Consider the following 62695-nt stretch of genomic DNA (forward strand, 5'->3'; position numbering starts at 1 on the left):
AGTGGTTTATAGAGAATGGGCACCACCACCTGTTCCCTGCTGCCTGTGCCTCATCCTTGTATGGGGTCTGAGCCTGCTCTCTCCTGCTGTGAAAGCAAAACCTCTGTTGCAACAGGTTTTAGCTTCTCCTTAGATCTTCTCATCCAGCCTTTGGGGCAGGCAGTAGAATGTGTCTTTCGAGGGTCACTTCAAAATTTGGAGCCTGGCTAACGCAGAACACCTAGGACCAGCTCTGAGGGAACATGTGGTTTCGTCATCAAGACGTGTCAGTTAATTGCAACCAAAGCCAAAGATTTTCCGTGTGTTTACCTTTGATGAGTTATGTTCAGCAAAAACCTGTAAGTGTAGCCAACATAGCTTAATTCACAATGACACCCAGGGAGCTGTGGAGAGGTGCCAGAGGTGTGATAGAGAGTATTTTAGTTTTATGTGGCTTCCTGAAGCTCCCCAGAGCACTCTGAAAAGAGTCCAGCCGTAATTATTTTTTTTTTATTTAAGGTAAAAAATATTCCCTTTCCAGCTGTGAAAGCAACTGCATAGGCCAGAACAGAAGATGTTTGCGGTGAAAAGACAGACAGGCTTAGCCAGACTATTTTGCTCTTTTTTTTTTTTTTTCCTCCCTGAATTCTCCAGGGAGGAGAGGAGCCAGCATCAGATGGCAGGAAAGAGACACAGGGCTTTTACTTAATTTCTTCCTCCTGACCCATGTCCTGGCAGAAGTAGGTACTTCTGTCACTTAGGCTGAGACCTAAGGTCCAAAAAAGATCGTTCCTAGTTGGTGTGGCTGGTACAGGGGCAGCAGCGAGTTCGTGGGTCACTGCTTCTGAAGCAGGCTTTTGCCTAGAAGCAATGACCCACACCCTACCTGCCTCAGAGCCCCTGACACCCCACGGCCCTCACACCCGTCTGCTCCCTCCTTGCCACCATGCAGTCACCTTGCAGGGGACATATATAATTCCCCAGCCCCTCCTTCCCCACCAGCAGCTGCCACTTTCGGAGCTGGGGGTACACAGGGTGACCACACAGGGTCTTACAGAGCTGGAGGAAGCCACCTCTACAGCTGCTTCGAGTGCTGCAGTACAGCCTCAAAAACAAGCTAGGAATAGCAAGCATTAACAGTGAAGTAGTTACACGGCTGTGTAAACTGTGTGGATTGCCACCTTGCCTGTGCAGGGCTGCATCTAAGTTTAAACCTCTGAAGCCCTGAAGCAGAGGTGGGACCTAGTTCCCCAGACAAGGGAACCATGACAGCCACCTCTCCTGACATGGACCTCTCCTGACATGCTCCCTGACCCTGAGTGCTTGATCCTGGGTGACTGGTGCTGCAGCACCCGCGCTTCCTCCCCTGGCTTCACCCTTCAGCGACATCTGTCAGCATGGGCATCACCTACATCCGAGGGTGGCCTGTAGCCCTGTACGTCTGCTAACACCAGACAGAAAAGCTGCTTTCAAAATGGCATCTGGCAACCCTTTCTCTTCCCCTCCGCCCCTGCCTCAGAAACAGAGAACACACCACAGGTGTTTTCCCTGTGTCATTTCAACATCTCTGAAGTGGCAGCCTCAGAGAGACATCTTTTCTGTGAAGAAACACCTCCTTTTCTGCTTGCTCCTTGACATTCCCATGGATGAACTAATAAGGTTCTGGCCTCTACTTTAATCAAGTAATACAGATATCATATACAGGCTGGTTGCCCTGGAGCTCACTATGAGGGATTTCTTCTCTGAAATAGAGACCTAAACCCAGCACTGACTTCACTAACGCTGTTTCTGTCTCAAGCCCCATGTTTGCTTGTGCACGTCTTTCTGGCCAGCCATGGTGCTGTCTGCTAAGCACCTCCTGGCCAGGACTTCATGTTTTCTCTGGTCAGTGGCTCTTTCTCTGTCTTGCTGTCACGACTCCTTGTGTCTTGCAGACTAAGTTTGTCTGAGAATCTCATGAAAGCCAAGACAGATCCCTGACAAAGTCATGTTGGTTGTGGGACTTCTTTGTAGCTGAGTGAGATGAGGCTGGAAGGAGAACTTTCTGTGTTTTCACTGACCTACTGGTAGGACTGTTCCCAGCTACAACCTTCCTACTGTAGAGGTCCCTGGGGAGCCCTTCCTGGAGGGAAGTCTTAAGCATCTCTATATGCACGGCAGCTGCTCTCCTCTAGGCAGTCAGAGTGTTCCTGAGCTGATTTTGTATCATGTCTGCATTCCACCCAACCTCTCTCCCCCCTTGCACGTACTGCTCCCTACACCTCCCTATTCCCAAAGGATGTCCTGCCGAACACCAGCCTGCTTTACCTCTCACACAGTTTGTTCTCAGCTCTGAGGGTGTTTGTCCTGTTGTACCCTAGGGTGTCCCAATCTAGGATGCACATGCACGTCCACTCTCAGCAGCAGATCACTGCCTGCTGTCCTGCAGCTGCTGGCAGTCCTGCCCATCAGCCCCTGGCACAGGCTGCTTCATCCTCTTCATCCAAATGGTTCTTTCCTCAGAAATAAACCCCCTGCTCCTGCTTCTGTCTGAGATCAAAATACCCAAGCATGTTCATTACTAAAAATAAGCCATGTTCACAAGAAAGGCATATGAAAGCTTTATGTTCTCAGTCTTGCTTCTTCCACAGTAAACTGTCTTGTACCATCAATCACATCCCTGCAGAGAGTACAAAACAATGCCCAGTGCTGTCTCTTGTATTTACTTTATGAAGATGTTAATGACTGTGGGACCAAAATGAAGTTGGTCTTCCCTGAGGAGATAATACCATTTTGTTCTGAGAGGCAGGGCATAACAGATGGGATGTATGTGCACTTGCTTTCTTGCGTGCGCTTCTCATTTCTTCTTTCCTGTTTTCTTAGAGAAGTGAAGTCACTCATACCAATTGATGGTTGTTGGCAAGAAAAACATTCTCTGTTTTGAGGGTTTCATAAGAGAAACTCCTTCTCTGTAGTTCACATCACAGTCTCTCGAGAAGTGGTGGCTTTTTTCCAGGTGATGCTTATACTTACTCTTAACAATAGCAATTTGTGATCAATAAATTAGAAGTCGAGTGATTCAGCATCATAAAAAGAGCTTGGAGCTCATTGGGATTCTTGTTTCATTTCCTTTGTTGGCTTATATAGTAGTTGGACAAACAATGTTTCCTGGTTCTGATTCCATATTAGATTCTATGGCTCTGTATTTTACAGCTACCATAAAAGCAGGTACAGCAGTGATGGGAGCCATATAAGTACCTAGACAGATGATAAAAATATTGTTGCTGAGCCCTTCAGGGTGTGCTTTGTGGGAGAAGACACTTAATCTAAAGAATAAGGGATTGTTAACTTTTACTGGATAGCATATGCAATACTAGAATTTATTAGTCTGTTGTTCAATACAGTAACTGATGTGCTGTTTACATTTTTTTTCTTTTTAAATCCATCAGATAAAAGGAGTTACCAAACTTCCCGCCTCAGTTTTCCTGTTTGCAATATGTGAATGCTGATGATATGAAGTGAAAGTGCAGTAAATTAAACACCAGTATACATATATAGCATACAGGTGGAAAGTGATGCACATCTGTCCTGGAAAAGATTTAGGTTTTCCCTGGATCAACAAAGGACTGATTTCTAGTTTGGCTACAGTAACATAACTGTGTACTTTGGGCACCACTTGCCACACTCCGCACTTGCTGCTGCATTTCGGGAGCATGCGGGAGAGCTGCTCAGGGTTATATGCACTGTGGCACTCTTCAAGCTAGCTCTAACAAACAGTTAAGAAAACACTGTTGTGTGAGCGTCCAGAGCTGTCCCCCACAAAATAACCTGCATAATGGGTTAACACAATCCCTTTTTGTGTTTGCACAGGCCCTCAAGCAGGCTAGACCTTGTGCAGTTGCTGCTGTTGGGGCCCCACTGCTGCATGTACAGTGCAATGATGAGGGGCAACAAACAAGAAAAGAAACATATAGGAAAGAAGGCAGCATTACCACTGAGATGATTCAGCAACACAGTCTCAGAAAGCTGTGCATTCATTACTTGCTGTAGTAATTAACAGAAAGAATTGCCAACCGTTTTCTTTTTTTTTTTTTTATGTATGTCATCCAACACGTTTTTGTATTTTTGCATTTACATTCAGTTTCTTTTTTAAAATGAGTATGAATTGACAGATTTAGCCCATAGCTGCTTTCAGTGTGCTGGGAGGGGAGACTGCCATTTCTTTACCTTTCTGCTGTTTGAGGGAAAAGCAGTTATTCTTTACACAGAATCTGCATCAGTGGCAGCTCTTAAAGACTTCCTCGCTTGGTGTCTGAATTTAGTTTTTAAAAATTTTGAAGTGCCAGCTTTTTCTGCATAAAAGCTGCTTATCCCTCAATTGCAAGAACTTCAAACAGTTTGCTGACAGCATCTGGACAGCCCCAACTGAAATAGCTTGAGACGGTTATAGCTTCACTTGGCAAGTGGGGGAGATTAAGAGCTAAATCCTACAGTGGTGAAGATCATTACACAGAAGTCCCTCTCTGTTGTTGATCTCTACACATCTTCAGGCATGATCACCACTTCCTACATTTCTCCACCTTTGAGTAAGTTTATATGGCCATGGCGCAAATCCATCTGCAGGAGTAGCCTGTCCCTCCGGGCTCCCTTTATGCTGGACCTGGATTCAGCCAGGAGGCAGCCTGTGCTCCACAGTGGTGCTTACACATGTCTGGTGGTTGTCTCATGCTGCTTCACGCTAGCTGGCAAAGCCAAAGCAGCTACCTCACCCATTTCAGTGCCTGACACTAATTCATCACTCCTCCATGTCTGCAGAGTAGTAGGGGAGCAGAGGGCATTCATGCTTTGTTAAATCTGCATGAAAAACACTGAGATGCATTTTCATTATTTTCATCTGGATACGTGCGGCATAGGGTGACAGCGTATCAGTTTTTCTGTTTATTTCCCCATCTCTGAATGAATACATGTTTTTTGCTCAGCAGCTGTAGGCTCATAACCTCAGGCTCACTGATACCAGTCTTTTCAGTTGACTTTTCCTTCCAACTTTCACTTACCTCTTGCGTACCCTGGGAATCTACCTTTAGCTTTCATGGTACTCAGAGACATAAAATTAAGATATACATCAACACCAGCCCCCTGTTTGCTCAGCTTTGAAAGGAGAAAGCCACTACAGGAATAGGGGCCCACAGCAGTTAGGAAGCCAGCCCCTGTGACCGCAGCACATACAAAATGCCTGGGTACCTTTGGGAATATGAACCCTGGTGTCTGTGTAAATGGTCTCCTTCAATACCAGTACCAGGGTCTGTGGCATCTCTGTCTGTCCATTTGGGCCCAGTTTCTACTGGAATAAGCAGAGGCTGCATAGGTCAGTGGATCTGGGCAAGGAATTTGTTACTGAGGGCTTTTGGAGGCAGCTTTTGGATGCCGAGCTCCACATACTAGAAGAGAACAAGGCCTGCGCTGGCGTAACACAATTTCAAGTGGCAGCTGCTGTGATTCTTCTGTGTCTCGCTGTCCTTCCAGCAGCTCAGCCCTGCATGCATACACAGGCAGTGGGTATCAAACAAGCACTGCAAGCTCATGGCAAACTGTCTCCTTTTAGCATAGTGCAAGCACTGTATGTCTAAGGAAATGGAAAATTCTTGCTAATAACAGGCTCAGCCTCAAAATACTGCTTGTATGGATCCCCATTTTAAGGAGGCATGTTTTCACCTGGCTCACAGAAGGTGGCTTTGCTGCTGCAGGCAAAATCAAGATAGGCAGCCTCACAAACCTCATGAAAAATTTACTTAGCAGGAAGGCCAAGGCTATTGCTGAACACAGAAAATATTTTTTTGAAAGGAGTAAAAACATATCTTGTGGGTTTTGTGCCAAAGCTGATAGGCTAGGCTGAGACTAGCTGATAGTCCCTGCCTGGCTCCAAGGCCCCCTGCTAAGCTCCAGCAGCCTTGCTGCAAGCTGTTTCTTTAAACCTGGAGGAAACGAGCACCTGCAGCCTTTTGGGGCTTATTTTGCAACAGCTGCTGTTTGCTGGGGCGCTCTCTCTCTTCCAGCTTCCAAGTACACATTCCCTTTTTCACCCCCCTGAGGTTACTTCGGACTCCTTTCTTCTTCCTTTTTTCATGCTTTCGGTGATTTAAAAGAATTCATCATGAGAAAAATGGGGTGGAGGAATCCAGCAGCTTTCTTCTCAGCACCCCTTTGTGTGGCAGTGTATTGGGAAACCTTTATGAAGCCCTTTAGCCCTGTCAGAAGGTAAAGATTTGTAAAGCACCAAGTCCCACCATGATCCTCTGCTTTATCTTCCTCAACCCTATGCATGCCACAGGGTCATTGATGCAAATGGAGGGCCACAAGGAAAACCTTTTTCCTTCTCTTCACCACCAGCCCCACATGCAGATATCCCTGGGCACAGCCATGCCAGTGCCGCCACTGGGGAAATCTCTGTGCTGGCAGAAGATGGTTCAGCAGTGGCTTTCCTTGCCAAGCTCCCAAGTGTGCCAGTTGCTGGTGGGAGCTTTTGATTTGCTTTTCCTCTCTTTCTGCCAACTCAACATATGAGATGGTAGTACTTTTTGCGATATTTTAGTAGTTAACAAACATTATGTGTATGCTGTGAGAAAAATTCTACAATGAAATGGGATAATATGTAATGTATGCCTGCCTTTATAGCACCTTTTAAATGATTTTTTCATTTTTTTAAGAAGCCTGTTGAACTGGAGCGTAATAAAGGAAGACGGGACAGGCTGAGAAGAAACAACTGAGAGGAAAATCTTTAAGTCTGTGGCTATCAGAGCAAAAGGCAAAAAGGTAGGATTGCATCTATTGTTCACCTACTCACGCTGGGTGTAAGGTAGCTGTTGGCCCAGCTTGTAGGACTGCCCATTGTACTATCATTAGACCCTCACCTTCTTAAGCTGGAAGGGGATATCAGAGAGCTCCAGAAGATCAGGGAGATGGGAGCCAGACTAAGGCAGACTTTACCAGGCTTGTACTCTAAATGTCTTGGCTCCAGGTGAGCGAGTGATGAGTTGTACAGCTCTGTATGTCAGATGGCCCTCACAACCCCTTTCCCCCACCCCAAAGTGTCACTGCCTCTGGGAGATCAGCCCAATTTCACCACCACCTCACATACAAAAACATGAAAAGGAGCAAACCCTGGGTTTATTTGCGGAAGCAGCTCCCTGCTTAGTGTTTAAAACTATGGTTTCATTTCCATAATATGTGGCAGCGTTGTAACCTTTAACAACCCCTGAATCAAAAGTTGTCAGCTTTTCCTCTTCTGCCATGAGCCTTGTGATTCTTGCCATGTGCTTTAGTTTTTTGTGGTTAGCCAAAGCTTGCTTGCAAATTTTTCCGGTTTAGAAATGTCCATCGTTTCCTGTGCTCTTTAACAACAGAGGAGTGTTAGCCAAGGCAGGCAGCCTTTCCATGCAGCTCCTCACCCATACGCACTGAGGGTGCTCTCAGTAAGCAAGGTCACTGCCTCTCCCTGTCTTGAAGCCGACTGCAGCAAGACTCTGCTTCATGCCTTTCTCCTGGTGGGAGTAGGGGCTTGGGAGGCTAGAGGGGAAAACTGGCTTGAAAATGTCAAAACACAAACCAAACCCCCAACAACTGAAAAGAACCCCACAATTTTTTCACCAGCTGTTGAAAAAAAGTCTTATATACTTATGTGGAATTTTTCCTATTATTGTTATTATTTCAGCTTGTAGTTGGCCATGGGAACATTTCCAAAGAAACCAGTACTCTGGGAAACCTTTTGTTTTCCAGAAAGGCTGTTATTCAAAAGCAATTAACATAAAAACATTTAAATTGTCTAACTTCAGAGACAGAAGAATGGAGGAAGGAAATGTGAGAGTGTGTGTGTGCACACAGGACATACAGCGGTCTGGGGTAATGTAAGAGGCAGAAGCAGGAGACCTGGGGGCTCAGGTCAGCATGGATGGGCGCAGTTGCTGGGGAGGGTTGAGATGGGGAGATCACACGTGTGCGATGCAGGAGCAGAGAGGACAGCTGGGGGCTGCTGTGACCTTGGAAAATACGACAAGCCAAGGAGAGGTGTGGGGCCTGGGGCAGTGGGAGCCCCAGGAATTAGGGTGGAGATGCCCAAGTGTCTCTCCATTCTTCAGGCCAGGTATGAAATTTGTGTTATGTGTTTTGGCAGCTCTGAGTGCCTGTTATGATGAGGTGCAGCTGGGGTTTCAAGACCAGGCTTGTGCTCTGGCAGCCCGGAGCAATGCTCCTGAATCATCTTGCTTCCTACTGTCAATGCTGGGTGAAGGCACCAGCAGCTACAGTGTTGGTGGTGTTATTTTATGTAGGTATGGTGTAAGTTTTCTCCACCATTTCTCCAGTGGGTTTTGAACCAGCTGGCTGCTTTCACTCTCACTTGAGAGTGCACAGAGTTGCTAGATATTAAACTCCTGTCTAGTTGTGTGGAAATGAAGGTTGACCAGAGGGAGTTTTCCTGTGCCCCGAGACAGATCTCTCTGCCTTTCTCAAAAGAGCACAATATTTTAAAGTCTGAACTGCACCATATGCAGCCCAATGTAAGGCGCTTTCTTTTGCAAGGAGCGTGCAACAGCTATGAATTTATAGATTATCTCTTTAGGCCTTTCAACATTTCTGTCCATCTGATTTCTGTCTCCCCTGATTTTCCCTCATCTCTCACCCTGCTCATGTCCACACATGTTGTGCTCAGCCAGCCAGAAATGAGGAAGAGAGCTCAGCCCTCCTCCAGGGGAACCTAGGGCACTTGGGAGGCAGCTAGAGGTAATGTTGCAGGCAGAAGACCCGTAGAAACGTGAAGTGGCAGTACATGCCGTGAAGGCCGTGATCACTGAGGACGGGAGAGATGAACTGAAGTCACTGGGGTGGAAGGCAGGGATGCAGAAGTCCATTAAATACCACAAGCCAGCCAAGATTCCCAAGATCAATCAGAAGAATCTACCTGCGTCCCAGAAACATGTTTGAAACAGAAATCCGCAAAGACCTTTGCTTAAACAAAAGTCTGAAATGCAACAGTTTTTTCTAAAATAGGCAGTGGTCTTGCATTCTGAAAAACCCAGAGAAACGGGGCAAGAAGCATTGCATAAACGGGCAAAAGGCATGTGAACAGCAGGGAGCACACTGTGCTGGTGGCACAGGAGGACATGTCTGGGACTGTTCTTCTCCTGCCACGGAAGGAGGCTTTGCAGGTTTCTGGGGCAGTGCTTCTGTGGTGGTGTTTTCCTGCAAGCCTTCACTTCCATTCTAAGCGCAGCATAAACTTTTTATAGATCATCAGTAGCCAGTACTGCAGGGTGCCCCCACTTCCACCCTTCTGTCTCATTTCGAGATCAGATTTTAATTGAAAAAAGATGTGGCAGACAGGATGAGTTTCTATAAATAGATTCTAAAATGTCATCTTAAGAGGAATGTATGTGACTGAGTTCAAATACCAATATGAAGAAAAAAGTGTTAAACACATAGCCCCGTTAGACACAGGGAAGTCTCCTTGGAAATTGTTATTGTTTGGCAGATTTTTTTAGGCTGGTGCCAGCAAATGATAACATATTTTCTGTTTTGGTGCCCAGTATATGTATTTTGCTAATAGTTTCCATTCGTATTACATTTTGTATTGTCATTTAATTTGTTGCACAGATACGGTGCACTCTTACTAGTTCCATCTTATTTCACAGTTTTTGAAGAGTTTAATTTTTGTAGTCTATTACCTGGTAGGCAGAAGAGATCTTGTTTGGGTTTTTAACAAAATCCTCATTTAAAAAGTGTAATATTTTGTGGTATAATATTCTAGGATGACCATATCATTTATCTGAGATGAACTTAGAACATTTTAGAGGTTGTGATGAGGGCTTTGAAACGCACATAGGGTGTTTAAACTTCCAGTTGCATTTATGTAACACAGTATTTAAGTCAACTGAGCCCCCCTAGAAGATTACCTGTATAAGTAGCAGAGGCAGCCAGGATTCAGCTTTTGTTATTCAATCTCTTTTCAACATATGAAGTGCTCTCAACAACTGGTTACATAAGTTGAGGTCTGGCAAGGTTTTATTTTTCAGAGTTGACTCTCTTCACAGCATATTTTCTCATTTGTTTTTTATTTGCCTTGCTTTCTGAGGGATTGCATGTATCATCCTTATTGCTGAAGTTCTGCAGCAACATGTATATTTGAGGAAAATATATATTAGAAGTGTAAATATGTTTTCACTATAAAAAATATAAAGCTAAGTGTGGCTAAAATAAGAGCCCAATACATGTTTTTTTTAAGTATGCTTATGCAAGTTTAGATAAATGAAACGTAGACTTTTAAATATCTGTAACTCACTGAGCTTGACACAGTACAACTATAGATGGTCAGCACTCAGAGCCAACTACGATCTAAAGACCATTAACAACAGCACCATGTTTCTAGGGGTTATATTATAGTGATTGGCTCCTTATCTGTTCCATGACATTAAAGAAAACTTTACCCCATATAGCAGTGCTAGCTTTTTATGTACGTGCTTGCAGAACCTTTCAAATATTTTGAAACCTGTGTTATATCTGCATGAAAGCCAAGTAGTTATATTACATCAAGGCTAAGAAACAACACATTCACCAGTCATAAATGCAGAGTGCAGGTCTTAACATTCAAAATATAGGTGCCTTTTTTTCTTGTGTCATTGCTCCTCCCCTCCCCACATTTATTTTTTTTTTTAGATTTGACTGAGGGATTTAGACATAACACACTAATGGAAGGCGTGAGTTTAAATATCGTAGGCAGTCTCTAGCATGAGAAGTCACAGAACTCGTATTACAAAATGAAATACAAAGTTGCCTCGAGCCACAGACAGCAAGCAGTTTGTTTTGATAAGGTTTTTGGGACAGGCTGACGGTTTAGTTCATTGACATTGCTATTGCTTGAATTTGGGCATTAATCTTGCTATCTAGTGTATACATCTTAAAATGTGTTTTAAAGCTTGTTAGCCTGAGTACCAGGGTGTACAAAAGCAGGATGAGGACTCGTGGTGGTGAAGGAGAAAGAGAGGTCCTCTGCTTAAAAAGCACACAGTATATCTCCTCTCCCTCAAGCATTAAACACATGTCCCTCAGTAGCAAAACACCAAAAACGGAAACCCCAGGAGACAGCAGCATGCCTGGCGCAGGCCCCCTGTTTGGCTTTCTCACCAGTTTACAGGCTTGTCTCTGGGCGCAACGTCAAAGAGACCCCATTGCTTCCATCTCATCCTGGTTCTTTGTGGTGGCAGAAAGTGGGTGACAGAGAGGGACTTTTAGCTAGGTGAGGTCTGAAGTTCCCAAGATCCTAGAAGATCCACAGGCTCCTGGACCATCTTGTGCCCTTTACACACCTGGAGTGCTGTACTTAGCCAGCCACGCCACAATACAAAGCAGGCATGACCCAGTCATAGAACCAGTAAATATGTGAAATAATATGAGGTATGTGCCATATGAAAATCAGCATCTCGGTGAACTTCAAGTTGGCATTTAGGTTTGAATGCAGTAAACTGAGCCAAACTGAGACGTCTGCACCTTTTGCAATAAAAAACTCAAAGCGTACGTGCACAAGGCAGGACTTGGAGTAGATGCGCTGAGTAAAACACTATCTAGTAGAGAGGTCTTTCTGCAAGTGGAGAAAGAACATGGGTATTTTAAAGCCTGAACTGCACATGTATGGCCTTATATGAGGTACTTTCTTTTCCAAGACAAGAGAAGTTTGCTGAATTTTCTAAATTTGTCCTTCTCCCTATATCCCCTTTCAATGCCTTTTTGATTTTTTCCAGATATTCCTGGCCTCTGTAAGAATCTGGTTAGGGAATAGAAACCATATTGCTTAACATGGGTGACCAGTCACACAGCATATTTGAATCCTGAACAAAAATGCTTGGAGACACTGGTACCATTCAACAACCCATAGGCAAAAATTGCTTTTATCAAACCTCTTCACTGCACAGTTATAAGGAAAAACTGTAAAAAATATCCTTTTGTGGTCAGAAGTATCAAGTACAACAAATTACTCTTACTGAATACTTCAGTTACTGTACTTGGCAGTGAATTTGCTTTAACTCCAGAAGAGCGCTGCAAATGAAATCTTTAGCAGAGATGTGAACCAGTTGTGCAATACTGGGCTTTCCATTCCTCACTCCATAGTTCTGCTCCTAGTCCCAGATTCGCTATGCCTAACAAGAAATATATTCAATTGAGGCAGCAGAAAATTTAAACAGCTCCTAACTGCAGAAGCCAGCATAGCAGCTGAGCTATTTGGGATGAAAGCACCATGAGACAACTGCAGTTCCAGCAGGATTTGGCTTGGAGATCATGTGGGAAGCCTTTCTGCTGCCAGACCAGTGATGAAAAAGAGAGAGGGGGTGAGGTGGACACAAGCTCCAAGTTGTGAATCACCACTCGTGCTGTCAGAAAGGGGAGGGAAGTGACCCCTGAAGCTGAGTTCTGCAGCCTCCCCTCCCCTGCTCCTGCTAGGAATAACCGCACTTTTTGTTTTCCTTTCTGAGATATGCCTTCTCACACAGCATTCACCATCATTAATTGGAGCATCTCCCTCCTGCATCCTAACCAAACAGTGCTGTCACTGCAGAGTCAGTGTTAAGAGTGACATCTGACATGCTGGCCAAGTCAGCCAGTGGACTGCTTGCCTCGGGCCTGGCAGGTAGAGGTCTTCATCTAATTTTATTCAGGATAAAATTATTACTGTCAATGAAACAAGTGCAGACTGTCCAGAAAAGGAAGGAGCCCCTATCACTGACAGAGAGCTTGACTCTTGGCGGTTTTTTTCCCCTCAAACACATTTCAACTGTTGACTCTTTCTCCCACTGGAGCAAAATAGCACCAGGTGAAAGATGGCAGCAAACACATTAAAATGGATGTTACACCAAAAATCAACAAGAGGTGAAGAAAACAGCTGAGGAAGAGGCATTCCAAACGAAAACAGCATGCACCTGGAGATGTGCCTCATCCTACTGAGCAGATCTTTCAGCCAGCTACTATGGAAGCAGCTTCCCACTGCAGAGGACAGGTACCCATCCAGCTCTGCACCAGACCCAAATGTGCTGCAACTGCAGTTGGGTGGATGGGGTTTTGGTCAAGCGTGCAGTGAAAACACATCAGCCAAAAAGTGGCTTCCAAGCCTGGGTTGTGATTTTTCCCAAACGTGATACAAAAGTGAGCTTTTTGCCTCTCCCTGTTGTTGGGGCCTGGGCTGATTTATCAAGAAATGCCAGGGAGGTGCACAGGTACTCGCAAAGTGAACTTTAATATAATTTAATTCCAGCGAGGGGTGTGCTCTTCACTGTTTCCTGGTCCCTAAAGAAACAACCGGGGAAAGCAGGACCCTCTGCAGCAGGCTTGACCCTGTGTCGCAATAGATGGAGCCACCTGTGTCTGTGTCACTGTGCCCGCGTCCAAGCCAAACAGCTCGCTTCCTGGAGTCCCCGGCCGGAGGGGAATGTCACGGTGCGTCACAGCTTGGAGCGGAAAGCGGATAGTGCTGTGGAGAGCACACGCTGTGACCGGCTGGGATGTAGGTATTGCTCCTGTGAGCTAATGGCAGCAGATGGCTTGTTCCTGTGCTTGACGGCAGGAGAGGGGCACGGAAGTGTGGGGACACACACGCACGCACAGTTTTTCCCCGGAAACCTATCTGTCTGGCAGATACCAAGCCCAGCATCTGTGTGTTCTGAGAAGTTCAGATAGACGTGTTACACCGCTGATTCAGCCCCTGGGCTCCCCAGCTGCTTGGCTTGGGGTGAGTTTGGCAGACGGTCCGGCGTGAGCCTGTTGCAAAAGTTAGCTATTTTCTCAGCTCTTCCCCCTTCCCCACCCTCTGCTAAGGTGCCAAACCTCTGGTTCCTTTCTCAGAAACTAACTAAACCTTTGCTCCACTAAAACTTGGCCACCATAGAAAAAAAAAAGTATAAAAATATAATGGTTAATACAATAAAATGGATGTTCTCTGTAGAAATACATTGCAGGTTGGATAACAGTCATGTTTCTTTCCCTTTTCTGTATTTCTCCCTCTTAGCAGCACACGCAGATTTCTGCTGTGGTGGGGCTTCCACCACTGCAGTGTTAGGCAACCTCTGTCATGCAGCACTGTGCTGGGGCTGGGCTGGGCCAGGAGCTGGCCTTTGTGTACCCTTGTATGGAGGGGGAGAGAAAAGGGATGACATGCCTTTCTACTTGTCTAAAACAGCATATAGGTGGTGATAGATAATTATAAGGCATGCTGAAGAAGTGTGAAAGCCTTTTAATCCAAGATTACCACCTTGGCATGTGCAAAATAGCAGCTTTAACGAGCTATGCTGTCTCTGGATGGAAGGGAGAAGGTTTTGCAGTACTTCTGCCTACCCCCTGTTCACCTAGCCTGGTTCCCTGCCAGATAACTTGTTTTCGAGATGGGTGTATGAATGGAGATGCCACCTCCTTCCTCCAAAGCTCAACTGGCTGATTGCTTTTTAGCGTGAGTGTTCAGAAAAATGTTCTTAAACCATGGCGTCTCCTGAGGTTTGTGTTAAGAAAACAATGTTAATTTGCCCAATCTAGAAGCAGTAAGATGAAAAAAGACTTAAATACACTGTGTTCTTTGCTCCAAATACCTAAAATTAGTGTCCTTGTTGGAGACAAGTGCCATAATGGCTTTAATTTTTTCTTTTTCTCTTGTTTATGGAGCAATGCAGTATTGCCACAGCACTGTCCAATTTTCACTTTTTAATGTGCAGTGATTCTAATAGCTGTAGCTATTGCATTGGGTGTGTACCCATGCTTTATTGCATTTTCCAAAGGGGAGTGCGTCATATCAGCTTCTAGAAAAGTTCAGGATAGCTGCCTGTGTCATGGAAAAATAAGGCTTCGCTAACAGAGGATTTAGGAAGCCAAAGCAAGTACTAGAAATGTATAAAGGTACATATGAAGGTATGTGTAAATCTGAGCGCTTGACATGATTCATTTTACATCAAAAGGGAAGTCATTGTTTACATTTTTAGTTGGAGGTGGTTGCTGATGACGTTGGAGCTATTTCAGTGTCCCACTCAACTCAGAATCTCAAGTATCATGAAGAGTTGGGCCTGCACTCAAGTCTTTCCCAGCCTGCAAATATGGAAGGGCAAGTAACAAGAGAGGAAAAGTGAAATTTTAAAGTGTGCCTGCCAGGAAAAAGTGCTGGTGCACACACGCAGCACCTCTTGGTCAAACCACATATCCCGTGTGTACAAAAAGTCCCCCAGGTGAAAGGTAAAAGGTGATGGTAGCTGGGTAACAGGACCATCTAAAAGGCAGGAGGAGTGCTTTGCAAGCCTCTGAGTCTTGCCTCAGAGCTGCTCTTACCCCTCAGATGCAATAAAGATATTGCAGACAAAGAAGCAGGTGAAAAGCTGGTTATTTGAATCAGTCACTGAGACACATCCAGTTAACTTGGTTATGCAGAAAGCATGATTATATTCTTACCCTGTCATTTAAAGACAAACATTTTACAGCACAAACCCCTTCATTATGTGTACGTACGAAGAAAAAAAAAAAGTTTTTTTTTTTACAGCAATCATAAGACTTTTAAACTTGCTAAGAGGTGGGTCCAACTTGTGGTTAAATCCTGCAGACGATAGTCTTGCTGATCTCAGGATTTTCCAAAGATTAAAATGCAGATGTCTGGATTTCTTATAACCCCACAAAACTTCAGAAACGTTAGACCCATTTCACTCTTCCCCAGATATCCGAGATGGCCATAAACTACCTAAGTGTCCTGGCAGGATTTCCTGTAATAGACGATCTCTTGAATAGCTCTTAGTGGCTTATTAGCAGTTTTAAGGTTTATATTTTAGCAAACAAAATCAAAGGTTATCCCTTAGCTTTTGCTTAACTGCAATATTTATAAGGTGCATCCCCATGTGTATGCAGGTGCAATAGTTTTCCCGGCTGTGCCGCTTTTATAGCAGTATGCCATTTAAAATGCACGTCAGGTTGTTCTGTGGAGAGATGTGTATGAAATCTGAGCCAAGGAAAATAAAGAAGTCTCCCAGTAAGCCCTGGCACTCCTGAGAGGGTGGTCACCGTGCCATCCCCAGCACTGCCTCCTGCAGCAGCCTGAGGCCAAGGCATGGGGGGTCGGGCCCTGCCCACTGTGCAGCCCTGGGTGTGGGCTCACCTAGGTGAGAACTTGTATTAGCTGCGTCAGAGCGAATTCATTACTCAGAGATAAGCCTGAAGCGCTTGCATGCTCTTAACTCCCTGGCAAAGTCTTTCCAATGTGTATATTTACATTAAGGTTTTGTACATATATTTACACTCGGGGTTTGTAGATTGAGTTACAGTGTGACAAATATCCCTGAGACAAGTTGGCAGAAAGGAGACAGTATTAAGAACGGAAGTGCCCATGTGCCTGAGTGAAATCTGGAAGGTCTCAGTGTGTGCATGTCTTTTTCATTTACTAAAGTTGTTTTAAGTTTCTCAAGTGGTAAGTGCAAGCCTTGGGTAGCCACACAGTTTGAGAAACTGAAACACGCTTGCTGATGGAAAACGCTTTGTACGTTAGGATGGCTGGCTGGCTCCATTTTAAGTTTTGCTTCAATGGCCCTTTTGACAGAGGACTGCTGTAGAGGATGCTTCTGGCTTTGGCCCACCCTGGCCTTTCGATCACCCTTTGCAGAAGGCTGCCTTTTTGGCAACGTGGGCTGTTAGTTTTCCTCCTGTGGTTTCAGCTTTTCTTCTTGCTTTTCCACTTAGGATTTTTCCTCCTCTAGTGCTTCTTTTCTGTTCTCAGTAAACAGTTTCTGCAGATCTGTAGGTGAATTCTACTGATTCCTGATTCTACCTTCCTTTGATTAACCTGGTCATTTATTTTTCAGTCTTCCTTTTTAAGATGAGTATCACAGGGCTTTGGTGGTTTGAGGGGGTTTGGTTGGTTGCTTGCTGGGTTTTTGGAGCAGGGAGGGGAAATGGGAGGTGGATGGAATCACATCTCCCAGGGAAGGTGCTGTTACTAATTATGCCTTGGAGATTATTTCTTAGTGGCTCAGATATAATCACTCTATGATCAAACTTGTTTGCGTTATTTAGGACAAAATAAAGCCTCTCCTTCTGTACAACCCCAAAAACAAGCTGTTACTTCAATATTCATTTTTAGGGGGTCAGGAAAGTGCATCTGTAATTCTTATACATCCTACAGTCCCTGAACCTCTTCCCACAAAGGCCACCCCTGCAGCCCTCCTCTTACCAAAACTTTGCCACCTATAGCAATACAGAGGTGCAAAGGAGAACTTTTAGGATACCTGTTACTGCTGGATTCTGGTTATGTCTTTTGACATATGCTTAGAAATGTATGTTGTAGGTAGGACAGGATTTTTAACCTTGCCTAGTGTTTTTTCCAAGTTTGGAAAAGCTGGAGGTAGAAGGTAGTGCTGAATAGGTCATGAAGGTAATAGAGACATGGTCTGGAAAGCATAAGGTTCTGGGAGAATGACAAGAGGGCCCCTGTCTGCCATTGTTTGGGGTTTTTTTCCTCCTCTAATGCTCATGCTTTCACCACTTAAGATCCCGTACTGGGAGAAATACCAGGTACCTTCTGGTGACAAAAAGTGCGTGTCACGTGAGCTGGTCAGATGATACAGGTATTGAGTCAAAATCCAGTGTTGGTAAGACTCATTCCCAAGTCTTCAGAGAGGAACAGACCCCCAAAAGGGCTCTGGACTGAATTTAGGCAGTCTGTGCCCAAACCTGCAGTCCTCTGCATCCTCACACAGTTGCTGACCGGATCCTGGATGGTTACCCAGACATCTGAAGATCTGCCTTTGAGCGTGCCCAGAGACATGTCAGCCTCAACAGAGCTGAGCAGCTTGGTGCCAGCCTCCTGCCCACGTCCTGTCCTGCAGCAGCAGATGCAGCACTCTTCCAGATCAGCCGCTGCAAAAAGGCTATTGTAGACTGTTGCCTTCATTTGAAACGTAGCCAGTGCAGGCATGCTGCTGCAGTTCCTGCTCTCCTTATCCAGCCACACAGGGTGAGGATGCTTCCCCCCAGCCCTTTGATATAGGCTCAGTCTCCTCTTTCACCTAACAGATTCAAAGCACCTCTCACATTCTCTGAAGAGTGTTCAAACTACCAGGGCACTACCGCTGCTTTGCAGTGGGTGCAATCCCGTGATTTGTAAAGTTGGAGTGTTTAATCGAGAGACTGTTAAGCACAGTGAGCAGAACACGTGTTGAAAGGTGGAAGAGCAGGATTCCGCTGCTTGTTCCAAAAATTATCCATGTGGCTTATGTGTATTGTTTATGAAAGACATAAACAGACCTTTGGAGTGAGAGTCACTGCCCCAAGGCTCTGGAGAGGTCTGGGTGTCCCAGTGGCATTGTATACAGGAAATATATAGGAAGAATTGTTTTTGCACTTTCTGTCCCAGTGTGATCCTTCAGAAGGACAACTCAAGGTCTGCATATTTTGGCTTCCAGTTCATTATTAGGTAAATTATAAGAATGGGGAGGCAGCTGCTGAAATAAACCATTTGCAGGGGAGGGTTTCACAGGGGAGTTCTATGTGCCGTTTCCCAAGGGTTCTGGAAGCATGGGGCCAAACCAGGGTACTGACATGGAAAATCTTGTCCTTCACTGAAATGGCAGTAATAATTCTCAGCGTACAAAGCTCGTGGGAAGAGCTCACGTAACACTGGAAAGGAGTTGCTAGTACTTATTGCTTAGCTTTCTGATTTCGTACAGCCTGGTACAAGAGATGAAGCATGACAAACAAATTCTTGGTTGTTAGAGGCCAAAATATTTGGTTGATTGTGCTTTGCCATCAGCTTCAGTAACAAAAGCCCGTTTAATATGAGGAGAACAAGGCATGTGCCTATTAGCTGGTGTCACTTGTGCACACAAGACTGATGGCAGCCATTGACTTCACATCACCAGCTATGACATACCTTCCAGAAAGGCACAATTTGTAGTGAGTTATGCTCTATTTATGTTCTTTATTCCAAATATAAAGGCACTGTAATGCTATGTGTTATTGCAGAGGATTAAGAATCACCCATCGTGTTATATAAATGATTTCTCTTCAGCATAGCCTTATATTGTCAGGGCAATTGCTTCTGCAGTCCCACTTCCAGTCTTCTCACCTTAGTCTAAGTCCCGCTTTTGTTGAAATTCCTGAGATTTCCTCTTTATTAAGGTTATTATCAGACCCCACACTGCCTGTTGTTCCCTATGCAAGAACTGCTATTCAGGCACACCCCTAGAGGCTGCTCACTTTTTCCAGTTGTTTGAACGTGGGTGCCTGCATTTTGGTCCTGAGCTGGAAGGCAGACTCACCGTGAGATTGCCTGCATGTATTCATCCCCACCATGTTTGCATAGCCATCTGGTGAAGGATGCAGCTGTAGACACAGGACAGGAGAGGCACATGCTGTACAGCCAGCCCTCCACCACCTCGGTAAGCAGGCACGGCCTGAAGGTTTTCTGCAATTAATGGCTCTAATTGTTTGGGTAGATTTCAGACCAAAGGAACACTCCTCCACGTGGTGGGGTCACTCCTTCATGCCCTTCTGTGAGCATGGAGGGGTTACCAGCATCCAAGTTATCTAAGCTGGAAAATGAGAGAGGATTTGGGCCAACAGACAACTATATTAAAAGATCCTTATTTCTGTCCCCTCTATGTTGTCTTGATGCATTAGTCATGAAACTAATGACCTGATGCACAGTACGTAGCCAATATGTGTGTGTCTTTGGGGTGTCCTTCTAGAGGCATCTCCTTTCCCTGTGAGGAGAGAATCAAGAGAAGCTGTCTGTAAATCTGCTGTCCCTCAGGATATAAATGGGATACACAGCCAAAATTCAGACATCCCCTATCACCTTTGCTTAACTGCTTCCCAATGCCCACCAAATATTGCCCAAGCAGACCATCTCTGCTCGTGAGGGTTTAATGCTGTAGCTTTATCAGATCTATACAGAGGCACTGAACATGCATGGGTACCAGTTTGATAGGATGAGCAGGAAACGCTTCCTCCCCATGCATGGGTAGGCAGCTGTTTTCAGAAATTCCAACACCCAATGCTGAAAACTTGCCTGTGTGTAACCCATGCTGAAACAGAAGTACCCACACCAGGGGCACCTGTCCTCCTTTCACACAAACTATGCTCTGGATTAAAGACTGGCAGAGAAAAGGGACGCTGTTCACATGTGCTGTGTGCAGTTGGCAGCTTGTAAACTATTTCTTTTTTAAACTAAACTATGAGAGAAAAGTAATTTTTACATTCCATATTTGGGACATTGGAGAAGACTTCAGATAGTCCATGAACCAGGATGTGGTTTTCTGGGGTGCTGTGCTGGGTGTACCGAGGTCAAGTAACAGAGCCACAGCAGTCAGCATGCACGCAACTGATGGGAGTTCTCGCCCAAAGGAGAACATGCCAGCAAACAGCAACCACAGCAACCCCAAAAGCAACTTCGTGTCTAGTCCACTAGTACTATGGTTTTTATGTAGAGATTATTGATTTTAGGTGATGGTGTCAGAGAAAGTGATGTTCTGTACTTAACGCACGTGATCTCATAGGTCATAAACTGTGTGCAATTACAGAAGCACTACTTACCAGTGGTTTAAACAGTGTTTGTTAGTTGTTGCTGTTATTATCTCTCCCAAGAGATTACTGCTATTGCTGTCTGTAGGCTGTGATTTACAGTAGTGTAATCATCTGAAAAGACTGGATTTGTTAAGCTGCTCAGATAATACAAAACCAAGTCAAGCAATGCTTACAGATAACAAATGGACTTAAAATGTTTTTCTTACCTGAAGATATATTAATATGTCCCTCCCACCCACTGCCCAACAGGTAAAGTGGTTTTTCATCAGGGGACACATTAAAATGGGAAAAATATGAAAGGATTTCTGTGAATTCTAGTATTAGTGACATCATCATCTTAGTGTGACTGAAGTGTTCAGTAACAACACAGATAACGCTTGATTCTTCTTGCTTAAAAGAGCACTAAGTCAGGGTTTTTCTCCCAGAACCTGACATCAGGTCTGTGAAAGTCTTCCTCCCTGGAGTGATTCAGAAAGCAAAACCAAGTGCTGTTTTGTCTCGAGTATGTAGACCATGTACATTGTTAGAGATTGTAAGAGGCCTTAAGACCCATCGGTAAATTTTCCAGTAACAAATTATTGTTATGTTAATTTATTAAATTATTTAGCCCTTCAGGAAAAATATTGTAATCATGCAGAGAGCTTGAGCTTTCTTCTTAACAGAGTGGACTTACAAAACCTTTTTAACCTTACACTCGTTAATTTTTACTTTGATATTCTTCATCAGTAAAAAGCCCTCCCCTTTGCCTAGCTTCATTCCCGTGTGCTTTGGTGGGGTTTGACACTGAAGAGGCCTCTGTAAAGGAGTGAGGGCCTGTGCCTGCATGTGCCTGCCACTCCTGCCCTCCGTGGAAGCCCATATATAGCAACTCCACAGGGATCCAGAACGCTGATGGGAGAACGGTGTGAAACGCAGGGGCTCTGAATTGAGCTGGCCCCAGGCCTCTCTGAACTAAATTTTGCTGCTTTCCAGGATATGGGGCCAAGGTCATTCCTGGTACAGATGCAGCAGAAGGAAGGGCTGGGGCAGGAATTTTCCATGGGTACAGACCTGCTGTACGAACTAGCAGTGAGCGAATAATCAAGGCAGGAGCCCTGGAGCTCCGACATCCTGCTTTCCCATCCACTGGAGAGGATGGAGGCAGCAGCTGCAGCTGTGGAGAGCTTCACTGCTCTCAGGGCCCCCAGCACACACTCCCCTCAGAGGCAGCTGGCCCCACAGCCCTACAGCCCCCCGCGAGCCAGCCCCTGCCCCAGCCGCAGCACTGTGTCCTTGCAGCCCTGGGGCTCTGGACATCCCAGGCAGTTCAGCTACTTGCAGCCCTGGGGCTGACAGCTGCAGAGGCAGTTGCCTGCTTTGTCCAGGCCTTCAAAAGCAAACAGATCCACCCAAAGCATGGGGTAAATACAAGCTACTGAAGTCTTAAAGAAAAACCCTGAAAACCCCACAGCACGCTGGAGGTGATCCCCATCCCCAGTGTACGCTGGACCAGCAGTGTGTGGGGCTGGTAGCTGCACAGGAAAACAAGAGCCTGGCCTCTGGTGAACATCCTCATTCCTTCCTAGGGATAGGATAGATGAAAGGAAAATATGCTTTCCACCTGCCAAAAAGACTAAATCTTTGCCAGTTAGACCATACCTTGCAAGCTGTTGGACAAGCTCGCTCCCCATTAATGTCAGTGGGATTTCTGTGGGAGCTCAGCAACTGCTGTGCTGCAAGCCATTACAGGGATAACAGAGTGGGATGACAAGGAAACATATTAATGCAAATGCATGTGAGGCTGAAGCCATCCGTGGTCTGTATTAAGTAGTGAATTCAGGTGATACTTCACAGAAAGGAATGGTTATACTTGAACAAATTAGTCCTCACAGTGAGTGCTGGCTTTCTGCTTTACAGATGTGGCAGTACCATTAGTCAAAATACATTCTCCCCAAGTCTGAAATGGTATTCATTGCTGCTTCTTTTTCTGAATGCCTTTCTTTCGTCCTCTTTTCAATTGAAATTCAACTTTTACATGTTTATCTAGATAATGTCCCGTAAGTACTTTTACATATAAATGTAGTTCTCAATTTTGACTTCTATAGCCATCAATAAAACATACTTTAAAACTACTCCATGGCACAGATGAGCTCTTCACTTTATCCATATTTTCTCTTACATACAACAAGGGAAGTATTGCTCAGTTCAGTTCTCTTATAGAAGGCACTGATGAGAGCAGCAGGTCCACATACTGTTCCCAAAAAGAACCTAGTCAGACTGAATGATGCCATTCATGAATGATGTCGGCATCGCGATGGCTGCTAGATCTTTTCAGTCCTCAGCTTCCTGCTAAAACAAATTCTTTCTGATTGTTCCACCTAGCGAACTCTTGTCGATCAATGCAATGCTGAATGGTGCTGGTGGCTGACTCATCAGTCTTGGCTTGACGACTGCACAGTCTAATGAGTAAAAGTGAGGCACTACTGACTAAGAAAAAAGGGCCAGTAGCTAACAAAGGAAGAAACAAGGAAGGAAAGAAAAGGGAATCTAGCAGCCATCATATGGACAGAGAGCACTGAGAAGAGTCACTAGTGTTTTTGCCAAACCTAAGCTGTATTTATTTTTCTGATGCCAATTTATTCAGTAAGACACTTAGATTTTGAAAATGGAATGCATAAACACTGTGTGGTAGAAATTACCTGAGAAGCAACACCTAACATACAGTGCAGGAGTGCATGGAGCACTTCTGATGGTGAGGGAGCCTGGGCTCCTAAACAGCCATTCCCAAAGAACGTTAAAAATATTTGTGGGACAGAACAAGCTGGTGAAATACAATTTTCTGAGCTGCTATCTGCTTATTTAAAGCATAAATGATCTTACGGCAGTTCTATGTGGTTTGTTTTCATATAAATGTTAAGCTTATCTTGTAAACACATCTTCAGTATGTAAAGTAAGTTAAAAACATCCATTCTAAAACTTGGATGCAAAGAGAATGTGGCTTGGATGCTTACTGGCATGAAGAGAGATATCCTGTCTTATTCTTTTTTGTTCTGTAATACAGTTGTAGCATTATCTGGTATCCAGGGCTTTGAAGGATCTATTGTAAGCACGTCAAAGACTTTTTAAATTACTTTGGTTTTGTAAATATTAGATCACAAAAATGGAGGAATGAGTGCCACAGACTTTCATTAAACAATGTGTCCATTATTGTTTTTCCTGTTTTGGAGGTGGAATTAAACTAGCACTAGTAAGACTCTGCATATTTATTCTTTCAATAAGAAAAAACCCCATGTTCCAATATTACCATGTCTCCAGAAATGTGCGTTCAAGGTGCAGCTTAGACACTAACTAGTCACCACTGTGTGCTACTTGTGCAGTCAGAGAAAAGAGGCGCCTTGCACAAGATCCCGATGTCCATGACGGAGCTTGGGTCAGCCAGGACTGCTGTGCTGTGATCAGCGTCTCACCTCCTTAGTGACCCAGGCAGTCCAGGACTAACAAGCTGTGGGACAAGTCTTCCACTTGGTAGTTTTGCACATGGGCAGACAGCATTCCCACAGCAAGTGGTAACTCGCCTAGCAGCCTTTCTGGCTAACACCCTCTGGCTCAGACAGGTAAGGGAGGTAAGTTCACAGCTACAGGGCAGTTGGTGGAGTATGGGCATGAAGGCCATGTGGTTGGAGGCTAGGAATGGCTGAGCCTGAACTTGGAGTCCAGATTAACACTTGACAAGAGTCTAAGGCTGGGCCAAATATGCAGAAGTGAGAAGACAACAAATCAGCAGCTTGTTGTAAGAAAGAGGACAAAACAAAAGAATGGGCAGAAAACCCTCTGCACCCTTGCCCCTAGACTCAGTTTCAGGAAATCATTCTGATGTTGGCATGCTACTTGTCAGCCCCCCCACAAGACTCCAAACTTCAGTCTCCTTCCTCTAAAATGTGACAACTTTCTGTTGCTGTTGGTTATTCTGGTACCTCATGATGCAAAGGTCAGTGTCCTGATGTAGGAGGTCTTCCTTGCTGAAGACCATCTGGGTGTGGATAGACCATATGGACAGCGGAATTCCTACTTTTTTTAGCATAAATCTTAAAAAGTCTGGGAAATTAGTACTTTTTCGTACTAATTAGTACTAATATTGTACTAACTAGGAAAGGCAGAAGAATAGTCAGGTTGTGAAATGAAGCATTCAAAAACTACAAAGTGTCATGATTAAGAGTTAGCTGGTGATTTGATTTGATCCTGTTATGCATACTCATTAGGATATTTTAAAAACAAGTTTGAGTCCAACTTTATTTATGCTGATGGTTCCTCAATGCAATATTTGTGTGAAGCTTTGTTTTCACAGGGCTCAGTACCATAATGGTCATCACAATAGCAGTGCTTGCTAGGTATTTTAGCTTCATTTTACAGACGGGACAAACTTCTTCATAGAGAAGTGGCCAATGCATCTGGCAAGGCAGGTTTAGAAGCTGGGATATCTTCATACCTTTTCTTTAATTCAATGACTGTTTCTTCTGAGCTAGAGCACTACATAAAATATACAGGGTAGAGATGAAGTCCTGTCTCTACAGAAATAAATATAACTCAGACATTATAGTGCAGATACATATCCTTAAGGTCTAAGTTATTCTGTTCACCAAACCAAATTGCTTACAAATTGGCAAACTAACAAATATCAGCATTTATCAAAATTAAATCCATATGTTCTCCAAATCCATGTATCATCAACTACTTCCAGATGTAAAAATCCATGGATAGCTTTAAGGAACTTCAGTCCTGCAGTGAGTTTCCACCATGAGTCTCAAAATCAGCAGTTCACAAGCGATATACAGCAATATTTCGTCTCTTCAGGAGACAATACTCGTTGCTTTCCTTAGAGCCAGGTATCCTGTCACCACATCTGAAGGGAGCATCCGAATATAGGCAAATTCTTCAATAGTGCTAAATCTTAGCTTGCTCTGGGGATCTGTGTAATTTGCCTGAAAATGAAACAATAGCAGAGACACTCTTCAAATAAAATCTTAAAACAGAGTACTAAAAAAAGTGTCTGATTACATGATGACAAAATAGTGACTTTCCAGTAACAGCACTACTGTTCTACCACGGGACCAAGAGTGTGTATTTTTTCTTTCTCCTTGTGTCAGAACTTAGGAGAAGTTAACAGACCCCTATAAAATCACATTAGAAATGCATTAAACATAACAGAGGGCTGAAATAGTTTCATAAAAAACACAGTGCAAAAGAAATTCCTCAACTCTCTAAACTCACCCTAGCAACTCTGTGCCTTGTGCAGTCTCTCTCAAGGCAGCTCTCCAAAGAGTCAGGCTGCTGCCAATAAATTACCCACAAAGAGGCTGAATTATGGGTGCTCTGATAGCTTTGGACCGATTTTCTCTTCCTGCGTACAACTTAGCTTTTAATTTACTTTTAAGTGGTTGTTAAAGCAAGGGAGTTTCAGCTTATGGTTCTGTGACTGAACTGATAAGAAATTTGAACTCAGCATTGTGCTTTGCTACAGATGCCTGTTTTCAGGCTAGCAGCCTGGCCAGCTAACCCTGGGCTACGCTTGTGTCCTCTGCTATATTTGGACCCTGGGTGCCTGGGAGCAGTGCCAGTTTCCTTCTGTCCTCTCCCCTTCCCCGTTGCTACAGAAACCTTGAGCTCAGATGAGCTTGTGGGCAGTGCAGGAGGCTGGGCTGGAAGAAGACAGGCTTCAGGGTATCGCATCTCCACTTTCAGCCTCCAGGACAATCACTGCCTGTTCAGCATTGGATTACCAAATGTCTGCCAAGGCTCTGAAAGTGTCTTATGTACCTTTCTTTAACAGGAGATGGTGGCTGGCAAGGACCAGGCAGTTGAGATCCCTCAAGACATTGCAACTAAGAAAGAAAAGGCCAGGAAAAGCCGGAGCATTCCTCCCATCCACACTGTTGAAGTGCAGAGCCCTCTACCATTTTTATGTTGGAAAGGATCTGTTGACCATGGTAACAATCCAGTTAATCACCTGGCTTGATAAGACTTAGCAGAAAATTAAGTGTTATTTGTAGCTTCTCTTTTTATGAAGAAATGCCAGAAGGTTAATTAAATGTAGTCAGCTAATTTTCAATTAATTTTCAAACAAATTGCAAAGTTAGGACATTAGGAGTAAATTTATCCTTGGTGCTAACTTCACGGTTGCAGCAGCTATAAATGTATTTCTACTTCTATTTCAAAAATCTGGCCTCGTGTAAGAAAAAGCTAATCAAGTAGACTGCTTTTCAATGTACATGATTCTGTAATAAGCTAGGCAAGCAACATCTGCAATTTGTATCGCACACCAGTCTAGGTTAAAAACATTATGGCAGTTCTTCACCATTCTGATACTTTGTATTGGGCTGTACTATTTGCAGTCACTAATGTATGGTAGCTACTCATTTATGCCATGACTTCAGTGTGAAAACAAACTTCACTGCTACTTCAGCAATAATTAAAACAGATTAGAAAAGTGAAGTAAAGTGATTTTGCAAAGAAAAAACTCTGTCATGTTTAGAAACTAAGTCAAAGGCCACAGATACATCCTCTTCAAATACAATGAATTAGTTATCTCAATCTGTTTCTATAGTAACAAGGCTGATGCATTTTCAGAAAATGAAGGGAAATATAAACATTTGAAGGTTTGGTTTTTTTTTTAAATCTGCTTTACAATGAATTACTGGTTTGCATATTAGAGTATCGGAATAGTCATCTTGCAAGTTTAGAAAGAATAATTTTATTTTGCAGTGTCAATACAGTAGATAATAGCTTTTGAATTCTAGGCTGCCTTACAAATTTAAATTGGCTGCTCTGCTTAGACCATTGGTGAAATTAATTCCATTTGTTTTACATACAGAAAGAGAAGAGGATCAGTAGAATATAATTGTGGCATTTCATATAACTGCAGGTATACTGATGAGAGTACTGATGAGAGTGGTTTAATACACTTCTCTTTATTTTTGTACCTGCTAGACCATTTAATTCTTCCCCAAATGGGTAATGCTAAGGAATTTATTTTACTTCCCCCCCCCCCCCGCCCCCGGCCCCAGGGAATCCAGCATTCCCACAGAAAATATATTCTTACACAAATGCTTTCAGATTTTACATAGAAAATACAGGGACATGCTTCTTGCACTAGATTTCTAAAATATTCTATTAGCCCAGATACCTTCCTACTAACTAGGAAATTATTTTGAAAATATATTTAGTACTTCTTATGAAACATTTCTAGCATTGCAATGTAAAGGACACGCTGTCTCAGTTACCTTAATAAAAAAGATTTTTTTAAACAGCATTTTTATCATAGTCTGGAGAAACCTTGCAGGCCAGGTAAAATAGGAAACTTGACTCACGATGCAATTAGAGGATGGAAATTAAGAACAAAAAAAAAAAAAACTGGAAAGACAAAAAAAGAATACAAAAGCAGCACTGAATGGATTCATACAGAAAGCAGAGTATTTATACTGAGCTAGAATAGAATATATAAATCACTGATGGAAAGGAGGAGCTGACAAATTAAAACTGAGGAACTGAGAGGAAGACTCTTATTTCCTATGGCTAAACTGCCCCTTTAGCTGGTAGGGACACTCGCATCTATAACCTGCATCATCATCTCACTATAGGTGCAACGACTGACTAATTCTGAAATGCATCAAAGCCATGCTGGAAAGCATTATTTGGTTTCTTGGAGATAGGGCAGTGAAGAAGACTTATACCCTTATGCCTTCAGCCCCACATAAACCCCTCACAGGTCAGAGATGTTGCAGCAACTCTAATAAAACATGGTGTGAATGCCACTAACACTTGCAAAGCAGCTCTGAGGGGAGAGGATACAGGATGGGAACAGATGAATACCATTAAATGACCCAGTATGGAATTTTTGCTATTTTGGTGAAATCTACTCATTATTATTCCACATGTCCCCCTATCTACCCTTCCTCCATCTACTACATCTTTATATTGAATAGGGATACTTATGCAAAGTTCCTTATTCAACTGACCCCTGCTCCTTCTCTGAAAATAAGTTGCTATTACATCAAAGCAATACCCTTATGAGTAAAAGACTGTAAGTCTGCCTGGCTGGAGGGAATTATTTTCCCTGGGTTTGTGAGCAGTCTCTTCCACTTGCTGTCTGCCAGTTCACCTGAGGGAGATGTTGCTTTCCCATTCCTTCTTGAACACCAAGAGTTATCAGCCTCAATCCAAGCAACCCACTCCATTTCCCAGGCTGCTAACATTCCACCTCCAAGGTGCCTTATTTAAATGTGTTACTTAAAAAATGAAAGTCAAAGAAAACATATGCTATAAAATCAAGAACTCAAATGTTAAGATGTGCAGGATTAAAGCTGATGCTATAGCTATTCTTTGATACCTTGCGCTGTGTATCCACTATAAGGCAATCCTTAAATAAGTGCTCACTCTTTCCCCCCCCCCCCAACAGGGACTTTGACCTGATTCAGTCTACAGAATGCAAAGTGCTGTGTTAACCTGCATCAACATAACAAATGTGTATATTGCGTATTTACAGACATCTCTATGAGGTGATATCAAGCCTGTGAGGTGGGCTAGCGCCCTATGGATGAGAAACAGATTGAACGGGGGGAAGGGACCCAGAAATTCTGTCTAAGGCTCTTTGACATTACAAAGGTTTCATTATTGTAGTTATTGAGTCTAACCATTAATTAACCCTTTTGATAGTCTGAAAAAGAACATTCTCATTCATTTCAATTGTAATAAATGCCTAGGCTTCTGCAAAAAAACCACAAAACACTGGAAACTGAAGGTGAAAAGTGAAAAGATATGCTGTTACTAACACCTGTTTTGTTTTAAGTAAAATTATTCATGTCACATAAGAACAGTGATAGCAGCAGATACAAATTTTTTCTTGGGCAGAATTCAATGATTTTACTCCTGTTTTGTGCCAACAGAATCTCTGGGGAATTCAGGTGCCAAATTGTAACTACCAACACTTCTGGAGCATGTGCAAACCGTATCTAACTCAAATGTGGGTTGGTTTTTTTCGCTTTTCTTTTTCTTTTTTCTTTAACAGAACCATGTAAAAGAGCCCATCTGTGACACACAGGCTATACATCTGCCAAACTCCCAGCACTGAAACATGGGGGTATCTGAAATTCTCCAAAGTGCATGCCAAGTGTCTGTCTCCAGCTGGTTTGTTTGAGGGAAAGTTTGAGAGCAATGATAATAAGTTGGTGGTTTTTTTAATCTGGGCCAATCAATGTAATTTTTACTAATCTCCTTCTTGGAAATCGCTGAGCCATCTTTTTACAACTTTCTCTAAAAGGTATAACAAAATAAATCAGCCTCAGGCAAACACTCAGCGTGGCAAGTTTGAGTCTTTGTAGTTAAAGCTTGGCAAAGTTAGCAGTCCTGGAAACCGTGGGCTACCAGCTTTCAATGTAACAATTTAGAGAATCAGAAATGGTGGGGACAGTGCAGACTCCACAGCTGGGAAAGTGGTGCGATAGCATGATGGCAGGACAAGGTATTTAATCTCTCCTGACATCTATTAACAACCTAGGGATTTTGCGATGTAGCAACAGTATTTGGGGTTTGGCCCTAAATCACCGGACAACTTACTAAGCACAAGGCTGAATAGGAACCTCATCAAGTACATCTTTTACAAAAGCATGCACCAGCTTTATTTCATTATGGAAACTGAGATGCCAATTTTGAAGGGAAAAATAAAATACTTACCGGAAGTCCTGAAATGTCCGAATATTTCTTGGCAGGCTTAAAGGAAGGAGGAGCATCAATATTAAAATCTAGAGAGAAAAAAAGGGATAAATTCAGAGTGCTATATATATCTTAAAACATAAACTCAAAATGTAAATAGGTAACAATACTTCTTTAGAATGCTGCCTTTACTTTCTGAGGTCTCTATTAACTAGCAACACTAAGGGCCAGAAATATGAAGCAGAATTACCTTGGAAAACATTTAGCCTGTTCGCACTGTGAACAGCAGCCTGATTCTGCTCACCTCTCCGATACCAGTTCAGTAAGCAGAACTGCCCTCCCGAAAAGGAAAAATGTGAGAGCTACCTGGAACGTGTCGATTTCTTCCAAGCCTTAATGGATTCCCTCACAGTCAGTTATTTGCAAAGAATAGCCATTATCATACACATGCTTTATGCTAAGACCACAAAACACGGCTCAAGATTGCAGCTCTGAAATACTATAATCCAGAAAAGCAAAGTAATCTTTTAAATCAGTTAAATCTTTAAGCATGTACCACTTCAAGCCCAGTCAATGACCTAGAAAATTGTCTGAATGTTTAAATTAAATGATGGAAATTGCTGTTCTTTGGTGCCCTTTAGATAGCAACTCTCATTCATAAACATTTTTAAGATACAATTGGTACATTTAAGTAGTTAAATCCCCAATTTTGGTTGTTTACAAAAATATCTTGTACCTGACTAATTTCTTTCCTCCTTCCTAATCTCCCTTGTACCTCATTCAGATGCTACTACGATCGAGTCAAATGCTCCATCCATATCAAATTTCTAACTCATCATCTCATAATTCAAAAGACACTAATGTCACAGCTGGTTTTAAATATGCAACTGAATTTTTTGCCTTACCTTCTTACAAACAGAACGTAATAGAAATAGCAACATCAGCAGATTGTCAGTTACAGTAGCCAGGTACACATCGTAATCTGCATTTTTCTGTAACAGTTGTGTCTAAATCGCTTCAAAAAAATGGCAAGCTTTTTTTGCATAAAACACTGAGTCTGACAAGAAGTATATGCATATATTCAATTCTGAAATGCCTCCACTTGCTTAAGTAAAACCTAAGGATCACATTCTGCCTCCCGCTATGTTCAAAAGTATCCTACTTTACCAGCAGACTTGAAGCATATGTAGATTAAGAGCACTGCTGTAACTCTGCTCCTGTAGATGTACACCAGTTAGAACTGCTAATCAGGACTACTAATAGTGTAGTTTCAGCTGTGCTGAAATAAATAGGGGATGTAGAATTTAAATCTCCCAAGAATCTAGGATAAGGAACTGGATAGGAAGCTGGGGCTGAGGTCTAAGCTACTGCAGGTAGGTGACTTAGCAGAATCTATTTGAAAATAGTTCAAAGATAGCTAGCCAAGTAGCAGCCACCCATCAGAAGACATTTCAGGCTGTACGCAGAGGAGGAGGCTCCTCAGTAGTGAAAAGGTGAGAAAAAACTGATGGGAACAAGGCGTTTCTGACCTGGTTTGCATAAATACATTTCCATTATGAAATTCTCTCCTCAAATGTATTTGAAGTTTGTCACAATACTCCAAATTATTTGCTTCCCCCTACTTTCCACTTAGGCTGCCAAGTGTGATTGGAGTAGTCTTAAATGTACTACTGGACCCTGTTGAAAAGCAGGAAACTGCATGCACTGATGAAATAATTTAGGTTTGTTTTAAAGAAAGTTACTTGTGTGGATTTTATTATTTATAAATACATGCAAAGCGTCTAAGCAGCTTACAGCTAGGATCATTTAGTTGCCATGGCAATGCCCTTTCAGAAGCAAGAATTTGTTTTAGGTTCTTCCAAGTTCTGTTCTTCTTGCCAGCTGCTGCTCCACCAATGCCAGAGTGCTAGAATTAAAAATACGGTGTTTAGAGAAAAAAATAAATAAAGAATACTACTTCAAAGCATGACACTTGTATTTCATAGTCTTTCTGATACGTCTCATCTTGTCATAAGCCATTTGTTATCCTCACTTATTTCATCAGTAGGCTAATATACTGTACACTTTAATCTTGGCTGCAAGAAAAACAAAGCTTTTTGAACTGTGTCAAAGCTACTGTGTTTACCATTAACTGAAGGAAATGAAAATCTGCTTTTTACATGGAAATAGAAAATCAATGTGTTTAGGTTTAGCCTGAGATTAGAGGATTCTGTATGTACTTACCATCATATCAGAACTTACTATTATGAAGCTGTGTCTAAAATTGTGATTACATGGCTAAATTTTCTCTCTCCTTTTTATGGCATATTACAGGTGCAGCTCTAGCTCCTTTGACAAATTACCCATGACTGTAGAAAACACAACTGATCTTGCAAAATGTAATAAATGCTATGAGAAACTTTCTGGAAATTTTATTTTCCTTTCAAAGGACAGAAGACAGAAGAATAGAAGTAATAAATAGAATGTTGGCTGTCAAGACAATTTCGCATTTTGAAAGGTACATTAATAGAAGGCTTGCCACAGGTACTACAATGGTAGTTTCAGTTATCAAATGTGATAGCTACAGAGTAATTTACTTATGTCCCTCCAGAGATAGAAGCTGCACAACATACTGTACTACTTCTACATGATCAAAGGACACATATTTACAGCTCTACTTCAGGAAAGAAAATGTTCTTACAATTGGGGAGTTGTTGTTATTTCTGTTAATAATTACTACCTGCGACATCGGTCTCATCAAAACTCAGCAAAGTTCTGCAAACACACTTCTGCTGTGATTGGTTTATAAATTAGCCTGTTAAATTGCTGAGAATTATAGGAGGAAAGATTCAATTAGAAAGCTTTTTTCTGTAAATGTAAGTTGTATTCAAAAAAGATGCTCATGAGCTAATGACAGGTGGAGGTTTGGCAATGGATATCCAATACAGAAGGTATATGCAAACGTTTGCTCTGAGGGTAACACCTTAGTAACCTAGAGATCATCGTAAAATAGAAACGGCTGGAATACGAGATGAAAACAGATGTACTACCACACTACTAATTCAAATTCTTTACGTGAATTTTCCCCAGGTCATTCCATAATGATTTTTTTCCCCCAGTAATCTGGTTTCTTAAAAGCAACTACTGGATTTATATGGAGTCAGGCCTCCTAGGAATGGGGCTGGGTATCACCTCACATACCTACAAGCAAAAGGCAATGACTGCCAAGCATGAATGAACCAAGCTACCTCTGCGCTAGTGAAGTTCAGGGAAAGCTGGAGCTAGGACAGGTGGAGCTATTCATTGCTCTGTACAACTGTCAGAAGGTCTTCTTCCCCGTCCCCGTTGCCAAGGGATGCAAATTCCATTCAGGAAGTTTAGAAAAAGGTAAATTCTTCCTTCTTTGCTTTTAAGTCTATCCTCTGCTGTGAGCTAATGGTTCAAACGTGGGTGTATTTATGAGAGATAGGCATTATTTGATTTATTTTCTTGCTTTTAAGGGAAATTAGGCTGGAAGGATGCAAGAAGTGATCCAGATTGTTACTAGCAGTTCATACCGATGAAAAGCTAGTTAAAACTCAATACATTTCTTAAATTAGTTACTGTATTGGGGAGGATAATTTAATGTTTTTATTATAACTCCCTATTATTTCTTCAGCTGTTGCCAAAGGCCCTGTACATTCATTATTATTTCAAGCATGTAGACATTAGTATTTTCCTTTTTGGAAAAGGTGATGTCCCTCTAAGAAATGAAATATCAGCACAAGGCCTCATGGCTATTTAAATACTATATGGAAGCTACATGGAATGCCTCTGGGAGCAGATGGAGCTTTTCCAATAAGCCCCATTTCTCGAAGAGGCTGGTGCTCACTGGAGGATTACAGTGAGCAAAGTATACAGTTGTTTGAACGGCCCTCTTGTGACAGAAGTCACCTGCAAAGCAGACATAGAGCAGCTTGCAAGTCAGAGATTAATTTTATATCCTCTGCCAAACCTGTGCTTAGTGAGCTGTGCGATGCCCGATTACTCAGGTTTTATGCTGTGGGATATTGTATCTTATTCATACAGAATAAAATCTGGGATGAAATCCTTCTTTGTAAGTACTGGCTTAGGACCAGCAGTCTGAGAAGTTTGCTTCTAGAAAGCATTTGTACAGTGTGCCAATGAGTTGGCCCTGGCACAACAAGATAAAAAGATATTAAACCCAAACCCAGCAGCGACAGCATTACTAGCTGTAGTCTTCCTTCACCCTCCCCCCCTGTTTAAACTTCAGAGTGGTTTAGCAGCCTGTATTTCATCAGCTGTCAGAGTTTACATGACTTCTGAATGCCAGCAGGCCAGGCTTCTGGGGAGCATGGAGCATTTACTTCTAAATCTAGCAATTACTGGAAGAAGGGACACCCCAGGTCTGTTAAAGAGTTTCAGAGACTGGGAGAGGAGCAAAATGACAGTTGCTAATAACTCTCCAACTGATTTCTAGTTCTATTGCTTTGCAGCCTGCCTTGGCTAGGAACTGGGAGATGCGTTTCCTACATTCACAGCAGTATTAATTGTTCCTCTCTAGCTGTGTTAGTTTGCGAGATACCACACCATAAAGCTTCCGCACTTACCTTGATCTAGCAGAGTTTCTGACTCTGTTCCAGAATTTAATATAATAGTTCTGCCTCTGGACCAGTGCCATTTTCATGCTATAATATAGTGTGCGCTTTGGACCATAGTGTGGCATGGAGTTGAGGTGAATTTCTTCAAAATTGTCAACCTTTTATTTGGCTGTTAAGCTGACTTTCTTAATATTTACATTAGCAATATGGCTAAATAGAAACCTAGTTAATGTTTTATTTGAAGAGGTCAGAATTTCAGATTGTTAAAAATAATATACTTACGATGAAGTTTGGATCTTTAAACGGCAATGGCTTGACAGCAGTTTCCACTGATCCTGTATTAGAGTCTGTGTTCAGAAATTTGTTTTCATTCATGGCCTCCCCACCTGCACTCTGAAGAAAAAAAGACAGTCTTACTGAATGTTATGCTAAGCAAGTTTAACTGGAGACAGAGCTGTCTGCTGTATTACTTACCTGTTGCCTTTTTACCCTTCCTATCTCTTTTGAATCTATTTAAAGATGTTGCATGTCAGCAGTGGGGAAGCATGAAACAGAATATTTTTCAAGCAATTTACAGCCAACACATAAAGGGGAGGAGGGGGAACAGAAAAGCCAAAGCCTACTGAGTAAAAACAGCATTGGGTTTATTTCAGTATTAATGAAAGCCATCTCTATAAAGTGCAAAACAGCGTGTGAAACCTGAAACAGCAGAAATGTACATTGGATCTATTTCAGAATGTTCCATATTAGAGCATTAACAGGAATATATAAAATTTATAGAAAGGGTTTTTTCAAGGTTGTAAAGAAAAATTGATTAATCAGTTTATTCTCTGTCCTTGGGTTCAATCGTGCCTGAGTGAGAATTGAGAGATAAAAAAATTATATATATTATTTTTATATACAAGCCTCACAAAATCTACACAGGTACTAGTTGGTGTTTTCTAGGCTTTTCTTTATGGTTTACTTATTTAGCTGGAAGAGCTGTTGGAGAAGGGGTGTGTGTGATTGGAAAGCTAAAAAAGTTGTGTGGCAGTCTAACCAGTTTCTGATAGTTGTGCATAACTGCCTTTATGTTGTTTTTTGTGAATGCCCTGTAAGTCTCCACACTACCAGAACAAGCCCATGCAACATACACAAATGTTCCTTGTGAAATCCTGATCCATACTGAAGCCAATGAGAATTTTGCCAGAGTTTGGCAGTTCAGTCAATAAGATTTCATACCTTGATTCTTTTTTCTTGAAGCACAAAGAACTTGGCTAAAAGCTAAATCAATATTTACTGAATGGGTGGTTAAAATGTTTCTCCATCTTCAGACAGATAATGCTTAGGAAAAAAGAATGTTTTCCTGTGAAAACCTGCACTGCAAAACCTTCTGTGTTGATACAATCCTCTTACGTAAGAGAAAAAAAAATATCATTATTATTAGTCAATTATGGGAGAACCTCTAGAAACTGAGACTATATAGCTAAGGCCATGATTCAGCATATCCTTCTGCATGTGATTACAAGGGAAGTGTTTGTATACGTAACTACATGCATAAGTAATTACAAGATCAGGAACCAGGCAAGTTGAACTCTGGGGAAATGTATCAGTTATCCAGCAGTGCCTGTTCTTAACATAGCAAAGAGAGGTCTTAAGTATGTTATAAAGAAGCATTCAAGTAAAATAGTCATGTTTCTAATGTCTTATTAAAATAAAATGTATGAATAGAGATGATCTATTTTCAAAACAATAGTCAGTCCTCTGTAAGCTCATAGTACAGGGTAATACTGCCATAACATCAGTGGAAGCAACGTTGAAGTCTGTAGCTTAAACTTGATTCTTCCCTTGCTGAGGACAATATTAAAAGGCATTGACTGTCAGAGAAACAGAAGAAATGCAGATGGATGTTTAGAAACATGCATAATGTTAAAGTTAGCCGAGAAAATACCTTCAGCAATCCTGAGTAAAGTTGCTTTATACAATGAGTTGCTAGGTTTCAAACTATACTCTTGCACATGCATGCTTCCACCACTTCAGATTTCAGCAGCACACATTAAAGTCAATCATGAGAAAGACAAGGCTTGAGATACAAGATTATTTTTTGATGAATAAATTATCTCTGATACTTCTCATTATCAGTGTAAATTCTCTAAGTGGAGGAATCAGCATTCAGTTATTCTTCAAAGTGTCCTTGCCTTTTATTTGGTACAATTTGATTGATTTTAAATTCAGTCCTGCAGTTTTTTATTAATCACTTTATCACTTTTGCCCCTCCAGTGACCTTCTCCAAAGTATTCTGTTGTTTATGGAACAGGTTTTGAGCAGCATTTTAACAATATCTCAAAACAGTATCTAGTATTTTGAGACAGAGCAAATAAAAGTAGTTAAACAGTAAAGGGAAAGAAGTTTCCTTATACATATAGTCCTTAATTTCTGCAGCTGGGTACACTTAATATATTACACTCACTGTCTTCAGTGGGTTTTTTCTGTGTGGATTCAGTGCTAATCTTCCTGGCGCATTGGGAAGGAAAGTAAGGAACTGTTCCTGGCAGGACAATTCCTGAATGTAAATTCTACACGTAGTTTCTTTTCCGGACCAGCCCCTAAGGGAGTTCAGGTAATAGTGCTGCTAAGAGTCGAGATAACTCACGTTACAGCCCAGATGTTAATTTTGTTTGCGCCAGTATCCTTTGCACAGCGTTAGAGGCAGCAGGATCTGGAGTAGCAGCTGCTGCTTTTCTGGGCCATGTGGACATCCAAGTCATCCTCCAGTCCCAATGAGACACATCACTAGTAGCTTCTGGATCTGTCATGGACAATTTGAGAGCAGTGGTTTCCCCTCCAAGGCAAAGGGTGCAGGCTGGTGTGCAGGACTGTATAGCAACATGCATACCATAGTGGTATGCAACCGATACCATGATTTCAGAGCCCTGTGATAGACTGGGAAGCAAATAAGACCGAGCACTATGATCCCAGCTGAATGTTGGGAACTGAGATAAAGAGACACTGTAGAAGCATGCCAGTTTCCTCACTCAGCATTGCTTGTATGAAAACTCTGATTTTTAGCAGGAGCGCTATGGAAAGGATGTTCAGCTAATGTGGTTTTCTTTCTGGAAAAACATTAAAGAGTTGAGTAGAAGCACTGCTTCCAGAATAATGTGCTATGGCACAGAGGAGTGAACTCTGGCAAGCAGAGAGCTTTGGAACGCTCTCTGTGCAGCCTGCAGAAGTCTCAGCTGATACCCTCAGCAGTTTTATAGCCACAAACTGAAAGTATCTCAACAACCTACAAGCCTGTCCAGACTATGTTTTAAAATGCCAGGATTTAAAGCATAAGCAACATCATTTTATGTTTCAGGTTTGTTTTCTGAAGGTCTTTTTTAAAGGCAGGGGGAGATGCCAAATGAATTTTAACCAATATGGATCTACCTTTGTACAGCAAACCCCACGTTTCCTGAAAGTGAGTAATACAATGGCAATACAAAACATTATTTACAGCCTGAAAGAAGATTCCTCAGTGAACAATTACTGTACAGTAAAGGTAATCTTTAACTTGTAACATTAACTGAACAAATCTCTCCTTAATGTGCTTGTTAGCTTGGATGTTTAGTTTGGAAGGTAGTTTGTTCCTCACTGCCATGTGTTGGGGCAAACAAACAGGAATGAATTCAGATCCCCTTTGCAGTCCCACGAAGAGCAGAGCAAGGAAGCGCCTGTCACGGGGAACACACACTTCTCAGTGTGTGCTGCAACCTCCCCTATCCCACCACCTCACAGCCGGTCCCCAGCACATGTTCCCTAAACCCCTCACACCCTGTGCCCTAGGATAATCCCAAATGCTTTGCAGTAGGGCTAGAAAGCGTAACCATGGGCTGAAACTCTCGACAGCTTCTTTAAAGCTTCTTTTTAACTGATCTTGTAAACATCCTTTATGGGGAGCTCAATATACGCTTCAAGTAGAGAGACAGTGAAGCGACTTTTAATCTGCACTTTATAACTAAAATGTGTCTTTTAAACAGTGGTTTATGTAACTAGGGCTACTGAGAATTTGTGCTACAACAGTCACTAAGCAGTATATTTTTTTCTCCATAGGTTGTTGAAGGTTATAACAACAAAGAGTCGGGGGTGGCTTTACATTTACATGGTACATCTGCACTGACAAATGGAAGGTGTGATTTCACTGCAGCTGAACATGCTTATGCTAGTTTCCTTCCAAATAACAATAAAAACACCGAAGACTGCAGCTAAGCCATCAGTAACTATATTCATCCTTTGAAGTCCATGCTGCCACCCCTTCTCACGTTACCTCTGTTCTCCTCCCAGCACCCTCCTTAGCCAGGCACAGAGCAACCTTGACTGGAATGGCATGTTTTAAAAGTTGTAGACAGCAGGGCAAAGGCTTCTTATAAGACTTTTACAATTTTATTCCCTTTATAAAGTTGTGTATATGTGCTTTAGCTGAATTTTTGACTACAACCACAGTGTGACAGGTTGGCAACCTCTATCACTCCTGGGATTGATGGGAGCTATAGTGAGGGGTGCTGCTTCTTTTTTTGCATTTCTTTTCACAAGACCATCTATACAGTATTCAGTGCATCCCAGCGGGGTGGGACAGTGTCCTCCCTGTTACGTACGAGGACCAGGTGACAGTCAGTGTGGGAGGAAGCTGGCTGAGGATTTCACTTGGTTAGGAGACAGCAAAAATGCGAGACAGTGCAAAGACCTGCAGCAAACACTTGGATGTCCTAAGAGGTTTGTTGTAAGAGCAGCCAAGTCTGGGGAAGAGACCTGAGCTAAGCTCTGCTAACTTAAGACTGGTTTCTTTTGAATAAAGCCAAACCCCAGGAATGAGCCTAGTTTGGACCCTACTGTATGTGCTGTCTGTAGTGGGAGAAAACACACACTGGGAGGCTGCCTGTTCACATACTACTTTCAATCTTAGGTTTTGGTAGATCTATTAATTTTTCTCGAAATATTCTGTTCCAAATTCCCTACCGCAGATGTATTGGTTTTCACATGATTTCCATAGATCGCTCCATCTGTCTGGTTTTATTTAGGGACAGGACAAGCAAAACTTGCAGACCATGGAAGCTGGATTCTTTGTTTTGGCTATTTCTAGGTAGAATCAGCATTGTGGGGCTTGGGATGGGTGTCTGTGATGGGACTAAATACCAGGTGGAATTAACTTATTATGAAAGTGCTAGTTTGAATCATCATTCCCCACCCCGGGCAAAGATTAGAACTGCATAACAGGACAACTGATATATGCTGAAGTATCATTTCTTACCTATTTACTTGTGGATTATATTATATAATATTTCTTCATTATTTTAGACTAACAGGATTTTACCAATTATAAAAAACATAAAAGAACACAAAAACAAACATTAAAAAAACCCAAACCACCAACAACAAAAAAAACAAAAACAAAAACATAAAAAACCAAGAAGAAACATGAAAGTCAAAGATGTCAATTTGTGCATTTCTGGCATCCTGTCACTGCATACCATATCACACTTGGTGATAACTTTGCCCCAAGCACCCAGTCTGGCTAACTGAGGCAACCTTTGTATATGAAATTCAAGAAATAATTAAAATTATTTTTCCTTACTTTTGGCAGCTGATTTTCATAATCACAATAATACTACAGTGACATTCCTAATTTCATTGACAGAGTTGTTTTAACTCAGACTCGATAACGGTATCTGTCTAATTATTCCTGTAGTAGGTTACTTCTAAAGCAGCAATATCTAACTTGTAGCAACTTATTCAGCTTTTAGCTGCGTCTAAGTTCTGTAACATCCTTATGAGGCTGTGGCATGCAGCCACAGAAGAAAATGGTAATTTATAAAATCGATGGATAATACCTGTATTTTCACTAGCAGCCAATTACAGTGAATCAGAATGCCATGTGGAAACGTAGCATGAATGTCACCAGATGACAGCAGCAATGATATAAGCAGACTTTTCACAACTGGGAGTAGACTTTGAATGTCAGCTATTTAACGGAGTCCCAGCTAATACTGCTTATACTGGAACATACATTAAGCTGTTTGATTAATATATTAGCTCACTGTATAACAAGCCTGGCACAGGCTCTTGCACATTCTGAATATTTAATTCATTTAACTTTGCGTGATGACATGACAGGAGCCATTAAAACTTGAACACGTACACTCTGGCAGACAAAAATGCTGCTCTTTACATCGCTGGGAACAATTCAGAGAGAAAGGTGTCAGATGTGTTTAAGCTCAAGTTAAAATGATGGCTAAAAACCTTCTCATTACCAACGTTATTAGCACAGTGTATTTCTGAAGGCAAACTCACTGAAGACTCTAACAATGTAAGACTGAAGAAATAGCACTCTCTTGAACAAGATTAACTCTATGTCTGTGACAGAAAGCTTTGCTGGAAAGACTTATTCAGTAACATGTATAAACATGTCTTCCCCATCTGGCTGCATTTTCCTGGTTCTTGGATTCAACAGGAAAAACTTCATCCCTCTTCCTTTCCACTCACTAAAATGAAGCCCAACACAATTTCCCCAGCCTTTTCTGTCTCAGCACTCTGATACATGGTAGCATTTTAGGAACATTCTCTCTTCACAGAAGGTCCTACCTTATTTTGGGGTAGGACAAAAAAAAAATTTCAGCTTGAAAATGTCCAAATGCTAGAAAGGAAAAAAACCTAATCTGGCATATTCACAGCAGATTTTGTTTCACAGGGTACAGAAAAACTCTATTTACTACACAAAAAAAACCTGAGTAGTAGCCAGGTGAAAACAGGTATTAAGTATAGTGCAGATCGATTTTCTTGATTTCAAGCAGATAGTAGGGTGGCCAAGACAGTCATGCATACAGTGTAAATTGACAGTAAATCCATTTAAATCAATGGATTACCAACTCATCTTAAAAGACAAGGTTCCTGGTACAGGTTTCTGCTTCCATTGACATCAAAAGTAAATCTCCCAAATGCCTGATACCAAAAATATTTTTGTTTAAAATACAGCATTGTCCTCAGATGCTGCTGCTGCTCTCACTCATAAAGAAAGCTGAGAGAGGGTTGTTAAAAACAAACATAACAACACAAAGCTTCAAATTAATTGTTGATTATAACTGTATAATAACAGTTTATAATTCCACACTAAATGTACTTCACCTTCTTTTAAGCATTCCCCAGAGGACTTCTGAGTCCCAAGTCAAACTACTTTTTTGTGTGAGACTTAAAAAATCTGCCCCTCCTAAAGCAGCAGTTCTTTCCTTCTAGCTTGCTGAGTATTTCTGCTGAGCATCAAGAGTTAACCAACTACGCAAATTCACTCCAAACATATGACTAAAATTTAGAAATAATCTCACCTGTTGGGTGTATGAGAGGGAAGGGAGAAATGTTTGAAGCAGGACATGGAAAACATTTCAAGTGAAATCTAAATAAATGAAGATAATACATGAAGACACATATGCTGTCCAAAATGCAATCTGTACATCATGCTTTCAAACTTTTACACTGCTGTTTTGAGATGAGTTAAAACGTCTTACAATCCAGCTGCCTTAGAAAGGCTGAATAAAATTTTACTCATGCGCTAAAAGACTGGACTGTCACAAAGTGATGGATGGCTTTTCTATGTTCTCTGTAGGGCATTTCAATACCATAGACTTCAAGTGCTCTTGATTAAAAGGCGACATTCTCATTTAGGGTCCTGTCACTGCCTGAGCTTCAAACCATTATCATTCACCTGCACTGGTGCTTCCAGTGACAAAATGCTTACCAAAATGTATAAAATACTAATTAGTTTAGTCACTTTGATAGAGGTATAAAATACCCTAAAGCAAAGCTCTATTATGCTGTGTGAGGGTTTGAATTCAAAATTAAAAATGCAGCCAAAAGGAGAATAAGATTTTAATTACATTCCCCGCCTCTCAAACGTTTCTTGAAAACCTAGGGGAAGAAGACCTAGCAAGAACTACCTTCTTACTGGTACTGCTCACTTAAAAAAAAAAAAAAAAAATCCAGAAAAACTCAGTTTACTTTGTTCTCTTCAAAATTATTAAACTTTCAAACACAGAAAGAGACTAACAAGCTTCAATAAAAAGCTATGACTTCTTCTCAAGAGATTTCAGATGCCAAACATGTTTTTCCATTTAAAAATTTTCAACCACTATGATAGACAAAGTTTTATAACTTACAGATATTTCAAGGAAAAAAATATTACCATTTTCTCTGGGGAAAAGCCTCAAACAAAATGTAATTGGGACACAACTGTGAATAGCTTCCCACTATCCTGGAAAAGCTTGGTTTAATTTGCATTTGCCACAAAGCTCCCTTCAGCTTAAATAATTGCAAAGGATCTCTCACTTTAAGATTTCATTTGGTGGACTGGGAATATTCCTTGTTTGTAGCATTTGACAGTTTATTAAGAAAATTGTAACTTGGACAAATTCATGAGCTAAAAGGCATGCTGAAGCAGCTCTGGAGCTAAAAATTTCAGGATATATGGAATGAAAAAGCACATGTTAGTTTGTACTCTCACCAAGGGTATAACCAAGCCCAGCTAACAGAATATTTTGATTCCCCAAGAGCAAGAAAGTCTTCTAAATTGATGGGTCTTAAGACTGAAAATGGATGGAAGCATACTACCAAAAAAAAAAAAATAAATCACAATTGAATTTTTAAAAAAACTGCCAGTACATTCCTTTCTCCATCAGAAAAAATCAGCTCAGTCAACGACTTCAGCTAAACCACTTCTCACAGTTTAAAATACATCATTTGATATAGAACAGTTAAGGTCAAAGTATTTCTGGAGAAAAGACTGGAGAATTACAATATGTTCATGTGCTGTTAACATCATAATGCTGCTCAGGGAGCATATCAAAATCCCTCTACCAAATAACAGGCTTCAGCCATGGTAGGAGAAGGATCCAAGTCCATTCATCTGCATATGACTGAACCAGGGACAAGGAAAGCAAAAAGATACCGGCTCCTATAGCTGACAAGAAAGCAATTCCATTCTGCAAAAAATAGTTTCCTGATCGTAGTTTATTCTGTAAAACATTATCCATTTTGACAAGAAACAACATTTGACTAACAAACAAAACCAAAACAGCATTTCTTCAAGGAAAGTCAATTAATTACTTTCAAGTAAAGACAGGGTGTAACTTTCTTCCAGAGCTACTGTTCTACCTATTATTCTTAGGAAAAATAGACCTGAATTAGAACAGTCAAATGTTACATGCAGATGTTATGGACTAACTGGTAAACAAATACAGAAAACAAAACTTAACTTTTGCATTTTCCATAATTTTTTTGCGTATTTTAGCACTTCCTTCTGCCTTGTCACTTTTCGTAGATAAGAATTCTATTTCTATTACATTTCTGCTAACTACACCTACTGCTGCCGTGACGCATTAGTAAGTACTAGCAACCATACTGCCAGCTTTTCCATTTGTGTACAGGTAGTTCAGTGTCATACCCAAACACAATGTCAGAAAGACAAATGCTGGGTACGCTGACATATGGAACATTCCACTTATAAAGCAATTGAGGATAAAAATATTCCTTCTACAAACCTTCAAAAAGTTATCAAAGGCATAACGTATCAGAGACCAGTAATTTCACTAGATGCTTCAAAGGTCTTCTAAAGAAGACAAGAAAATAACCTATACCTTAGTTTTTAAAAATCTTCAGACTACAAACGTCATCTTTATTGTTTGTCCCAAACTATAGGACAAGAATATCTGGCGGTACATTCCCTGAATATTACACCCATGTTCCTTATCTAGCAAACTCAACATGAATCATTCCTGCTTTGAATAGCAGACTGGGTCTCCTGTACTCAGCAGAACTGTAGGTGCATTATCCTACGGACACCTATGTTTAACTAGATAATGAAAAAAAAACCACCTGATGACTGAACCAAAATAAACATACAACAAATTCTAATTTAGATGAAAAAAAGGTAATGCAAGTATCTCTTGTAGACTACTTTGAGGCTGCTCAGGAGGAAAAGGGAGGAGAGAGTTGTATAGTGATGCTAATTTCAATGCAAACTTCTGAACTATTTCTGCAGACACATTTGTACAAGTAGGTGGTTGTTTACTTAACAATGTAAGTTCTGTGGCCATACACTTCACCCTGATACTATATACTGAAGCTGAAGAATGGCAGCACATCTAAAAAGTGCCAGACAGTTCAGTGTTTTGCATATAAACTTGTATTCTGACTGTCTTTTCACTGGACTTGAAACAGAACAGAACTATGAACTGACTTGACTTTACTACTACGTTAGAAATAGTGAAGTTTTGGTATTACACTCATGATCATAGGTGAGAGGGGAAAAGTAGTATTTAATATTTTGTGATGGGTTTAGCAGGATATTTTAAGAAGCTTCCCACAATGAATTATTTAGCAAATAATATATTTTGGACAGACGGAAAGGAGGAGGATAAAAAGGGCCATTCTATGGCTGCAACAAAAGGCAGTTCTGGGTGCAACAAACAGGTCTAACAAAAATGAAGAAGAGAATGGAATTTCTGACTTGAGAAAATTTAAGGTTGCTAATGTGAGATTCAAACTAGCATTGCTAGTTCTAGACTATGCAAAGATAATCAACTTAAGGAATAAGGACTTTCCAGCTAACTACTTTGGTTTGAGGAGCCTGAACACACTATGCATATGTTAAGGAGAAATGGCCTCATATTCCAGTTTGTTGATTTTAAGAGTTAATTTTGCTGTAAGAACATTGTGCTGTTCCTCCCAGAGAAAAGCAGTTCTGCTCAAACATAACCATTGTTACAGCGTGGGGGGAATTAATACTGTATAAATGCAATCATTGAGTTTTGGACTTCATTAATGCACTATGGGGAAAAGTACCCAGCTGAGGTGCCCTGACTTGCCTATGGAAGCGTGTATGACTGCTTGTCTAGGGAGAGGACATGCCTATCCAAATCACATAAATCAGACATCTGAAATGAGACAGAGGCTGGAAAGGGTCTTGGGAGGTCACCAGCCCACCTTCTGCTCAAAGCGGGGTCAAAACTGACTTGGACCAAGCTGCTTAGGGCTTTGTCCCAGCAGGTCTTGAACACCTGCCAAGGACAGAGATTCCACAGCTCTCCGGGCAACTCTCCATCTCCCTAGTTAGAAATCAATATCCTATGAAATAGGAAATACTGGTTTTATTAACAAAAAGCTCTTCTGGTCTTGAGCAGTCATATAACTCATGTTAATTACTGCCCTAATTTCTGCATGTTCCATTTCAGCGGTATTTTGCTGTAGCCCTGATGGTTTCAGGGCATAAATGTAACAAAGTTGCTAGGCAGAGTGGTCATAGAGTGGTCATCTTTTATTAAATGTACCTGTTTATCTGGAAAATTAAGACAAGCTTCTGGATGGACTGCATACCAATACACCACGGACTCAACAGAAAGACTGTTTTTATGGCACATAACTTTCACAGAGTTTTCTACAGGGTTTTAACTCCCTCCTCCTTTCTCCTAGATTATATTTTCACAATACCCTCTCCCATCCCTGATTAATATCCCGTGTACTCTTGAGATGCCACTAACCTTTCATTCAAAGATGGTCTACTTGATACATACCTAACCAAACTCTAAGCAGTTGTTCTGTATTTAGCTTAGGAAGTTTCAAGTATTTTCAGATTTGAAAAAAGACATGGATGCTTGAAAGCTTATTTGGTTTTTCCAGCTTGTACCACTTAAGTGACACCATGCGTACGTGTAAACCTTGCCTAAATAATGCGCAAACTATCATAGGCATCTCAGCCTTTTATGCCCTTCTCGTTCTTTCCCTAACTCAGAAAAGCCCAGATCTGAGGAAGCAGTAAATGGTCCTGTCGTGACAAGCATGTTGCATCCTTATGTACACAGGGGTTGGTAGTGCTACTAGCATGCCAACACTGTAAGGGCAGAAAAGTGAAAAAAACCCTAACTTGCTTAAAACTGTTTACAAGGTTTTCACCTCTAGGCCTGTGTGGATGTTTGGAAAATGAGGTATCTTTTTAAATTAAGTTAAATTTTATGTAATTCACATATTAGACAGTTTGTGCATAGAAGTACACAGAAGCACGATATTTTGTCTGTTAATGAAAATGAAGGACAAATTATATAAAACAAATCTTTTTTTTTCTGTTTAATAAATGATAAAGGGCCAGATACGATACTTCAAGTCTCTCTTCATGTGGTAAACCCTAGCAATGGCCTGCAATGCTTTACAGAAGGTTTTTTCTTTTAATTCCCCAAAATGTTCCTTATCCAAAGCAGAGTCTTATAATTAGCAAGGACAATTTTTCTGAGTCAGCCAGCACTAACATCCTGGGGCAGGATGATTACAAACCATGTAACTACAGATATTCACCCTTCCCAGAATGATGAACTCTGCTACAGTTTAATTGCATATTAATCACAAAATAGTTTCCTTTTATCCATTTCAAATTTGTTTCTTGAATTAACAGTGATGCATTTTTATTACAACATAAATGCATGTTATTAGATGGCATGACTATGTAGCTTTTTGGTGAGAGTTTTGGAAGGAAAAGATTTCTGATCCCTGTCCGCACAACTGTATATTTTGCATTTAAATCATCATTAGACAAAATATTGAAGAGAAATAAATACCTAAACCACACAAGCAGATCATCCTGACAACTGCATTCAATATCAGACTAGGGAGTCATTCTCTTTGGAACAGACAGAACATCCATCCTTGGCTGGAGAGGAGAAAACATACCCACGCCCCCCTCCCACCATGCCAGTGGTGGTAAGGTGTGCATGGGGAAAAAGAGGGTTTGAATCCCCTCAGGCAGAGGCAGGAACTGGATCAACTTTAAGTGCAGAACACAGCAAGCACTTTTAAGGACGCATGATATAAAAAGCAAGTATCAGTGCCGTAAGTGTGACTTCTGTTCTACTTTTGAAAGATTTTAATATCTGCTTTCAGAAAGGCAGATGTTCATGGTTCTGAATCCCAAGCAGAAAGAGTTGCCTAAATCTTCAGGGAGAAGTAGAATTAGGAGTCGTCTGTAGTATTTCCTGCTAGCTTATTTTGGTGGCATCTCACAGAGTTTGCCCGAGTTTGTAAAATCAGCTAAGGCACCTAGAGACTGACAGGCAAGCAGTATGACAGCTGAAGCTGTTACTCCTCAGGTCTTCCCACAGGCAGGGACACTGGATCTATAACGAATGAGATCTTGAACTGCTCCAGTTTTCATTTAGTTTGTTACGATAAACTAATGAAAACTGGATCTATAATGAATGAGATCTTGAACTGCTCCAGTTTTCATTTAGTTTGTTACGATTAACTAATGAAATCTGCAGTTAAGAGCATCTAAGCTCGTGAAATAGCTCACTTGTAGTGGAAAAGTGGTTTTCCTCGCCAAGTGGTCCTGTTTTCTCCTTATGCTACTCGCTGATACCTGTTAGACTTCCCTGTGAATCAGTCCAGTTCACCCACGCAGCAGAAGACGATGCAGCTTCCCGGGAGAGGGGACAGGTTTCCTAACGGAGTCTTCTGAGTGATGACCTCTGTCAGTGGCTGAGCAGGTCTGCTGAGTACCATAAAGCTGGCTTGATGCAGACAGCAGGAGCATACAGCTGAGACTTGTGGAGGTATGTAAGACAGGAGGCGGCGAGGACTCTTTCCTTTGTAATCATGAGAAGCTAACAGATTACCTGATTGAGCCTCTTGAAGTTGCAGGTGTGCTCTGCAGTGAGGCAAGACAGGCTGCTGTTCACAACCATGAATTCTGTTGCGAGGGCCGGGTTATTTCACAACACCGAGTGTCCCAACTGTTATGGCTTTCTGCAGGTCTAAATAAATAGCCTATTTCTCCATTCTGTTTTCTTAGAATGCTTAAAAAATGTGTTCAAAATCCTCCCAGGCTACCAAATTAATATTTCTATTAGATTTTCTAATCCAAAATCCATACATTTATGTAACTACTAATGCCTTGCTAAAGCAAAACCTGAAGTTACTACCTAACACAAGCATTATGACTTCACAAAAATGTGAAAAACAGTCTGATACCTCTTTGAATCTGCAGTATCTAAACAGTTAAGTGACTCCAAGCTTTCTTTTGTTAATCTGAACCTTTTAATGGACTAACTGGATTCTCAGATTGCTTTTTAGGAGCACTACCTCTCAGACAAAAACATCATGCAGAAGTACACGCATGCAGTGTTTTAGAGCGCTCTTTCTCTTTCACAAAAATAACTCATCCTATTTTATCTCCTTACAATAAAAGCAGTGAACCACCTTTACTAGCTCTCCTAAGTTTCTCATATGTTTATTATGAATCCCCAAATTAAGTATGACCATAGTAGGACTCTCCATCTTCTGTTAGCTAAAGGAGAAATTAAAATTGTCTACTAGGATAAGGGCTGAAGGGTAAAAAAGCCTGTGACACCAGCATATGGACAGCCATAGTAAAACTCAATACACAGATGCTTTTGCCTTTCTACAACATAACACATCTGTGTTTACTTTAAATCTAAAATCTAATCACATTTGGTTGGGGGGTTGGTAACTCTGAGACTGGCGTAGTCTGGTTTGGAAATTCACATACTTTTATGATTACAGATCATCTAAAGCCTTCAATATGTGATAAATTTCAAGCAAAGCTCTCACTTTTGACAGTTTCCCTTTTAAACTTGATTATTCCATAAAAGCAATTCCCTTCTTTGAATAAAGCTAAACTTAAAACACACAGAAATTTTGCCAGATTTCCCTACAAAATCTGCTAATTGTCTTTTAATTATCATTTTTCCCCATCTGGGACTGGAGAGATTCTGGTTCTTTAACAGATTTGACTTCAAATGTGCAAGTGACAAAAACTGGTACCTAGGCATAATCCTGGCTTTCACTAATGGACTGCCTGAAAATAAGCTGGGTTTTGGGAAGAGTACAAAAACCCGGTGGAAGAAGAGATGCTTACTACTTCAGTGATTTACAGCAATTACTTTGTAGCAGAAAGTACCTTTGTGGTTAAGTGGGACAAGAGATGTAAGCCTGCAAGTTCCGGAGATTTTCAGTGCTCTCTGCTCTGGTGACATGCGCTGTATGTTACCTATCTGTGGGACAGCTATCCCAATTTAAACACTACCTGCTAAAAGTCTCATTAAGACATGGCAATTTGTTTTAAACTGGCTGCTAGTTTTGCAGGAGCAAAGACTTGGGTAGGGCTGTGAATAAGTGTGTAAGGAGCTGAACTCACCTCAGCAGTACTACCAATAACTAGCAATCGACTGCACCATATCGTGGTATCTAGACTTTATCCAGTGAGAGTGTCATTTAAATCACTTTAATTAGGTTTGAGTTACCATCCCCTGGAAGCACATTACATCTTTTAAAGATATCATTCCAGGCAAGCAGCAGCTTCAGACTGGTACTGCTTCATTCATTAAATTAATATATTTTCAGTTACTGTCATAACCTTAAGGGCTGAAAGATGTTTTGTTTTGTTTTGTTTTAAAAAAGCATTGCCTAGAGCATAATGATGTGATAGCTTTTTAATAACTGGCAAATATGTACGTACTTACATCTCCCTACCAGCATGTTGTATCAGGGCCCTGCTATCTCTTTCAGGTCAGGTGGATTGGTGAGAAATGCAGCTTGTTTATTAGGTTTCCAGCTACAAAGGAAAACCATGCTTTTCTGCTACAGGAAGTCTTATATGGAACAGTGTTATAATAATTAGAATAAGTATAGTGTTATAGTGATTGGAGTAAACAAGGTCTGAATTTGTAAGTAGGTAATTTTTAATTTCAGATTAGAAAGTTATTACACTATGATGCACTAAAAGAGGTACTTGTCCCAGAACATGGTGAGAGCAGCAGTTCAGCTCAGTACTTGTAGTGGTACTCACCAATTCTGTAGTTAAACTCATTCTCCTCAACCTCATTTTTCAGGAAATTACAGCCAGATCAAATGGACTTTTTAAAACAAAGTTATTTTAAAATTGATCTGATGATTTCCTACTTACAGTGATAGCCTTGGTAAAATAGCATAACAGGAGAACTGATTAAATTTACTGATGCTTTAGAGTCCAATTGCATGCTATTTATGTACTAGGGTAAACTCTGTCTTCAGTGAACAGCTTCTGAGTACATAACAGTAAACATGTTAATATGTATATATTTAAGTCTTCTTGATGAACTTACAGCTGTCTATCAGAACTCTAATCTGATTATCTTAGTTTATGATATAAAACATCAGCATTCAGTTTCATTTGAAATAAAAATGGAGTTCTAAGTGTATCTTAGATTCCCTCCTTTTATTTTCACTTTGTGCGTGAGAGGAGCTTATCTAAGAGGATGATAACTTTAAACCCGTTTTTACTTTATCTTCTAATATTGTTGTAGGGTTTCTGGTTTTAAGCATAGAGCAAGAAATACAGAAAGTGTTAGGTATACATATGAGAGCTAGTTACATAAAATGGAGATTGCCAGTAGTACTGCCACAATATTCATAATTAGAGGTTAGATCAATATATTTAATAATTTAATTCTTAAATACCATTGCAGAAGTTCAGCCTTTATTTTCTAAATGGTACCGAGACCTGCTGTTGCTACAGTGATGGAGAAGAAGGAAGCAAAAAGGATTCTCTTTGCATTTCTGTAGTTTACAGGGCAGTTTACATCAACTCAGAATGTAAGGCAAAACATGATGTCATTCTCAAAGCGTTTCCTATACTTCATCATTTAAGTCTGAAGCTGTTTCACAAATAACGTAAGCAAACATACATTTACCATAATACTTAGCGTATTTTCTCTCTTTAATTGTTCTCTGACAAAATCAGAGTCATTTTTTTTTTGCCCCCCAAATCATCTCTTATCTCACTGCAAATGTTATCTTTAAAGCTTGCTAGCTGTCATGGGTACACATTTTGTTTCACCAATTACATATTCATTACATATTCATTTTACCAATTCATATTCATGTAGAATATACTCTTAAAAGCTTCCTGTTGCTGTATGATCTACAAAATAATGGTGTGAACATTAAGGTAGAGGAAACTGGTGCCATTTTAAGATCAGTGACAAAGATTGTATCCCAGGTTAAGTGTTAGCAATTAAAAAGACTGGAGACCTGGAGGCAAGTCTGCACAAGAGCCAGCAATGGAGCTGAACCAGCACAGCAGCTATTGGGGATCACTGGATAAGGACATCTAACTGAACAGTGCTGCGTAAACCACTAAACAGCACTGGTTTTGAGACATGAATGTTAACATTTAATATACATAATAATCTTCAACATTAAAGATCTTCTGCTGCAGCAAAGACAGGTATTTTTCAGTGGCACAACTGCATGGGAGGAGTATTTGTGTAATGCTAACAAAAGTGATGTAATCAATTTGCAATCATGCTTTCCTGTAAACTCACTTTTAATTTTACATTTGGCAAATACTGGCATTATATCCAAAAAGCATGTGTCTCCTTCTGTAGACATGACTGACAAGCCCTATGTGCTTCCAAAACAAATATGACTTAATACCTTTGGGCTTATACAAAACGATGAAGAATGGTTTTTGGTAATGTTCCTAAAGTGTATCTTAGACAAAGTAGCAACTCCTATGTTTGAGAAACATAATCAAAATTGGGTTTATAAAAATCCGTATACTGTGTGATAATTGTGCCTTCTTGTAGGATACACATAGTTACTCAAATTAGTTAATTACATCACTATACTTAAGCAAATTCGTTATATAGAAAAATAAACACATTTCTGAAATCTACTTTTTTACCAGAGCAGCATGTCTTTCAGGGTGAGCACTGTGATAGCTACTTGTGACATAAACCATATGAAAGGAAAATAAACTATGTGATCTGTGGAAATTATAAAATCCCCTTTTTGTTTAATATCACAGTGATGGAATATGGAATCACAGATGTGGCTAAATTCACAGTAGGACAATGTGAAGTATATTTTCATGTAGGCCAGGCACAAGGTCTCAGCAGAAGTACCAGTTAATATAATAAGGAGTCCCCAGATCCCAGGCTGACCCCTGCAAATAGTTACAAACCTCTCAGTAGGGATCCTCTTACCTACAGTTTTCTAGTTAACCAAGGAAATAATTCACTGTTTCTCCATCTGTTTCACAATGTCAGTTTACTTAAAATGGAAACCATTCCCTGCTGAGCTATGGCATAGTATATTTGACTTCTGAAAGGCTGAAAATATGCTGTAAAAGGCTGTTAAAAAATATCAAAGGGGTTAATTAGGAAAGTGAACAGTCAAGAGGACTAACAAGTGCTACCTCCAAAGCTGTGCTGAAAGTGTTGTGTATTAAAGGTGTGTACCTATCAGACTGTCAGGTGAATGTTACTTCTTTGGAGTTAGATAAGTAAAATAAAAATCCCATAATGACTGGATACACACTATACAATATATTTGGAAAAAGTATTTAAAATTCATGGACGATCTAGGTCCTGATTGGCTGAGCTACTTAAAGATTGGATAAGTTATAAAATAGAGTAATAAGTGCTTGTTGACTGGCTATATTGTGAATAGCTCAGTGGACTACAGTTATTGAGTGTTTCATTGTCATAGGTTTCCTTATCCAGAAAAACTAAATTATTCAGCAATTAACTAAGTACTTTATAAGGACATTTGGAGATTAAGATGAAATAAGGTACTGAAGAAGAAAGTGCCCAGCGACCAATGTTTCTAACTCAAAAAACATGAAACCCCCATTTATTTTCTGTTTCAACTGGCTCGCTCCAGAGCTAGTCAGCAACAATGAATGTGATTGCTAGAAGATCAACGAGCTGTTTCTTCTCCCATTCCTGAGGTTACACATTTTCTGAGACTAATTTTTTTCTTTTCCTTACGGGATTGATCTGCACTGCTGAAGTCAGTGAATGCGTATGCTGACTTAGACATAATGTAGAGAAATTACTCCTTTCTCCACTGAAATCACTTGTGAGAAGAATTGCAAAAACTGTTTATCACACACTATGAAAACCCAGTTTGAGTATGAAACCATGGATTGTCTCATAACACTGGAAACCGTCCACAGGTTTAAGTTTGGTGTGACATTCAGAAAACAGTTTTAGAGGCTGAAGGCTTTGGGGAAGTTCTTAAAATACAAAATATTTATTTGCATTTACATCATATATATAATGTTTTATATCTGTATATACACACACACACACACGTGCACACATGCACAGAGCAGTCCTCTCCATACTGAAAAATCTAGACTGTTACCTCTAGCAGACCTTGAAAAAGTTGTCAAACGTGATCATGCCAGGCAGTAATTTTTCACAGTTGCAGTGCACTTTAACTACATTAATCACTGTGGCTCATACTCCCTCTCCCAGGGATAAGGCCACCAGAAAAGAAACTATGTAACTGCCACCGGGTGAAAACAAGTGTTACAAGAGCATCATTCAGAGTGAGGAAGGGTTTGTGTCTGTGCTCTGAAGTGTGCACAATGGCTTTTAATTGTCTGGAGAGAAGATCTGCTGAAAAACGCTGAAACATTCCCCTGATCAGATGGCTCGTGTGAAATGCAAACAAGCAACCTACTGGCAGTAGGGCATACTTTGTAGCTGTGCTACTGCTATAGTTAATGAAATACTGCTCAGAAGAATCATTTGGGGTAGGGGGGTGGGGCAGGGGAGACTACTATTTTTTCCAGCCTTTTTTTGACCACTTTAGCTACTCAAGTCCTTCTAAAAGAAGTAATTCAAGACATGCTGCATCTGAAGTCTATACAGGTGTCATATACACACTGACTCTGAACTTCTCCAGGGACTTAGTTTTGGGGTATGAGATGCTACCTCATGATCAAGAGGCAGATGTCATCAGTTGGGGATGGGTCTGCGGAGCTGCACATCAGGGCCACATGATGCAGAAACTGAAGCTGCACTACCCGCTGCAGCTGGGAGTAGGAGGTTAGGAGAAACTCATATTAATAGACCTTCCCCCTCCCCTGACCCTGTTCCCCAAAACTCAGGCTCTGAAGTTACATCTTCACCTCACATTTAACCATTAGGTCCACTCAGCTCAACTGAGAGAAGGCCGTAATGCAAAACTGTATTTAAGCCGCACACCACAGAACTAGCAGCTGTTAAAAAGTGCTCCGAGCGTTAGTCCCTCCTCTGTGACAGATCCACTACCTCAAATTAAAACCATCACAATGCACAATCTGGGCGTTGTGCACGCCGGTGTACATGCGGCGCTCGGATATGTAATATCGGTACAAAGCAAGCTACTGAAGGCAAAGGGAAAAAAACCTAACAGCTGCAAATGGGTTTGGTCCGAGAGCGCTGGCACACACAGCACACCGACCAGTATTTCAAACAGAGCTTTAACTGCACCTCGGGGTTACGCCTTGCTGCTTGGCCGCACCCCCGGCTGAGGAAGGCATGCGACCGGCTGCGCACACGGAGGGGCCCATCACCCCCTCGCCGCGGGGGGAATGAAGGGAGAGGCGCGGAGCGCGGCCTGCGAACGCCCGGGAACAAACCGCCAGCCCGAGGGCCGCCAGGGCGCCCCGGCCCCGCGGCAGGCACCGGCGGCCAGCCCCAACCCGGAGCTGGCGCGGAGGAGGCGGCCGGGTGGCAGCAGCGGGCACACGGCGACAGAGGGCGGAGCCCGCCGGGACCACGCGCCGCCCGGGGGGCGGGGATGGCCACGCGGCCCCGCGCGCTCCCGCCCGCATGCGCGGAGGGGAGGGGAGGGGAGGGGAGGGATGTCGCCGCCGCGCCCGCGCCCTGCCGTCCCGCTCCCGTTACCTGCGAGCCACCCGGCGCCGTCGCTTTCTTTTTCTTGGCAGGGCCGCTGCCGGTGCCTGGGCTCGCCGGCCGCTTCTTGCTGCGGGGCGGGGCGCCGGCGGGAGAAGAGGCCGCCGCGGGGATCAGACTCGCCATTGCTGCCCCCTCCCCGTCCCTCCGCGCCCGGGCCGAGCGCGCCGCCGGAGCGGAACCGGGCGGGAGCGCGGCCCCTCCCCCCGCCGGGCGCCGGGCAGCGCGACGCAGGCGCAGCGGGGCGCGGGCCCGGGCCCTGGCTGGCGGCGCGGCGGGCGGGCGGGCATGCGCAGTAGCGGCGGCGGGCCTGCCCCTCCCCCGCGCCGGGCCTGCGGAGGGTGGTCGGGGGGGCGGCGGGCGCGGGGGTTTGGCTTCCGCCGGTGAGGGGTTTGCACCTGGGGCTGCGGGCGCGGTGCTCTGGCAGCTGGGGCGGACTTCGCAGGAAGCCGCCCGCCCCCTCACCGCAGCTCGGGCCCCGGCGGAGGGCTGGCGGCGGCGGAGCGCGGCCCCGGCCGGGCCCCGTGTGTGGGAGGTGACGAAACGCGGCGAGCCTCGGGTGTGCCAGCCCTTGGCGGCAGCGGGCGGGCAGCGCTCGCCGAGTCCCGTATGTCACGGAGGCCTTGGGGTCGTGCAGTGCACAGTCATTTGGGAAGTGTGAAATAAAAACCTGTAAGACTCGACATTCAGTCGACATACAGTGTGGGAGATGGGGGGACCTCGCCTCGCCCGCCACAGCGTGAGCGCTGGGGTATGGTGCCATGTTTGCAGGCAATGGCTGTCTTAAGCCTGCCCGAAGTGAGGTGAAGTTTATGTCGAACACTTACAGACTGCAAGAAAGCTCTCTGAGTCTCCAGTGTGCCAGCTTTTCCCAGTTGCCTTGAGAGAGCACACAGCTGGTTTTAATTGCTCCTTTCAGTTCTAAGACCATGACCTTTGAGAAGCCTACTGGTGAGTGTTCTATGTGACTGTCCACACTTCAGCTGTGATCTTTTTAAATGCAAGTTTCAAGTAACGACAGTTGTCACTAAAGATCTCAAAATATGACTACAGATAGCTGATAGTGAATGTATTGCTGGGTAATTCATACTGTTACAGATTTGTTTGGTTCCATTCTGTTTTGACATGACCTGGTCCAGCAATTTTTCCTCTTGTTGGAATCTGGAGTTATTTTGCACCAGAGCAACATACTGAAACAGTGATGATTCAGACTGTGCTCCAAAGCGTTTTCACAGGCCTCTTGCTGTCTGTGCTGTTTCATACCCTAGCCCAGAGAACTGGTTGGTGGTAATATGGGGTGCAGGCAGTTCTCTAGCCGCTTGATAACTAATAAAACTTGTTTTAGCATTTTTATGCTTGTATAGACCTGCATTCAACATACGGTCAACTTACTACTATACCTGTTTCAGCTGCTTCTATGCAGTGCCTGACTACTGGGTTTCTAGCTGCAGCTGTATGAGATCCTGCCCCAGCGCATGCCTTGTGGAAAGACAGAGGTCCAAGAAGTTGATACTCAGGCATAAAAATTAGGTCACGTTTATAGACGGTGCTGTAATGAGGACTTAGCTTGGTCACAGTAGGGGTGCCCGGCAGTGCTGTGTAAAACAAAAGCTTTGAAGGTGGCCTGAAAAAAAGTTGAAGACAAAAGCCTGGACTTCCAGGCTATGTTCCAGGCACCTGTGTATATAGCACTAAAGCAAGACAAAATTTGCTTGCCAGGGTTGTAACCAAGACCTTAGACCTTATACAAACATCCAAGTTCCATCTCCTTCCCAACTGTAGTCACTGTCTTTCTGTCTGAGCACACAGGCTGGCAGCAGCATTGCCAAGCTGGCTTGGTACATGCGATTGTATTTACCCTTAGTGATTGTTTTAGGCTGATGTGTGCTATGCAGTATGTTTCTTCTCACTTCAGATGACAGCCTCCCATCACATGCTCAAGATGGTGATCTGAGTTTGTAATTGGCAAGGGCACTGGGAATTGCAGGGGAGTCATGTCTCCTGACAAAGCCAGATCTGCTTTTCTGTGCGTTCAAAGCATTGTTCTTGTCTTACTCAGCCTTTTTTTCATTCCCAGAGCTACATGCCATCTCTTTCCCATGCACATGCTGTGTGCTCAGCTCCCAGGCATGCCCAATTAAAAAAGAAAGCATACCTTATCATAGGGATATTTTTACTGAGAGGAGCATCTTCAAGGCTGCTGCAAAGTAGATGTTGCATGTGAATCATGCAGAGAATTAAAGTGCTGCATCAGTGAAAGTTTTTAAATAGCACTTAGCCAGGCATTCTCTTATCTGTACCCATTTTTATCCATCAGTTTACTAAAAACAAAATTACAAGGCCCGTGTGTATTGCAGCAATACTAAGTACAATGCAATTTTACATGGTACCAAATGCTTTACAATCCCAGAAGGCCTACAACTCATTGGAAAATAGCAATAATGGCAGTGTAAATGGTGAGAGTGTCTGCAGGAGATGAGTAGTAGAATGAGGGATGTAGGAAGGGCTATGGAGTTGCAAGGCTGCCTTTTCCCCGCTTCTTGAGTGGTTGTCCACACCCAGCCCTGCTGAAAATTAAGAGATGGCGTTCTGGTGAGTAAGTGCAATATATGTCTTGCTAGGTTCCTGTTACACACTCCAGTGGGCAGTTGCTTTGTGAGATGGATGAGGGCTTGCCTGAAGAAGTGCAAATGGCAATTGCTAGTCTGGCTTGGTGTGACCTGGCTTTTCCTGCTCTTCATTCTGAACCTGGCTCAAGCTGAACACCATTTCCCTCACTAGTACTGCAAGGTCTATTTTTTTTTTTTATATGCTGCCTTGCTAACAAGACAATTAAATACAGCTCAGCAACAGACCTGCATACTTTGTGATGTGAGCAGTTACCCACCTGCCTGTTAGTAATAGTCTCAGTGAACTGGAGAGGCCCCTTCTACTTTTTTCAATAATATGTGAGGAAAAATACAGCAGTCTGCTGAATTAGGGAAGATCTCAGCCTCTTATTGTAGGTTTGTGAGGCAGCATTTTGGTTTTGTTATTTGGGGTTCTTTTTTCCCCCTTTGTCTGGATAAAAATTGACTACTAATGATAGTTTTCTCATAATGCAGAGGGAATTATTCCAGTGTGAAGTTGTTGAGGCTTATGAAGGGTGGTGGGGGCCTCATGATTAGGATAATTTAAGGTTAATTTTTTTTTTTATCTTAGTGGAGGAAGAAAGTGATGAGAGAAGAAAATGTTTTGAAAACCAGCAGAAGTATCTTTAGCATTACTTAGAATAAAGCAGAGTAGAGAGAGTGAGGCCCCTGGCAGCCATGCTTTGCCCCTGTGCATGCTGTAGCCATGAGCCACAGCAGTCATGGGAGAGCTCTGTTGTGCAGGTGGCTCTGTTGTAGGCTGGGAGGCATGACATCTGCTGCCGGGACAGCAAGGACTGACCTGAAATGGAGGAGGATGGCCCACCATTATGAACCTTAGTAATGTGTATTTGGAGATGCAGGGACAGCTGACAGAGAAGATCTGTAGGCAAGAAATGGTTGGGAGAGCATAAGCTGTGTCAGAGCTGCTCCTTGCTGGGCCCAGCCCTGGGAGCAGCTTCCTAGTGAGTAGAGAGTTGTGCCAGCTCATTTTGTAGGGGTACTGGTGAACCAGCCCAGCAGAGCGGCTGGTAGCAGTGGGACACTCTCAGACTGCCACATTCAGGATGTGTGGGAGCAAATACCTTGAATGCTTTTGGATCAAATGCTTTGGTACTCTTCTGCTCCATCAAAAGGAAAAGGCTGGTCTTTGCAACTGAATTTATTCTGTTCCAAACTTTGAAATTAAATCTCCCTGAGTACCAAATTTACATCCCACCTGGCTGTTTAGTTTTCAGCATTCCTACTCTTCATACTTCTATACTACCAGAAAAATGGGCAGGTTAAAAATGAAATTGTATGTGGCTTCACTCATTGGCCATATTGCAGTTTGTAAGATTATTAGGTATTTAAATTATAATTAATTAAATAAATAAATTTAATTAAAATGGTGCAAGAGAATATATATAATCCCTCTGTATACCACTGAATTAAAATTAAGGTTTTACATGCTTAAATAACCTCTTTCTGCTTTTTTTTTCTCTCTTTTTTTTTCTTTTTCTGTATCTAGAAAGTGGGGATAACTTTTCACTAGATGGTAGGTTGAGCTCAATGTAGGAAGTTGTGGCAGTTGAGAAATGTCTCCTAGCGTTGGTTACATAGTAATTTGTACCATTACAATTTCCTGGCAACAGTATCAGATGACTTTTCTGTTAATTTATGCATTTTTAGCAGCATTGCACAGATGCAATTTGTGCTGTGATTTCTAAGCTTTAAAATCTTTAAAAATAAAACAAACACCTTTTCTTTTAGTTGTGTATGTGTCTACTGGGTGTCATTTGCATTTTTATAGAGACTCTGGAAAAAGAAGGGATTGAAGTTCTTAGCTTCACCGCTCTATCAGGTAAAAAGCAATGGGTTCCTGCAGGGTAGCTTGTGAGGTCTGGTGGCATTCTGTACATTATTCTTTACAAGTACTTGGAGGCTTTGATGACTTTTCAGAGCCTGCAGTGTGAACTCTTGTGATTTGCATTTGTTCCCTGCAATTTGCAGCTGCAGGCACTGCACTAGCTTTGTTTAAATATAATGTTGAATGCCTTTAAAATAGGAATTTGAACTTTGGATTAAGGAGACTACTTTTGTAATATTAAAGGCCTTTTTACTGCACACATCAAGTATGTAACTTTCAATGCAATCTTCCTGTTAGAAATTTTGAAAAAGCCATTTCTGTATTCTTAGTAATGCGAAAAGAGAAGCAGGGTCTTTAGAAATGCCTTTTGTGCCTATTTTCTAGTAGCCTCGCCTTCTTGAAGTTTACTTTAAAATGTGATGAATTTGACACCTCAGAATGAGCTGTAAGAGAAGAGTCAAAGTGGTTTTCTGTTTGCAGTTTAGTCTTACTTCATTTGGATTGTTTGCTACTAACTCAGAAAAGTTATGTTGGCAGCACATTTACCATTTATCAGTGTTGTTACCTTCTGACCAAAAATTGTATGCAATGCTGTGTCTGGCAAGTTTGACCAAAATATTGTGTAGGCAAGGGAAATCTAACCCCAAAAGTTATATTAAATACAGATTTCACTATGGTAAAATAGAGTTCTACACTGGAAAAAACACTGACATGTAGTATTTGACTTTGATTTTAAACTTCCACAGTGTACGCAAACAGAATAAAGAAAGAAATTTGCCATTGTGCAGTTAATGGAACCCTGTATTCTGTATATCCTGGATAATTATTTATTATGCAATATTTAACATATTTACCCACCATCTCAAAAGATTTATGAATTAATTTATCATATTAGATTTCATCTTTTTGAAAGTGAAAATGGGTTAATTTCGCTATTTAGTTTGCATTCAGATTCTGATTAATGTTTTCTGCAGTTATTCATGTGAACAAGTTCTTGATTTATGAAATGCTCAGCTGAGAAAGATAAAAATGTCATGATGCTCATTTGCATAATCTTTAATGCAGTAACCACCTTGAAAATGCTGTAGGTTTGTAGACTGAAAAAAATGTGGATTAGCTGAGTAAGTAATCTGATTTATGAACATAAGATCTTGGTGGGATGGCAGATAGTTTGCAAGCAATCTGGAGACTGAGCATGGTCATATAATTAATTTATTTATAATTAAATAAAGAATAAATTCACAGAAATAAAAATGTCCCATTGAATTCATTAACAGAACAGGGGTTGGATTGCTCATAGGGATTAGCTCATGCATCACTGCTTGTTAGAACAAGTCTTCTAGTACTACAGCACTTTCAGTTTTATAGTGATTTTGTGTTTGCCTGCAGATTAAGGCTGTGGTATTTTTATTACAATTTGGTTATAAATTTGAGTAAGTTAACGTTGCCAAAAGTATCTCTAAGTGTTAGTGGGCCATTTGTGAATGTTATCTGCTTTGCTCACTATTGTTTTCTCGATGCAAAAAAAAGCCCAAAAGATGAAGATGCAAAGTGAAACCAATATGTAATGTCTGCTTGATAACATCTTGACTTTGGTGGTTATTTGTTAGCCTCATTTCTTTTTTTTTTCCCCTTTTTTTTTTTTTTTCTTTTCTTCAAATACAAACTAGGAATTCAGATGCTAGATAAACCACTGTGGTGGGTGCTGCACTACTCGGACTGCAATCGCACTCAGTGTCTTAGCCAAGGTCTCTGCTCTGCTGAGTTGCTACTGTGCAAACCAGATGATGGGACAGACAAGAAAAAAACCTGACTAAATTTGCACATGATACCAAGCCAAGAGGAGATGGTAGGAGCATAAGATTAGAATTTAGAGAAAAGTTTTTTCCGGTTTTGGTTTTGTTGTTTGGGTTTTTTTTGAAAATGTATGTATAAATAAACCAGCACAGACAAGCACAAATTCATACTTTATTTCTATAGCTAGTCATTTTGAAGTCTCATCTGTTGATCCTGGGAAATCCCTAGAGTCCATGTGAGGTGACCAAGAGAAGCAAATTGATACTGCTTAGCAACAGTGTAATTTCTGTGATGTTCCTAAAAAACATCGTCTCTTTTTGAGTAAAAAGTGTTCTACAAGACAGAAAAAATTGAAAATAATTGGAACTACATAAATCATGGGCTGGGGTAAAAATGAGTTTGCAGCAGAAGGCATTGCAAAGCCTGGGTGAATTATGAGCTGGATATGAATCAGCGGTATCACAGTGCCTTGAAACACACACGTCACACATGCAGGAAGCCTGCAAGGCACATGCTGTAATCCTTTCACTTGTCAAAGCTTTGGTTAAGCTCAATTTGAATGCTATGTCTAGCTTTGGGCATTACACTTCTGGACTGTCTCCAAATCTTTCCTATCTTTCTTAAAGAGAGTAAGAGGATGCTCTGAGGTCTAGGAATTGTAATCTGTGAAGAGTGATAGAGAATTTGGGTTACATGTGTGGCATATGGAGGAGAAGGGGGCTGGAGGAGATTTCTTTGGAAAAGGAAGAACAGTTCTCTGTGCCTGTTAGATGAACTCATTTCACTGAGCAGTGTAGGCCATTCTTTAACCATATTCCACACATACATCTATTATTTTTTGTACTAGTAATGGCCCTACTGGAAGGATCTGTTTTGTTA

General features: G+C 41.7%; 1 protein-coding gene across 2 annotated transcripts; it reads right to left on the minus strand.

Moving 5' to 3' along the window:
* Positions 1 to 24775: 24775 nt before the first annotated feature.
* Positions 24776 to 56169, minus strand: INO80C (INO80 complex subunit C). Of its 2 annotated transcripts, none has more exons than XM_055706056.1 (5): positions 55532 to 56132; positions 35082 to 35192; positions 32014 to 32125; positions 30241 to 30308; positions 24776 to 25493 (listed from the first exon to the last, which is right to left on the minus strand). In XM_055706056.1, exons 1-5 carry the CDS (start codon positions 55664 to 55666, stop codon positions 25362 to 25364), a joined length of 558 nt encoding a protein of 185 aa, XP_055562031.1. In that variant the 5' UTR covers positions 55667 to 56132; the 3' UTR covers positions 24776 to 25361. The 2 variants fall into 2 exon arrangements, with proteins under 2 accessions (XP_055562031.1, XP_055562032.1); XM_055706057.1 differs by lacking the exon at positions 24776 to 25493 and adding an exon at positions 25589 to 27921 and having other exon boundaries at positions 55532 to 56169.
* Between the last annotated feature and the right edge of the window lie 6526 nt (positions 56170 to 62695).

This window comes from Falco cherrug, chromosome 3 (assembly GCF_023634085.1).
Source record: "Falco cherrug isolate bFalChe1 chromosome 3, bFalChe1.pri, whole genome shotgun sequence".
Classification (NCBI taxonomy): Eukaryota; Metazoa; Chordata; class Aves; order Falconiformes; family Falconidae; genus Falco; species Falco cherrug.

Excerpts from the sequence above, each read along its gene's own strand:
- INO80C (XM_055706056.1), bottom strand. The coding sequence starts at position 55,666 with ATGGCGAGTCTGATCCCCGCGGCGGCCTCTTCTCCCGCCGGCGCCCCG. Across the intron at positions 35,193-55,531 it reads CGGCGCCGGGTGGCTCGCAG|AGTGCAGGTGGGGAGGCCAT; the intron begins GTAACGGGAGCG and ends TTTTTTCTTCAG. Across the intron at positions 32,126-35,081 it reads TTAAAGATCCAAACTTCATC|CACTCTGGCATTGGTGGAGC; the intron begins GTAAGTATATTA and ends TTTTAATTCTAG.